The sequence below is a fragment of the Rousettus aegyptiacus genome, unplaced genomic scaffold (genome assembly GCF_014176215.1).
Source record: "Rousettus aegyptiacus isolate mRouAeg1 unplaced genomic scaffold, mRouAeg1.p scaffold_m13_p_18, whole genome shotgun sequence".
Lineage (NCBI taxonomy): Eukaryota > Metazoa > Chordata > Mammalia > Chiroptera > Pteropodidae > Rousettus > Rousettus aegyptiacus.
The window spans coordinates 1,740,341-1,793,118 of record NW_023416293.1 but is presented as its reverse complement, the minus strand read 5'-3'; the positions used below and the strand labels follow the sequence as shown (position 1 = coordinate 1,793,118).

Here is a 52,778-nt window from a genome sequence, read left to right as displayed (position 1 = left end):
TTAAGTCTAACCTTTGAGCCATGTATAGACAAGAGTTCCTTTCTTGGTTTAAGTTATACTTTCAAAACTGTTGATAACAGCACTGTCCCAAAGAATTTTCTGTGATAATGGAAGCATTCTATTCTGCATTGTTCAGTATGAAACCAATGACTACGGAGCATTGAAATGTAGTTAGTGAGAATGAGAATTTAATTTTGAATTTTATTTAATTTTAATTAATTTTAATTTTAATAGCTACATGAGGGTTGTGGCTACTGTATTGGTCAGCACTGGTCAATAATGTCTTATCTATGTCATTGCTATGTGCTTGTCCGGACCATAGTCAACTGTTTGATCTTGGATGACACTTTTTGATGGTGCTTGTACTGGAGCTGGAAGCCTTTTTTAAAAAAAATAAGTAAAAGAAATTTTCAATTACAGTTGGTGGGATACTTTCTTCATAGTCTAATACCACCTTCTAAATAGAGCCAAACATATTTATTGCTAGGAGTTATGAAGAATACGAAATCCCTACCTTTGTGTTCTATCAAATGAGGAAACAGATTAGGAAACATGGAACAGTAAATAGAGAAATAGACTATACAGCCTTGGGCATAGCTACTCTAAATATGATTAGAAAACCATTGTTTGATGCCATCTTGCTTCAATAGATGGAAGCAATTGCACACTACACTGTCGGTGTAGAGGGGAGAGTACCTGAACATGTAATTAAATCTATGGCCATAAAAATTTTGTTTAGTAGTTCTAAGAGTTTAGTTTCGGATCACTGATGAGCTTTGATGGTGCTCACTAATGGTGCCAATAATAATAATAGCCAAGTGGAACATCAAGCTTACAAAGTTATTTATTTAGCAGGTGTTATGTCAAGAAGGCTCTGGTGCATAAAATTTATTATCATAGCCTCTACTTAATTATTGGAGCTCTCTCTCTTAAAATGAAAATTTATTCAGTGCGCGTCAGGGTTGTAGCACAGTGCACGCGTTTTTAGAGGATATTTTTCGTTACTGAGCCTCCATCTTGTTCCCCACACATTGCTGGGCTCTGGGTGAATGTTGATTCAAAGCACTGAATGGGTGCTGGAAAAGTCGAATCTGTCTTGCTCCCCACCTTCAAGGAACAAACCAGCCCCCAGGGCGCACGTGGAAGGTGAGAGCTGATAAGGTATAAACACTTTAGTCGTTCACTTCACTCTTGGCCACGTAATTCAGGGTGGTCTAAATATTCTCCTCGTCCTTTTTTCTCTGGTACCGTGACTCTGGCCGGGCACCTGTAATGTGTGTGATAGTGTAGACTTAATAAACTCATCACTCGACTTACCTTTGCGTAAGATAAGTTTTGGTAAATGTTATGTCTTCACCTGGCAAATACCTTAGTTATCAGAAAAGCCCTGATATATTACATTAACCACGATTCTAGTTTTCCTGAAACTTTCTAACAGATTCGTCTTATACCACAGAAGTTAAATAATTTATGTGGAGATCGAGATGAATGACATCAAAGACAAGATGATTCAAACAGAAATCATTCACTTTGAAACTTTTAGCCTGTTGTGGTACTCGAGTCTCATGTAAATGGCAGTATTTTGTACCATTTAAAATTCAAAAACGAGTATACTACATTGGTTTAACTTTCATGTCTATTAAATAATTATAAAATGCTTTGAGATTCTAATGGAAAGTTTTAAATATGACAAGAATCTAAGTATGAACAAGGATGGTTTCAAAGTTTTACAGTCTGGAGTGAGCAAAGAAGAAACACACAGAAGACTCTCACTGGGGGCTCTACAAATCGAGTCTACTCTGCTTCATTCATAGATGAAGCAACCAAAACCCAGAGAGATCATGCAATTCCCCAAAGGTCACACAGCTGGTTAGAGTGACAGTGCTGTAAAGTCTGCACTCTCCTTCATAGACTCCCTCTGTCACTTTTTTCCAGACTGACATCTTACCATGAACAATTCATCGATAATTTACAACATATGTACAGTTGTAATTTCCTAAATAAGATATTAACAATCCAATCATAGATTTTCTTAATTTCATTAAATTGCTTGGGTTATTGAGCTCTTTCTGTGCGCCCGGCACTGTACTCTGGGTCTATACTCGTTACCTGGATGAATTTTCCTCACAACTTCATGAGGCAGGTATCATTTTATATGTGAGTAAACTTGGCCATAGAGAGATGTGCAGCTTGTGCAAGATCACACAGCTACCATGCAGTCTGGCTGGGACTGCAACCCAGGTCTGTCCTTTTAACCAAAACTGGATACACTGTCCCTTCCAATTGGACTTTCCTGTTCGTCTTATTTGAAAATGTACTTTTAACACATAATAATTGGGAAGTGCCTGTAACTTCTTACATCTTTGTAAGAAGATTGGAAAACGGATTTCGGCATATTGCTGTTTCTTTCGTTAGCTGAAATTGGGCTTGATTGTCTTACAATGAAAAAATACAGAGTTAAATGGAATAGCATGTTGAATTTAGCCTTCCTATGGGTTCATGTCACTTGACTGCAAATAAGCCTTTGATGTCTCCTCTCTCACAGAGGCAAAGCTAAAGTCCTCACAAAACCGCTTGCAAGGTTGCTGGCAATCTGTACCTTCCCTCCTCTTTCTTAACTCTCTGATCTTACTTCCTGCCTTTCCCCTCAGGCCTCTATATTTACTGTTCCCTCCATTTCTCATTCTAGATATTTGCTCAAATGTTACCTTATTTTTTAGGCCTCCCTGATTACCTGACTTACAGCTGAAAAACTCACCTCAGCACACCCCGCCTCCTTCTTGTTTTCTATTTCCCTGCAGTACTTGTTACCATCTCTGTTTTATTTGTTGACTAATTCTCCCTAAGAGAGTGAAAGAGTAATTATGTAGTTTACTGCTGTAGTCTTCATAGACCAATGCCTGTCTTAGAGAAGATGCTCAAAAACATATTTGCTGAGGGAATTGTGTGACAAACCACAGCACTTAGGTATGTGCCTTTGCTTCGACCTCACGGTGTAAGTTATGTATGCTGAGCACCCTAACTTTGTAATGACCTCTCAGATCTATTACCTCTGGGTACCTGGCTAACCCTCCCTTTTGCCACTGATTGTTAATCGGTCCCCTCTTCCGCTCTCCATTCTTGGTAGTCTCTAGGATTTCAAAAAGGGGGAATTTCAAGTTCCTTATAGATCCCTCAGTGATTTAGAGGAAGCGATCTCTACTTTTACTGGTCTCTGTAGAACAGGACCATTATGATAGCATTAGAAGCGTAGGAAGCAGAAACAATTAGTAAAATTGCCATTATACGTACTTTCAAATGGTAAAATATCACATCAAGTGGCAGATTTCACCTGTTTGTAAAAAGGGCAAAGTAAGGCGGTGGCTCTTTTGAGCATTTAGAAAAACTGTTTTTCTTTTCGAAATCGTCTAAGAAGGCCCAGTGTAATAGAAGAGCGCAGGGGTAGGCCTCAGCAACCCGGGCTGTAAGATGAGCAGACTGAAGATGATCTCCCAGCTCCATGGAGCTCAAAAAGTCCGAAACACTCTTGGAGAAAAAGCCACGGAGCTACCTCCTGTCCATCTGCCGTTCTATTTCATGTTTATCATTACAATCTATTTAACATACCAGGAATGATTGTTATAGATCCATATGTAGATACGTGAACTTTATTTTCATGATTTCAAAATATAAATATTTAAGGACACTTATGAACTTAAAGGACAATTATCATAACTATATGTAACTCTAATTCATTGAGACTTATTATCCAGTTTGTAAACATGTAAGCCTTCTGTAGCTCTCTTCCCATTTTTTACAAGGACAAAGAGCTTGAAAAGTTGAAATTCCAGCTTATAACTTGTTTCTAAGCTCCAAGGACTTTATAACCAAAGGCCCTATTTCAAAGTTCCTATCTTGGGAGCTATCCTTTCTACCTCCATTAACTTGAATTGAGAATTACCGATACTGTTACATAGTCCATTATTTCAACTCAAATTATTTCACAGATGTTAACATTTCATCTTCATGCATGACTGCCTGGTAAAACACATGCTACTTCAAAGAATAAAATTTATTAATCTGTTAAATCATACTAGCCTGTGGAAGATAGTTTACCTGTGTGTTTTCCCAAATTTCAAAATAATATTGGGGTGGCATTGTTGTTCCAGCCAACGCACCAAACAATGGGTATAATTGCCCTTCTTAGTCAGAGATAATGGAACACTGGCTAGTCACCTGCAGATTCTTTGAGGTTTATGATGTTTACCTCTATCACAAATCTAAACTGTGGCACTACCTCAAGAATATATCTTTTATTTAGGAGAAAAATTTTTCTAAAATAACCAGGTTAACACCAAAATAACAAATTTCAAGAGTTAGTCTATTTTTCTTTTGACAAAATCACGGATCTTTATTTTTCACAAGCTTTTATTAGTTTCAGCATGACTGGGTCTAGATTATTCCTATATCAGGAATAGAATCAAAGTGTATGGTCTAGCTGGGTCTCATTCTCATTGTTAGCTACCGGGACTTCATACCTGGATGACCAGGTCCTAGGTTGGACAAAATATGTCTTAACAGGAGGTCCGTCTCCTTGGCGGGTCTAGGAAACCCAGAAACGCAATTCCGAGGCTCAATTTCTTTGGCTCTTAGTATCACGAGAACAGCTGCCAGCACCAGGCCCGCAGATGACGCTTTGCAGTATGGAGAAGGGATCACGCTCCTAAGGCCAGCCTCTAACCTCCCAAGCTCTGCAGCAGGCGGGGGTTGTGGAAGACACAAAAGAAAAGAGCTGCCCTCACCCTTCCCGAATTTAAAATCCAATTCGCAGGCGGGACTTAAAAAAAAAAAAATTAAACCAAATATTAAGCGGAAGAAAACCCCCTGCGTGTAATAATCGTCCATTTGTGTCGTACGAATCAAAACTGGAAATTTTAAGGAATTTAAAAGAAATTAGCTGGGTAAGGCAAATCTAAGATGGAAGAAAAGGTGGGGGATTCGAGCTGAAATCGCCAAGTTGAGGACCGAAAGCATCTGGATAAAAGCAGCCTCCGGGCTGCAAAAGCAAAGAGCAAAACGAGTGTCGCCACTAAAGAACTAGAAAGGCCAATAATGGGTCGGTTTAACTGAAAGGCGGTTTCCCTTTCCTCCATTTGCTCAGCCCCAATTGGAAGCGCACTGCGCGGCCTGCGCCGCGCTCTCGGCCGGGGGTTCGGCGGGGGGCGGGGAGGGAAGTACGGTAATGGGCAGGGCCGAGCGCGGGCGCGCTCCGGCTTCCCCCGGCGCGGCGTTCCCGTCGGCGCAGGGGGCGGGGCGCCTATATTACGTGCGCGGCGCCGCCCCTGCGAGAGGACGTTGCGTGCTCGCTCGCGCCAGGCGAGTCTCCGCGTCTCCCTCGCGAACTCGGTGAAAGGAATTGGCGCCGTTCGACACCAGGCGGGTCCGCTCTGCAGCACGAACCCACCTCCAGCCGCAGCCGCAGCCGCCGCCCGGGCCGAGGAGCAGCCGCAGCAGCCGCCGCCAGTGGCCGAGTGAGCGGAGCCGAGTTTGAGCCAGCGCCTAGCGGTGATTCGGGGCCCTCACCATGAGTTCCTCGCCTGTTAATGTAAAAAAGCTGAAGGTGTCGGAGCTGAAAGAGGAGCTCAAGAAGCGGCGCCTGTCCGACAAGGGCCTCAAGGCCGAGCTCATGGAGCGGCTCCAGGCCGCGCTGGACGACGAGGAGGCCGGGGGCCGCCCCGCCATGGAGCCCGGGAACGGCAGCCTAGACCTGGGCGGGGATTCCGCCGGGCGCTCGGGAGCAGGCCTGGAGCAGGAGGCCGCGGCCGGCGGCGACGACGACGACGAGGAGGAGGAGGAGGAGGAGGAGGGGGTCGCCGCGCTGGACGGCGACCAGATGGAGCTGGGGGAGGAGAACGGCGCCGCGGGGGCGGCCGACTCGGGCCCGATGGAGGAGGAGGAGGCCGCCTCGGAGGACGAGAACGGCGACGACCAGGGTTTCCAGGAAGGGGAGGATGAGCTCGGCGACGAGGAGGAAGGCGCGGGCGACGAGAACGGGCACGGGGAGCAGCAGGCTCAACCGCCGGCGACGCCGCAGCAACAGCCCCAACAGCAGCGCGGGGCTGCCAAGGAGGCCGCGGGGAAGAGCAGCGGCCCCACCTCGCTGTTCGCGGTGACGGTGGCGCCGCCCGGGGCCAGGCAGGGCCAGCAGCAGGCGGGAGGTAAGAAGAAGGCGGAAGGCGGCGGAGGCGGCGGTCGCCCCGGGGCTCCGGCGGCGGGTGAGTGCTGCGTTGTAACGTTGCGCGCGGCGGGAGGCCCGCGCGGGTGGGGACCGTGCCGGAGCCCCGTCGGGGGGAGGGAGCCCCGGGCGGGAGGCGGCTGCGAGGGCGGCGGTGGAGGAGGGGCGCGGGGAATCCCGGATTAGCCGTGAGGCCTCGGGCTCGGTGTGTGTGACGGTGGTGGCAGCGCCTCCATTATGTGGCTCGAGAGCCAGGGGGAGCTGCAGCTGCTGCTGGAGGGGGAGGAGCCGCAGGCGGCGGGGGGAGCCCGGTCGGCCCGCGGTGGCGCCGCGGCGCTGCGTGCGCGCGGTGCGGGCACATGTCTCGGGGGGAGGGGAGAGGCCCGAGGGCCCGGGGCGGGCGCGCTTTGGCGGCTCTGGGCCGCGGTATTGTGCAAGGAGCTCAGGGGCTCGGCGTGACGTCACTTCCGACGGGAGGGGTCGGGGAGAGCGGGGCGGAAGATCAGTACAATGCGGCCGCGGGGAGCGCGGGCCCGGGGTGGGGGAGGGGAGGGCAGGGCGCGCGGGTCGGGCTCGGCCCCTCCCCTCTTCCTGAACTCTCTTTAGGATGCACGTGGGCTCGGCCTGGCGGCGCTATTTTTCACTAGCTTTCTCGAATCTTCCGCATAGATTGGCAAAATTTGTGATGTCCTTAGACTGCGTCACCCAACTCTGTTGCCATTCCAAGCTGATTGTTTGAAATTCTCATTTGATTCGTCGATTGCAAACGCTTTGCAGAAAGGGACAGGGAAAGGTCGAGCTCTTGCGCCCGGAAACAAAAGGGTTTTTTTTTCTGTTGTGTCGCGGCCTGGCTTCTTAAATAGGGGTGTTGTGTGTTATAGGAGACGGCAAAACAGAGCAGAAAGGCGGAGATAAAAAGAGGGGTGTTAAACGACCTCGCGAAGATCATGGCCGTGGATATTTTGAGTACATTGAGGAGAACAAGTATAGCAGGTAGAAGATGCTCATCTAGTTTTCCTTGTCACCCATTCTTTATTCTTTGGTGGGAAAAGCTGTATCAGGAGACAATATTGTCTTTCAGAGCCAAATCTCCCCAGCCACCTGTTGAAGAAGAAGATGAACACTTCGATGACACAGTGGTTTGTCTTGATACTTGTAAGTGACGCTGCTGCTTCCCTTCTTCCCCCAGTTATCGAATGTGGTGATTTTTGGTTCCAAAAAGTTAGAAAACAATGTAGTACGTTGAATTTAAGTGCAGAAAATTTAGCAGAAATGGGTTTTTAAGGGCAGGAAGATGACATAGATTCCGATAGATAGCCTAATGTTTAGTAGAGCATCAGTTGTATTGATAATTTTACAGGCTCTAGCAATTTGGTAATGTTTTTAAATGACTTGAAAGATCTTTGTAGGAATGTAAAGTTAATGCCAATTTTGGACTAGCTAGCTAACGGAAACTCGTAATACTACCTATAATTTGTCCTTATGGGCTGCTTCTATAAAGTAACTTTTTGTGTGTGTGAAATATATTGAGTGAGCTATTTGGGTTAGTTAAATAATTATTAATGACTTTTCCCATTAGCACACAAGTATATTCCCTATTCTAAAAGACTGTAATATTACTTTCTCAATAACTGCTCTTTTGTTCTCAATTCCAGTTCAGTAGCTGCTGCTTTAACATAAGTTGATTTCTTCCAAAGACCTGGGGCAGCAGCAGTGGGCTATCACTGGGCCACTAGCTTTCTTCAGCAGCGAATGGTATCAATGGCAGCGCTGTAAATACTGCTACTTTACCCAGTTGGGTTGCAATTGAATATGAGGAAGTATTGCAAACCTCTAAATGGGCCGTGGCTGTCAGATTTGTAATAATTTTATTACAAAGAAGTTTTGTTGGTTTAGTATTTGATCAGAATGGGCAGTTCTTTTGGTGATAAACAGAACAAAAGGTAGAAGTAATTGCTTGGAAAGTAAGGGGTATAGTAAGGTGTCAACCTGCCCTATAGATGATCCTAGGGAGTCGAAGCTTAGATTTTCCTGTTTTTGAATGCCAATTTTTATTCAGATAATGTAAGTGTAAAACTCTTGATTTCTTATTGAGTATCCTTTACAGGTAGTTGAGATAGTGGAGTCTTAAAAGCTGTACGTGAAAGTGGTTGATTTGGAAGTTTTGTTAAATTTGGTTGCTTAAAAATAAAGAATTAGGTATTGGCAAGATGCTGAAGTAACCATTCAAGAAAAGTAATAGGCACTATACTGTTGTAGACAGGCTTTTAGCTGATCAACTAGGAATATCAATTTAAGTACAATGTTGGGTTTAAACACAATTTGTCAAATTGAAAATTTTGTCAATGATAGGAATTTTAAGAGCAAAGCTAAAGGGAACTCCAAACTAGATTGAATTTTCTCTCATCAATAAAAACTTGACACAGCTGTCTAACTTTAGCTCAGAAGTGAGAACTCTTTGAGAAAGTACATGCTAATGAGCCAGTGACCCAAAGGTTAAAGATGTTTGGATTTGGATAATCCCGGAAATGGGTAATCCCCCAATTGTTTTTGAGCGACAGGCAAGCCTGGGGAAGGAGGTCCTAAAGTGCTGTATTGGTTTCAGTGTTAGACAACCATGTTGGTGCTTTGTAGATGGAGGTTGCTTTCTTCACAAGTTTTAGAAGAGAGTTTAGGATCGAGAGCCCCTGGTGTTTTAAAATTACAAAGTTCAGTATCAACAGCTCATACTCCTATTTAAAAATATTTGGTCATGGCCTCCCTTCAGTTTTATTGTGGCACTGGTAAAATCTACCTGGGTCTGGCATGCTTCACTTTGATTTCCTGCTATCCTCTACTGCTTGCCTCTAAATCAAGGTAAAGAGCAGAGCAGGTATGTATTAAATGTCACATTGTCTTGATTATTTTATATTCTTAAAATACACATGTTAAGCTTTGGTGTGTCTTGGTTCTCTAGGTAGTTTACCCTTTAGTTCATAATTTGGCAAGAGTGACTTGGTGGGAGTGGGGCTTAGACTGAAAATTGAGAACAGCATGATCTAAAAATAAAAATGTTCTGTGCTGCATCCAGAAAAATGCAAAAATTTAATAACCAAGATTTGTCTATATAGCAGACACATTTACATGGGATGTCAAAAGAAATAATGTGGTATTTGATATACTTACAGATAATTGTGACCTACATTTTAAAATATCAAGAGATCGCCTCAGTGCTTCTTCCCTTACTATGGAGAGTTTTGCTTTTCTTTGGGCTGGAGGAAGGGCATCTTATGGTGTATCAAAAGGCAAAGTCTGTTTTGAAATGAAGGTAAATAGAATTTTGTGATTTCTATATATATATTTTTTGTGAGTGTAAGATGTTGGTGGAACTTTCTATTTTTGAAGTTCCTGGATTAGAAGAGGGCCTTGGGAACCTTTTGTAATACTTGAACTTGTTTATCGGAATTTGTGTTATAGAGACACCCCCCCCCCCTTATTTTTTATTAAGGTGCTTTGCGTTTGTGTATTTGTCTGTCTGTCACGTGAGAAACCCCACTAAGGGTTTAAAAATTTAGTTAAACTTATGGTTTTGTTCCAGAGGTTGGGTGTAGAGGATATGTAAATTTTAAACATTAGCTGCTCTTTTAAATGCGAATCAACCAAGTACTTAAATCTTTTAAATTTCAGTTCAGTAAGCCCCTACATCAGGTTTTTGGGGGGAGGGGGATTGTTGTGTGTCTTTGTATTAGTAGACCAAGGCCCAAATGAAATAAGCCAGAGTTTCCAGATTTATCTATTGGATTACAATTTTTAATCATTTATGATTTGACTTTCAGGTTACAGAGAAGATTCCAGTAAGGCATTTATATACAAAAGATATTGACATACATGAAGTTCGGATTGGCTGGTCTCTAACGACAAGTGGGATGTTGCTTGGTAAAGTTTCCATTTGAGTACTTTGTGCTCACCAGTGTTCAGGGCTGATTTTAGTAGGTAGAGTCGAAGGCATTCCAAACCTTTTGCTTGTTTTTGTCCATTCCGTTAGTATTTTAAACGTGACGAAGAGTAGCAGGCACTGGCTCAACTTTAGGTTTAGTTCCTTCGTGGTGAACTTAAAATGACCAGTGGTTAAGGTAGAATGTAACCCATGTTACACAGTGTGTCAACTAAGTTACATAATCCATCTGGCTCTCGTTAATTGAACATCTAGTATAGAGTCAGTGTAAGTGGAAAAATAATTAGGTTAGTCATCATTTGAACCTTACATCTTGGATATTAAAATAATGTGGGAAAAAATGACTTCATGGTGGTTATTTATTTTCATAGGTGAAGAAGAATTTTCTTATGGGTATTCTCTAAAAGGAATAAAAACATGCAACTGTGAGACCGAAGATTATGGAGAGAAGTTTGATGAAAATGATGTGATAACATGTTTTGCTGTAAGTCATAGCTAAATTGTTATAAATGGCAAGTTATAAGCTCAGAGACTCTTTAAAGATATAACAGTGTCGGAATTCATTATTACCTCCTTTTGATTGAAAACTGCTTAACACTTCATTGACCTGAAAATCTAGTCTTAAGGCAGTATTATTTCTGCTGCTGGGTATTATAGGTGTTTCATCATTTGTAACCAATAGAAAAAGCTGTTAATACTTAACAAACACATGCATTCTACAGGATAAGCTTCACTCCTAATTTAAATTTTAAAGTTTTTTAGAAGGCCTAATTTTTTAAACTTAATATTCTTCCCCGTTCCCTCCCACCAATTAACAGAACTTTGAAAGTGATGAAGTAGAACTCTCCTATGCAAAGAATGGACAAGATCTTGGCATTGCCTTCAAAATAAGTAAGGAGGTTCTTGCTGGACGGCCACTCTTTCCGCATGTTCTCTGCCACAACTGCGCTGTTGAATTTAATTTCGGTCAGAAGGAAAAGCCATATTTTCCAATACCTGAAGACTATACTTTTATCCAGAATGTCCCCTTAGAGGACCGAGTTAGAGGTCCAAAGGGGCCTGAAGAGAAGAAAGATTGTGAAGTAAGTTAATTTTTAAAAAGCATGAAGCATCGCTTTTGCTTGGCAAAAATTACATTGAAAAGAGCTAAATGATTGGTCTATTTCCTTTTTGAGCCATTCCCGTTGCTTGTTGATTTTTCTCTCAGTAGCTATCTTCTCTCTTTCCACAAATTCCCTTGTTATAGGGCTATGAAAATTTTAATATTTAAAGTGGGTTATTGAGTATGAAGATATTGTTAAAATTTTTACGTGACTACTGATGATCAGACAGTGAAAAGACATTCCTTTTCATTGTAGGTCGTTATGATGATCGGCTTGCCAGGAGCTGGAAAAACTACCTGGGTTACTAAGCATGCCGCGGAAAATCCCGGTAAATACAACATTCTTGGAACAAATACCATAATGGATAAAATGATGGTAAGTAAATTGTTCACGGCATGATGTGAGCATTTTTTAAAGACCAGAAGGTATTCTCAGTAATCTTTTTTCTTGTTTTTATCCATTTTGATAGTATCTTAGGGGTAGGAATTTGGACAAGTTACATTGATTACTTAAGTGTGGGCTGTTTATCTGTAAGATAAACTGGCTTCCCAAGGCTAAGCTTCATTGTCTTTGCCAAAGAATTTTTTGAACTTTTGTAACATCCAGCAGCTAAGAAAAGTTGAATAGCAGATCTTACTATGTGATTAGTGACTTTTTGATAGCAGTTGTAGGAAAAGGCAATATTTAAATTTTTGTGTGCCAGCTTTCTATACAAAGTTTAGCTTGAGAATCACAAGTTTAAAGGAAATTTTTAACTTTTAAAAAATAGGTGGCAGGTTTCAAGAAGCAGATGGCTGATACTGGAAAACTGAACACACTGTTGCAGAGAGCCCCACAGTGTCTTGGGAAGTTTATTGAGATTGCTGCTCGTAAGAAGCGAAATTTTATTCTGGATCAGGTAAGCTATATTTTTGAAGATGAAAAAGTGACTAAATTGGATTTGGTGCAGAATTAATAAACTTTTTTTTTTTTTTTTAAAGACAAATGTATCTGCTGCTGCCCAGAGAAGAAAAATGTGCCTGTTTGCAGGCTTTCAACGAAAAGCTGTTGTAGTTTGCCCAAAGGATGAAGACTATAAGCAAAGGACACAGAAGAAAGCAGAAGTAGAGGGAAAAGACCTGCCAGAACACGCTGTCCTCAAAATGAAAGGCATGGAACTGAGTTCTGTTATGTTGAATCTTTTTGTATGACTTTTATTTGTAAATTTAACATTTTTCATTAGTAATGTTATTTCAGGAGTTACATTAACTGTTTGTAAATAAGTGTTTTGGCTTTCTACTTTTAGGGAAAATGTGTTCCTAAACCAGCTGTAGATATTGTAGTGTGTTAAAATACTTAAAGCCAATCAAGAATTATAGGCTTAAGGACTATGAATTTGGTGGTTTATGTTAATCTGACTTTATTCCTTGTAGGAAACTTTACACTGCCAGAGGTAGCTGAATGCTTTGATGAAATAACCTATGTCGAACTTCAGAAGGAGGAAGCCCAGAAACTCTTGGAGCAGTATAAGGAAGAAAGCAAAAAGGCGCTTCCACCGGAAAAGAAACAGAACACTGGCTCAAAGAAGAGCAATAAAAATAAGAGTGGCAAGAACCAGTTTAACAGAGGTGGTGGCCACAGAGGACGTGGTGGATTCAATATGCGAGGCGGAAATTTCAGAGGTGGAGGCAAGTCGATTTCGAGTTCTGTACAGTTCCAACATTGAAATAAGTAACAGTCTTCTAATTTGGGTCTGTATGTCATTTTGCTGAATTTAACATAGGAAATTTAATCCTTATTGATTTTAGCTGCCCTAGTAACTAGTTTAAAAGCTTATGTAATTTGGTAGGATACACGCCTGTGTTATGTGAGCAGTTAAACATTTTCATTTTCAAACGTTTTTCTCCTAAAATAAAGGAACAGTCCAGAAGAACTCTCTCTACGTAGTATGTGTAAAAGTGGCACAAAACACTGACTGAAATGTCTCATTTTCAGCTCCTGGAAACCGCGGTGGATATAACAGGAGGGGCAACATGCCTCAGAGAGGTGGCGGCGGTGGCGGAAGTGGTGGGATTGGCTATCCGTACCCTCGGGGCCCGGTCTTTCCCAGCCGAGGCGGCTATTCCAACAGAGGGAACTACAGCAGAGGTGGAATGCCCAACAGAGGGAACTACAACCAGGTAATGATTCACGGTCCCTGCAGGCGGGATGCAGGCAGCAGTTCTGTGTATAAATCAGTCTGAAAGGTGCAGGCTTTATGTCGCATGACCCCAGAACTATCTGTGAACTGTGCGTCTGCACTGACGTAAGAAAAATGAGTGTTGGTAGTAAAACGAGTCCACCTAATTTTGATTTTGCAGGTGCAGTAAGTAGCAGCTATCCATTTCTGTGCTGTTCTCGTCCCACCATGTGCAAACGTAAGAAGTTGCGCTCTGAGTTCTTAAAGATTTTTTAATCTTTTTTTTCTTTTTTTTTATTTTCTATTTTTAGAACTTCAGAGGACGAGGAAACAATCGTGGCTACAAAAATCAATCTCAGGGCTACAACCAGTGGCAGCAGGGTGTAAGTAATTTCTTACGTGCTTATATACATTGTTTTTTGAGTTCAAGAGAATCAGTTTTCAAAAAGATCTTTATCCAGGGATTGAAGTGTTTGTACATGCTAACAGGGCACTGTGAATTTTGTTGCAGTTGTAGCCATAATCTTATTTTTTGAAGGCATAATAGGTTGGAGTTCGCTGTAACTTAATATTTTTGTTTTTAATAAAGTAATGTTATTTAATACATGGTTCTTTTTACTACTAGTTTTAATTGTGTAAACTAACCAAGTCCTGGTGTGTTTCCCTGTGTTGTAATGTGTTTATTGATAATAATGGGTTATTAATACTAACTGAATCTGGTTTGATAGAAATCAGAGGTATGACAGGTATAAATTTGTTTCCAGCAATTACTCTGAATTAGATTCATTGTCATTTCCTAAAAGCAGTTTGAGTGGCTTATTGATGTTTTTTCTTTAAAAAAAAAATTTTCTCTTACAGCAATTCTGGGGTCAGAAGCCATGGAGTCAGCATTATCACCAAGGATATTATTGAATACCCAAATAAAACGAACTGATACATATTTCTCCAAAACCTTCACAAGAAGTCGACTGTTTTCTTTAGTAGGCTAACTTTTTAAACATTCCACAAGAGGAAGTGCCTGCGGGTTCCTTTTTTAGAAGCTTTGTGGGTTGATTTTTTTTCTTTTCTTTTTTGTACATTTTTAATTGCAGTTTTAAAGTGAATCGTAAGAGAACCTCAGCATTGTGCACGATAAGAGAATGTGTCAGTATTTCAGGGTTCTACATTTTATCTGTAAAATGTGACTTTTTTTTTTATCACAACAAAAGTAAAATGTTGCTTTGTACCTGGTGTCTTTTATTAAGAATTTACTCCCCCCATTTCTCACAGAGATAACAGTCGGGAGTCATTGTCACAATATAATAGAAATGTTAGCAACCAGATTCATGTAAGGACTGAGCGGTCCTCATGAATTGCATAAGACTCTGTACTGCTCGTATTGCACTCCATCCTCTCTGTAGTTTGCTGAGTAGTGGAGGGGGTAAGCTAAATAGTAGTTTCTGGCAATAACTGGGAAGGCTTTTTCTTTTTAAATAACAATGGAATTGGCATAAGTGAATGAAGATACAACTTGGAACTAAGATAGAGAAGATGGAGTGTATGTAGAAGGGCTGTTAAAAATGTAAAACTTGGTTGCATTATTTGTGGAGGCTCAAACTTGTGAAGGTTAAATACCATAATTTTTCCATTTGTTCTGCATTTTGATTCTGAAAAGAAAGCTGGCTTTGCCCATTTCTTATTAAAAAAAAACTTGTTGTAAATCCAGTTGTCTAATGGGATCTATATGAAGTTAGCTCTGTCTGTATGCCCTTCTCCCACAAGATACTGTATAACTAGTGTGCTTGTAGTAGTTTTCCTCCACCATCTTTGTAAGCTAATGCAATTGTGAGTCACCCATTTATATCTTAATTTTTAATCATGTCAGTTTTTGAATGGGTATCTCCTTAGCCTGCTGATTTCTTTTTCTTTCTAAAGAAAGTGGGTGGAGAAATTAATTTAGACGTTTGTTTGCAATAAAAAGAATTCATTTTACTCTCGTTTTGGGATTCTCGCCATCAAGGTTTAAATCCCTTTATAAAACTCCCAAGAGGAGAAATATTAAGTGTGTGCTTTCTGGACAGCTTATTCTTTACTCTGTATTTGGAACATTTAGGTTTTAAAAACTTAAATGTTAAATGTATATCGACAATTGACTTTATGAAGTAAAGCTGAATTCTTCCCTTCCCCTCCCCCGCAGATGACTTAACATTAATGAGGGGAAAAGGTAATGGCTGGGAGAAGTTTAACACTGTTTATCATCTTTATGAAATGCTAATGGCTGTCCTCAACTGATTATTTTATATACATATATAATACATGAAACTCTGGGAACAGATGCTTTTAGAAGCCATCATGCAAGCCAGTCATTGAATCACTAATACACAACACTGCTAACTTAACTGTAGCTATGTGATAACATTAGATCCCCTAATTGTAATTTTATTGGGTTTGCACAGAACACTTAATCTGCTAAAGGAACCTCACTAATGTGAAGTGAGGAATCAGGAGTCAAACTGTAGAACTAAAACTTCAGTCTAGTGTTTTGTTGGTGTTTTAGGTTGTTTCTGGTAAGTTTAGGATGTCTATATTTGATTGCTTAGATTTTTGTTTTAGTCATTTGAACTTACTCATACTCCTAGGAATTTTCTTGCTACAAGCCGAGCTGCAGCTGAGTTTTAGATGATGGTGTAGGTTCAGTTGAGAAATTTATGGGATAGGGGCTAATCTTGCAATCATTGTAAGAATACTTAATACAAGGTAGTGTTTCAAGGGCTTTTGTCTTTTTAGCAGTTAGCTTCCTGCTAGTAATCACTGGCATGAGTTACTTTTCAGTCAGTATATTCTATTAGGACTGCTAGAGTTAAACCCATGGACCAAAATTCAGACAATTACTAGTCAGTGTTTAGATAGATACCCTTAAATGTTTAGTTGTCTTTAAAAAAATATTTGGCGCATACCTTCTAGTTTAAAATTGCTTGTTAAGGTATTCACATCTAATAATTGCAGTGGGAGAGTAATGGTCGAATAACACTGTTTAATAGACAGTATAACTGTAGCCCAGAAATTTTTGGGAAGAAAGATAAAATGTCTAGGAAAATGTTAAAATTTTAAGGAGTAGACTCAAGATCAGAACTAATAGCGATGTCTACTACATACAAAAAAATAAAATAACCAATATTCTAGAAATTGAAAAGAGGGAGTACACCAAATAGCAAACAAGAGGAAGAAAAATAAGTTAAATCCCAAGTTTGGCACAATAAGACCTGTGGATGAGAAACTTGGTTCATTTTTTCCCTCCCCTCGCCTACCTGCCCTCTGGCAGGCAAAACACCGAATAAAAACAGCCAGGTATAGTGCTGAACAAATGCCCCAGCTATACCTAGAGAAAAACTCACCTGCGAGATCGCTGTGCCTTCTCACTAGGAACTTTTGCAGGTACTTAACACCTATCACCCCAAGTCAGGAATTGGATCAGATTGGGCAGCTACAGTGTGGAAAGCAGCATAAGGATAATCAGGAAAGCTGCAAGACGCGAAGGACGAAGTAACTTGAACCGCCATGATACAGGAAGTTCTGGCGCTGCTAGGTGCAGCTGCACCGTGTTAACACGTGCCTAGCTTTGATGGGGGTGGTGGGAAGGGGTCTGGCTCTGACCTAGGAGATGGGACCAACTTCTGGCCCTAGTAACGACAGCAAGAAGTCTTAAAGTGAGTCAAATCAATCTGACATTGAAATGACAAAAAGCCTTAAATACCCACAAAAGTTCTCATTTATGTAGGGTAGAGCCGGTCTGAAAATAAGGAAAATGACACTAGATAATTGTAAGCACTAGCAACAAGATATTAAAACTTAAAGACATTTTTCTTAAATTAAAACTTTAGGAAAGGTAACAGTATTTTAAGTATGTTTTTTACTTAACCTGGGGAGTTCATATCATGGACAGATATATTCTGTATCTAATATTTGCTTTGGATGTGGGAATTGAATGACTTTTATAAACAAATTTGCTTTTTATCCTAGGATCATTTTTATAACAGGTTCCATTATACAAATGAAAATGCTGAAAAAACAACTCTTAAAGATAGTGGTATAGACATTTGACAAAGGTCTGAGCGTCAGTCTGTAAGCATATCTGGTATTCTTGAAAAGCCAAAACCAGATTAAGGTTATAATACTAAGGGAGGCATAAACTTCTTTCATAGACCAAATCTTAGTTTTTGGTATTAGTTTAGACATAAATATACCTCTGGAAAACATTTCCCATAATTCGTTTTTTACACGTACTATAAAATGTCTTTTTAAAGAAAATGGATGGAACCTGCAAGACAACAGTCTTCTCTCTAGCCTACCAGAATAGCAATTGAAATGTTCTGGAAAGATGAACATGATTTTTTTTTTTTTTTAGGCAAGGCAATCCTTAGTTGACCTCACAGATTGCAAGGCCCTTGTCAGCTTATAATCCCTTATTTTTTATTTTTTATTTTTTTTTACACCAACAGCACCTGGTCTTCCTAGATAGGCTCCTGTCCAAGTGCTAACCGGGGCCGACCCTGCTTAGCTCCCAAGATCAGATGGGATTGAGCTTGCTCGGGGCGGCATGGCCATAGACTAACATGTTTATTTCTAAAGCCATTTTTTCCCTAACATTCTTGAAATGGTCTGAATCTAAACTTCGTTCATATTTCCAAGGCTCAGGAAAACTGGGCTTAAGATACAACATTTTAGTCATAGTTAATAAAAACAAAGCATATTCATCTGGCAATACATTATTTTAAGGGACAGCAATTTGTGTTTATTATATAAACCGTAGTATCTTCAAATCATTAATTGCCTAAATTTACCTAAAAACAAATTGAATGCACTGCTACTATGGAGAGAGCCTTTCCTTGGATTATTTTTAGATTTTAATTTTCTTTCACCTTTTACACTAAAACATTCCAGCGTGGATCTAGCCAGTTTAGTGTTTGTTTAGGCTGCTCTGATCCCTCTTTTTTTGACCTAGTACCATTACGACAGGTACATGTTCATAAGACAAATAGTAAAAAGATTTTAGCTAACTCATATTGAGGTGACTTGTCTTAACCCTTTTTTACCAGAATTTGCTTAAAATAAACCCTTGAGAATTTTATAAGGGAGCCACAGTGCTCAAACGTGATGGAGTAGGAAAAATTAAAAACCAGGACCCCCAAGTATCTTAACTTTACAAAGTTTTTTTTTTAAGTTATGTATATGTTTGCAATTGAACTCCCACCTTCATATGTAATGATTGATATTTTGCTAAATACGTTTATTTGGTGGTCACATTCAGTTTGAACTATGCATGCAGCTGGAGCCCAGAAAATGAGAGCTTTGGGTAGGTGAGAATGGCTAACAGATGTGCTTTCACTTCCTAGCCACTTGTCTAAAAATACAGGTAACCAAGGGACTTAATCTATAAAGGATAGTACATGTAGATAGGAAATAGGTGGGAAAATCATGTTAGTCTAGAATTACTCAGTGTAATACCTTGTGCAGTTGGGAATGTAATGTTCGTATGTATAGCTGAATGAGTATAATCTTTTGTCTTTACAGATAATTGGCAATTTTAGTTATGATTGTAGATCCATTTATTAGGTGAACAAATGCTATAGGTAACAGTTGAGAAACATCCGTAGTCACTGGTAGGTGGATTACTGGGACAAGAAACTTAACCATGTGTTTAATTTGTAATTAATTATTGCCTAGAAATACAATTTCTCCCTCTCCATGCCAGCATTCAACATTAACTTACATCTTGACAAGAAACAGGGGTTTTGCTTTTAAACAAAGCCGAGTCTGTGGGTGTGAGAAACTAGTTAAAAGTGACAAGGTAATGACTGTCCAGACGAGTAGAGAAATGTGCAGAAAGGTTCAGTTGAGACCCTCACTTCCCACTGCCCCGTTAAGTCCCAGTGCTGTCCCCGTGGCACAGCACGTCGCGGGCATGGCCAGCGGACCGGCACCCCGGAGGACATGCAGCGATGGCGGCCTGGAGAGCTCACTAACGGAGCAGCTGACGGACAGACGCTGCTTGTGGCATGCTCTTGCCTGCCGTTCCTTTGACAGTCTCTGATCTTGAAGTAAAACTAGTTTTGTCCAGTAAAAATATTTTATGCTTATCAGGGAGTTGAAAAGCATTGCCACAAGTTACCACTCCCACGAAAGTTTTTGAGAAAAACTGCTAAGAACAGCGAGATGGCCAGTATAGACATCTAACTCACATGGCATAAACGCTTTGAAGTGTTGAGGCATACAGCAGGATGTAAAATCACTAATTCAGAATGGGGCTTATTTGAATGGCAACAGGATAGTTCTTGAAGGTGTTTTGTGTCTCAGTTAAGGGAGATGGGAACATGGGAGTCATGGTCAAGTACAGTAGAAGGTTCCAACTTTACTATTTATTTTGAAAAGTAATAAAGCAAAAAAAAAAAGTGCTGATTTAAATTTCATCTCCTTTTCCTTAGTCTGTCCATGTGAATGTGCTGTGTGGAAGAGTAAAAGGGCCCAACTAAGTGTTCCAGTGCCTCCAATAGGTATTCCGCGTTACCTGCTGCTTGTACATTTAACGTTTGTTGCGTTGGGCTTCTAGGATCACGTTAAATAAAACTCCCCTTATTTTACAAAGTTGAGAATGGGAGAAATTTGATAACCAGATGGATAGATTATATACTTCAGGGGAAAAAAGGGTTTTCTAATTTGCATACCTTTAGTATTTGGTGTATCTAAGCTGATTGGCAGTCTTCTTGAATAGGAGCCGAGTCCTCTCAGGCTTAGATCCTTATTCTAATAGTTTAAATTCTTGTTTAACTTTCTGCAAGACATTTGTTTTAATGTCTTCTCTACTGGCAGAATTTAAATACAGATTCTAAAACAAGAAAAAAATTAGAATACCTATGTACTTAGTTTCTCAAAATCTTTCTGCATGAACCTTTTTTGTCAGATTATAAGGTTTTGGGGGAAAAAATATGAGATCCTTTTGGTTAGTGAAGTGATATAAATTCTGTCAAGTACATAAAATCAACTAGGATGTACATTTAAATTGTTAATGGTATAAGAAAGCTCAGCGTGAGCTCGGTGCCACTCCAGAGCATGTCATTTCTTGCTGCCCTGAAGTTTAAAACTCGATAAGCTTAGACGAAATTAATTTTTCCCACTGTGTACTCCAGAACTATGTATTTTAGCGAAATGAGAGGACGTGGGTGCTATACTGGTTTGAAATGAAGCTATCAGGGTTTGCTCAATGAAATGCGTCCTACTCTGTCAACTAAAAACAGGCTAATGGCTTCTGGAGAGCAGACAACTCGGTTTCAAAGTAAAAGGTAAAAATCATAACTTCATTTGAGGAAAAAAATAACCTATAAAATTAGAAAAAGTTTCCAAAATAAACTTTGGATTTAGATGGTAAAGCACGTTTCATTTCACATGACTTGTCCTCACAGTCCAAGGGGAAGAAATGTTTCAGTGGAAACATCCTTTAAGAAACCAGTACTTGGCGACTGTACTTTTATCCCCTAAGGGCGGGACATGATGGAAGTTATTTCTAGAAAAAAGGTGAAAGATAAGATAGTCGCCTGTTAAGTTGATCTAAATTTGTAAAGTGAACAGTCAAAGCCTCTTAAAATTAGTGCTTGCTCATAGTGTCACTGGTAGCTTTCTCAAGCTAGTACTTGGGGGGAAGGAGTCATCCTGTCCTTATTCTAGGAAGTAAACAGGAAAGCAGATGCAGTGGTTGAAAAGACTCAGTTATTGGCCAACACGTAAAGAGAAAATTTAAAGGTGGAACTTAACGCACAAAATAAGTGTAAGATACCACTATTTGGGTAATAGAGGATATTGGTATATTATACTAACTTTGATGACCACTGGGTAGTATTTTAAAGTGCTTCCAAAAATATCCTAGAGGACCATTAAAAACCAGTTATAGCAATCGTTTTAATTTTTCTACTTTCCTCATTAAGGTTTGCTGCTTACCCAAAGCATAATATAGTTTACATATTAACATGACTTTTAAAGGGGTATCTTGACCCCTCCCCCATCCACCAACATTTTTATCTAGGAATAGAAGGATTCAAACCCTATTTGATTCCTAGCTCTTTGCTGCAAAGTGCAAAAACAGGAATCCTGAATTTATTATATAGACCTCCTCGCATTATATAATCGAAGCAAAGGGAAACCAGCGATGGAGTAGAGGTACGTAGACTTAACAGAGCTGCTTGCAAATCAAATAATGGTACTAGGGACAGCCAAAATTTCTTGTTGCCTAACTTGGCCAGTATAAATCACAAGTCCAGAGAAAGGCTTGTAGTTAACTTTAATTCCCCGAGATCCTTTAACTGAAATGTAAAAGCAAGTATTCATGGAAGAACAAAGGGGAGGGGTGAGGAAAGGGGGAAGTAGAGCTCCGGAGGGATTCAGCAACGTAGGTATGTTAGATGAGCCACCAAGTTTTTAAAACTACTAATGACCGCAATTCTATTTTAATCAGCTACTTAGCTGGTACCTACTGCTATATCACCTAGTGTGAAATTCGGAATTAATGGAACAATGAAGGAAGCAGTTCATCCAGCTGGAGGTTCCAAGTGGGCATGGAAGGTAGGTTACGCCTTCAGTTTAAAATCTGAAAAGTGTGTGTGGATGACAAGGAACCTGGACTTTGTCTACTTGCTAATGAACATTTAGTAATTCAGTTTAACACGTGGTTTGAATTTTGTGCTGGAAATTTGGTTGCCACTGTAAAAATTGGCAAGGTTCTTGACAAGAAATTTAGGCTCTACTTATAGCACAAGTCAGTGTGACCAATGAGAGTGCCAACTACTGTAACAGATAGAACGGTAGTGTGGGAACCTAAACAGGAAAGTGATTCTAATTCCCAGAGGTTAGTGAGCCAGGGAATGAAAATGTTATAGGATGTAGGAGAAAGGAGTTCACAGCCGAATGAAAAAGCCTGAGCAGAGGCAGGAATTTGGGTCACGATGGTCGGGGGTGCACTGGAGGCAGAACCAGTCTGTAAGCGGAGTGGGACGGTGGAGTAGAAATGGATTGGACTGGAGAGACCAGTGCAAGTGTCAAGACTTGGAAGCCTGTGGAAGGGTCCAGAAGCAGTGCCATAAGGGCCCTGCAGTAGGTGACAAAGTCTAGTAATTCATTAGTACATTTTGTAGCATCTTACTAGTTGAGAAAATACAAAGTGTTAATGATCACGTAAATGTAGGAAATGACATTTCAGAGTAATCCAACTAAGTGTGTCACACTTTTTCCTCCAGGTCCCCAATTTATGAAGTCGTGCTGCTGTGAAAATGAAACCTTATTGCTGGTGAAGGCCTTGGAAATTGTTATCAGCCGAGAGAGGTTTCTCACTCAGGGTAAGAAGTAATCGTAGTGTGTTAGAGCGAGAAGGGACTTTGTCACTTGAATCCAGTTGCCTGGTTTTACATGTTACATTTGTAAACCAAAGCTGAGAAAACGTAAGTGGCTTGCACAAATAGCTGGTTAAATATCAGCTTTGATTAGTACTCGTGCAGTGCTGCCTCTTAACGTAAGTGACTGTCACATCGTAGAATGTTTAACATAATTGTTTTGGTCACGATCAGTCTGAATAACAGATTGCACTTAACTTTGCCGTGTGTCGGTAAGAGTGGGCAGACGTTCTCGTAAACTGCATTTTCCTAATAACCTTTCCTTCCCTAATCAGTGTCCCAGCCCTCTGGTGGCTGCCAGGTGATCATGATCAAGAAAAAACTCTTAGAACACATGCTTGACAAAGTCATTCACTAGTAGTTAACGGCATTGGGTAAACCACATAGCTTACACACCCTAGCCCTCAAGACAGCCAGCCACAGGAAGGTGGGCATGGGAGGGAAAAGGCCATTTCTCTGGTGAGCCGAACCTGGAGCAGGTGTTAGGACATCTCTCTTGCTCTTCCTGCTTTAGCTCACCATGGTAATCAGTCGCGTAACAGGACCCGCAGCGATGCCACAATCCTGTCCCCTGGGGTCTTTTTTCATATTTATTATTTCCTAACCAGGAAGACTTCTAGTTCATGTTTTGTAATGTTGATACTGAAACAAAACAATTTCATTGCTTTGGAAAGGGAGAATTTTTTTTTCTGACTAAATAAATTGCTGTGGACTTAGGTAGACTTTTTAAAATTATGGTAGCTGATTGAGTTATAAATGTCTTATTTGCATCAGTATAATACCATGTCTGTAGTTAATCCTGCAGTTCTTTTTCCTTTGTGCTGAAGAAGTTTTAAAAAATTTTTGCATACATGTACATAAATTCTATGAAAAACTAACTATACTTTCAAAAAATTAAGAGCAGTTAAAAACCTTTAACTGCAAAATGATATAGTCCATTAGTTTTAAGTCTCGTATTAGCATTGGCTTAAACCAGGAAGTTTTCCCTCATTTTTTACCAGGGTACAGTGAAATAGTTGTTTAAGTCGAGTTTTAAAAAGCAACTGGGAGAAATTTTATTTCTTTTAGTGCTGTCATCTATACTCACTACTTATAATTACAAGGAGACTTTTCTAAGCATGCTGAACACGGTTATTTTAAGCGTGACAAGTCCACTATATGCTCCAGTGGCAGGAGATGCTGCAGGGCCAGAATAAGTTTGTAAGTAGTCACACAAGTGCTGGGGGAAAAAAAAAAAAAGTACAACTCACACATACTTTATTTACTTGATTGACAGCCTTCTTACGGTACATGCGACGTTTGACATAGGTGACCTCGACTTAGCTCGCACTGACTTCAGTTACGTCGGGGGCTGTTCTGGGGTTTTCTGTACACAGACTCCGCTCAGTTGCCGCTGTCTCCGTTGGTTTGCTTTCTTTCAGGATCTAGGTGGGTACTTTCATATAAAATCTTATTTTTAATTCCTTCTCTGGCAATTCTTTCCTGTATTCTTAGCTTTGCATAGTTATACCTACAGTGGAACCTTATAAGAAAAGAGCATGAGTAAGTCATCAATGCAAAATTCCTATAGAAACTAATTTGATATTTTATAATAAAATTAAAAAACGCTTACAATTGAGTACCCCAACACTTAAAATATAATCATTCTAATTTAGAGTTGTATCTTAGGGTGGTTTGATGTCAAGGATACCTATGAACACTTACTTTCATTTATTAAAGTGTGCTCTATATAAAATGAGGATTTCTATCGCCTTAGTTTTTTTACTTGTAGAACCTCATAAATGGAACCATATAGTATGTACTTGGGTCTGGCTTTTTTTTTTTTGCTCAAGGAAATACATTCGAGATTCATTCATGCTATAGTAGTAGCTGTGAACACATGAGTAACATTTTCAGATGTGATGCCATAAGCAAGGTGGAAATGAGCATCAGGGTTCCCAAACAGAGTGTGAACCACACCTTGGTATTAATGGCATGTGTGATGTCATGCAGTCATCTGCTCATTTGCCATGGTATAAAACACAGGTAAAAGCATTCCACTAAAATCATTTTGTACAAAAGTTCTATTAAAAAAAGTCCTTTTTTAAAAAGCTAGTCTTTTTTCTTTTTTTAAATAACTTAAGGTGAGAATTTCCCAGTGGCAGATTGCTTTGAAAAGAGCATGTGCTTTGGAATTAGATAAACCTATTAGAATCATGGATCTTGAATACATAATACACATACCAGCATCCTAAAGTCACCAAGATGAATCCGCCTACTCCAACATCACATGATCTTCTAATTCTACCTGTCAAAAAACACAACCACTGTAATTAGTTATAATTATGTATATTACTCCATCTAGAAAATAATTGTTCAGCACACATGGATGTGTTTTTATACACAGAGAAAAAGATACTCACTAGTTAACAAGAAATGTCCAAGGCCAGCCACAACAGATCCTATTGAACCATATAATATCGAGTCCCGTGCACAAGGAATGTTTTCGACATCTAAAATTCCTAGGAGCTTAAAGGGCTAGGATAAAATAAAAAAGAACCTAGGTTGAACAAGAAAAAAATAATTGTCCATCGGGGTGGATTGGTAAGGGATTAAACTAGAATGTGTGCTATGTGACAACCACGATCTATTTACATTGTCTTTTAATGTACTGATGCGGTATACAATTTGAATCTTAAAATGGGAAACCTTGAGAATTTGACCAGAAAGCCCCGAGCAGTAGTAGCATAACATACCTAACTTAATTAAATTATGGTGTTAAACCATAATTTGCTGATCGACTGGTTTAGAAATAAGAGCAAATTTTATGAGCTCTTTAAACACCTGTGAAACTTGGGAATTTGGCTGTCACTGATTTAAAACAGTATAATTTTGTTTCCAATAATTTGGAAAGCCTAAATGGGAGAAGTAAAATCATTCTAACCATGTTTGTTTTTATTACTATAGTGCTGTTTGTTGTACATTTCTTTGACACAATGACTTTAAATTTTATTGGTGTTAACGAGGTGAACATCAGTTATGTTTATAAGGATATTTCATGTAAAGGTAAATGAATGCATTCTCCTGGTCTGTTTCCTTAACCAGTGACAACAAATTGCACTTGATTGTTTTATCTTGTGGCCCTCAATCTGTAATGAAAGGGGTTGGCCTGGGTGATAAGTTCCTTCAAGTACTAAGACGATTTTTAAATTTTTTATACAGTCTTCATTGGACTTACTCTCTCCTAATTAAACAACAACAACAACAAAATTACCACCCTAACATGTTTAGAATGTCTGTCATTCTAACTGGGTGCTGTAGGGTGGGGGGTGGTGGGGGGTGCACATGACAGACATTTCAGAAAAAGTCAAATGTGTTTCAGTATGACTTTTCTATTAAAGACTTAGAATACTTACGATACTGTTTTCTAAAACTTGATTAAATGCAAGTTTTTGGTAATGCAGCTTTTAAAAGAAAGCCACTTGTCCCTGTAAAGGTTTCAGTTATACTTTTTAATTGGTAGTATGATGTGCGGTTGGACCTTAAGCTAAAGGGGGAGGGGTCTGTAGCATGGCGTAAAAAAGACTGGAAGAAAGAAATGGGGAAGGACAGAACAGACAAGTCAGATGAAAGGCTAAACATGAAGATACTGATTGTATTTTCTCTGCTGCTTTGGTTCAAGCTTCTGCCAGAAAAGATAAATGAGTTTGTTTCTAATAAAGCGAAAATCACATACTCGCTTCACGGTCTCATTTTTGTTTTCTCTTCTTGCTACCCCCCCCCCCCCCCACACACACCTAAGATCACTTCATGAACACAGCAGATATAGTGATGCAAATCTTCATATACATAGAGGCTGGGAGATTTTCATTCTTCCAGATTTTTTCATTTAGCAAAAAAACTAGTTTCCTCACCAAAGCAGCTCAAAAGCCCAGTGGAATGTATGGTCCTGGGGGAGGGTGTGAGCCTCTCTGCAGATGGGGAATGTTGGACTCCGAATTCCAGACCAGGACTAATGCCTTCACCTCCAAGCCTCACCAGGTCTCAGAAGCAAGAAAGACCAGCAGCTTCTACCGCAGGCTGTATGATGCTTTCACATTTGGCACAGAACAAAAGGACTGGCTGGCCACAGTGCTCCAAGTACCGCGCCCTCCACCAGACGTCACAGTTTCTTTGAGGCCTCCACTTTACTTGGATGCCCCTCCATGATGGAGCCATGGTGTGACCCCTCCCTCAACACACCAGAATCTGCAGACAAACATTTCTTGGGGCACTTGGACAAAATGCTATCAACCCCAGTCCTCTTTGGCATAAAATATACTTGCCAAATATCAGTGCTGTTTAAGCCAGCTAGGTAACTCTTAGAGATTTTTATAAAAGCCCTGCCCTCAGATCCTCAGATTCTGATCCAGATCTGGGGTGGGCCATTGGAATCCCTATGTAGAAAGCTTAAGGTCTTCTGATGACTAGCAGATTAGGGAAACACTGCTTATAAAAGTAAAAATATAATTGTAAATCATAATCTCAGCCTGTTTTAAAGGACAAACATCTTACAGAAGTTACATACGTTAAATGGTACATTCTTAGAACCACCATAGCACACATGTGACTGGTCTAACGTCAGCGGTGTCAAAGCTGAGAAACCAACGTGGGTCTGAAGGGTCATAATTAGGGACTGGCAAGGGGCCAGGCCCCTTACACCCGATTTTTAGTTCTCACAACCTCTGAGATGATCTCGGAAGTCGGGGTCTCTACTGGAAGGCCAGGAAGTGCTGGCCAAGTGGAAGGGTGGTAAGTGGGACCGCAAGCCTGTCGTTTCCACTGCACCATTTAACCCTCTGGGCTTCTTTATAGATAAAAAACAAGGCTCAGGGAGGAGTCTTTCCAGAGGTCACACACTTCTAGGAAGTAATGACTAAATTTAAAAGCACAATTTTCCCTTTACTAGTAGAGCATTCTCACCCTCTAAAGTTGGACTTTAGACTTGATTACCGAATTCTCGGGAGCTCGTATAGAATACTATGATGGAAAACCAGCCTTCGGCATATGAGTGCAAGGTTCTCAGGGAAGTTAATAACATTTCCCCTTATTTCCACGTCTGCAGACTTAAGTTTTACCTTAAATTTAGGCCATTAACTAAAGCAATTTTCACTAATATATTTAAGTTTAGATTTATAAAAGCAGCTTTCCCAGCTCACCTTGATGGAGCCAAGCGAAGCTCAAAAGATGCCTAAGCCAGAATGCCGGTTTATAGGAAATAGATCAAATCAGAGCTAGCTCATTTCCCATTGCCCAAAGTGCCCATGTTCTCTTGTTGCAAAGGTTGGAATGGCCCTATTCCTCTTTTTAAAACTAGTCCTAACTGGTAGTGGGGAGGTAGATAAGAGTAAAGGGGGTTAAATATGTGATGGAAGAAAATTTAACTTTAGGTGGTGAACACAATACAGTATACATGACGTATTACTGAACAGTGCACTTGAAACATGACTCATTAACCAATGTCACCCCAATAATTTTTATTAAAAAAAAAAGTCCTAACTGCAGTTGGTTCCTCTCAACTACTCAGGGGCTGTTTCTAGTTATTCCTTCTTATGTTTGCATTATTTTTCCCTCTCTACAATCGCCAGCCTAGAAACAAAACCGAACGACCCCCTCTTCACACCCCTTCCCCTCAAGCCTCCTAAATTACCATCCCGTTTTTCTGCTCCCTTTCACTGCAAAACCAGTTAATCTTTGTGCTGCTCCACTTAGAAACCTCCCGATTCTCACTAGCTTTACGATGAGGCCGTCATCCCCGGCACGCCACTGAAATGGCATTGTTCTAAAATCACATCCATTTTGCAACCCATAGTAGTCTACGCGTCAGCACGTGGCACAGGTCATCATTTGTTTTTGGAACGATTTCTTGGCTTCAAACACGACGTTTCCTGGTTTCCTATCTCACGGGCCCTTTCTGGCAGCTTCGCTGCCATCCCCTCTGATGACATCGGTTAAAATGCGCCTCCCTCCCCCCTCCGTCTAGGCTCTTCCTAGGTGTCTCCCATCTTTAAATGCAGTTTACACGATGACTCCCGAATTTAGAAAGCAAAACAAACCCTGATCTCTCCCAAGCTTTAGTCTCGTATCATCTGCTTGTTGACACCTCTATGTCTGATCAGCACCTTCGACTTAATATTTCCAAATTGGAATTACTTTTCACTCATCACTACTCAACCGTCAGAACAAAAACCTAGGCGTCATCCTTGATTCTTCAACAAACTCATGTCCAATGTATCAGCAATTCTGGAAGGATACAGCTGAACCAAATCCATCCTGAACCAACCAGTTCTGTCACTGCCACTTACCACAAGTACCAACTTCTATCCTAGTATCTTAAAAGACCTTGATTCTACCAAGATTACTCTATCATTTTTTTTTAAACCCTCCATGGCCTTTGGATATGCTCACAACAATGTACGTACTTGCTACTGTGAAGGCCCTACAAGGTGTGGTACCCACCCTCCTTGTGTACCCCTTCCACGCTGCCACCCTGACATGCCTTAGATGGGGTACTGCTTAGCACACGCTGCCTTTCTCCGGAATCTTTGCCTGGCTGGTTCAGCAAATGAAATTCTTCCTTTTTGTTTGATGCCTCCAGCAGAATCTGAATTCCATAAAGACAGGGATTTTACCTGTTTTGATCAAAGCTATTTATCTTTAGCATGTAGTTTAGTGCCTAATGCTCAGTAGGTACTCTAAATTTTTTTTGAATGGTTGACTTCACAAATTTAGAATTGAATCGTATCACTTTCCTGGTAGACATGCTAACAAATTTCATATTTTAGTTTCTCAGTAAGGAATGAGAGCAGAAGAAAGGTAGTTTTTAAGGGCGAGTTCTATCAGACATGCTAGCTTGGTAACTTTCTCACGTTTTCCTGAAGTTTGCTGATTCTAAAAACGAAACACCCTGGACTGCAAAGGAATGATCAGTGAAAATTTTTTTAAAAACTACAGGCTTCCTTTTCTGACATTATCCTGGGCTACTAAGTCAGACATAGCTTATGTTATATTCATTTTATTATCATCTCTTTCATGAGCTTTTGTAGGCATTAATGTTTCATAAACATATTTACTGGACTTTTACAGTATTTTGTTTGCTAATGATAGGCCAATGAAATAGGTCAATATAAATCTGTTTTTTCTTTCACTGAAATCTTTCTCAGTGGATTAAATCACCCTTATGACCTTACATGACAACAGTTACCTCCTGTCAAAGGTGAATAATCATATACAAAAAGGTTAAAAGCCTCATTCGAGATCCCAGTGTTCTCAGAGGACAATCTAGAATTTCGTGTTTGAAATGTGCAAGTTTCGTACAAGGGTTTCATACTTTGTTATATTAAGCATATTCCAAATAGTACATGAGACATTAAAAGCAGAAAAGGCACCAATGTTGTATAAACTGACAGTTATTAAATATGGAAACAATCTACCACATCGGCCATCTGATGATCTGCTGTCTTGAGGAAACATAGATGTAGAAGTCCCTAGAGAAGCAAGAACTTTGAGGAAGTGAGCAAAATTTCCAAGCTGATCAGAGAAATCCTAAAACTATAGATGAAGACCAATTTGGCACACAGTGGGTCATTACTGATCCAATATTTACATAAGCTTACTATTAAAATTTAATCTTTCTGAACATGTTTTTTGCTTACCACTAAGGATATAAATTGGTTTCCCTGCTCTTATGGAGCCCACAAGGAAGAAGAGACGAATTGTTTTCTGGTAAAATAAACGGTGTAGTGACATAGTTATGCACAAGGTGCCAGGGGAGATGGGGACAGAAGCACCTCAGTCTGCTTCGGGGAGCCAGGCAGGAGGCCCTTAGGGGAAGACTAGAGCCTGGCTTAGCTTCAGTGCATCTAGAGGAATGATGAGAAGTCAGCTGGAGGGCCTTGTATTACAGGCCAGGTGAAAGCAACGTGCTGCTTTTACGACTTTAGGCACTTTACAGGTTAGCGCACAATGACAGTCGTGGAAAGGGGACCGAGGAGGGCAAAGCACGACCACACGAACGCCAGCCACGGGCGCTACTGGTTCCCGCACACCGCTAAATCGGGAGAAAGCAAGGTTCGCGGGGGGAAAACCTCTCTTCTCATCCGACCCTCCCGCTTTGGACGTAAATTCACCGGAATATGACAAGTGTGCACGTTAAATGTTGTGAAATATACATCACAGGCGAGGCACGTGTCCCCACAGCGCTCTTAAGTCACTCTATCCTTACTAGCAAGCTCCCAGGGCAAGGCCATGGTCAGCAGACGTTTTCTCGCCAAAGGCTTGTTAGCTGTTTGTCTAGGGCCCCGCAATAAGTCATTAGCAGTACTGGTCCCCTCCGCCCCCTAATTTTGGTCACTTGTCATGGCAACGAGGTCAAAAACATGGGCGCGGGAGGATACACGGTAGCAATTTCCATCGCCGGGCGGCAGCGAGGCCGGCGACACGCGCTCGGGGCCTGGGCTGTCCTGGCTCCGGAGGCCGCGTCCTTGCGAAGCGCCGCGCGCGCCCCCCGCCCGCGCCCCGCGCGCCCCGCCGCCCCGGGTTACCTTCCCCCCGTCGGGCTCGCCGGGCTCCGGCGCGGCGGCCATGGGGACGAGTCGGCGGCCGCAGCCCCGCCCGGCGCCCGTCGCGGCGAAAGCCCCGCCCACGGCCCCGCCCCGCCCCGCGCGCCGGCCGCCATCTTAGGGAGCGATGGTGCGTCTCCGCAGCGGCCGCGCCGGCCCGGGCCGTGCTCTTTGTTCCCTGGACGCGCCACCCCTTCCCGCCCTGGGGCTCCCCACGGTCGGAGAGCCGGCGCCGTGCGCGGAGGAGGGCTCGGGAGGCGACGTCGCCCCCGGGCTCTCGGCGGGGCACGGGCGGCGCGGCACCGCGGCCCGGCGCCTCGCCCCAGGCCGGCCCCCGCCTTCCGCCCCAACCGCCATTTCTAACCGCCGCCCGCGCGCTCGTGCCCGCGCGCCCGGCCGGCGGGGACGCGCGCGCGCGCGCCGCCGCCGCTTTGTCCTGCGCGCGGGCCCTGCGGCGGGCGAGTCGCCCGCCCGGAAGTCGGCCTGCAGCCGCTCGCGAGCCGCGTCCCCTACGTGTCCTTTGTCCTTCCGGCCCGGGGACGGCCCCGGGTGCCCCCGGCGCCGCAGCCGCCCAGCCCCGGGCGCCGGCCTCGCACGAATACTGCTCCCTCGGCCATGCCACCCCAGCCCTCCTTCAGTCTCACTACGTAGGGGCTTTAAAATAGCGCCGCTCGGTTCCCTGAAGGAGACTGGGGACAAGATGGAGGGAGCAGCTCGTGATTGAACATGCGCCAGGACGTGGTGTCCGCCCTTACAGGGCGGTGAAGGACTTTGGGGCTTAAGTAGGGAAAGGCATTTTTAACGTTCGGCGGTGGCCGCGGTGGACCCCTCCCTAGCACTGCGCGTTACCGTGGAACCCGAGCCGCGTGCCGGCGAGAGCGTCGGGAACGCGCGCATCCGACCCCGAGTGAGAGTCTGGCCAGCTTCCCCGCCCCGAGTGAATACAACGCAGTTCCTTTTTCAGTGCTTTTCTACCCACCCTTAGGCGAATGTCCCTGTGATTACCTTATGCCTCCTTTGTATTTAACATTTAGTCTTTCTATATATTTCAAAGCGTACTCCTGGGGAAATGTTGAACGCTCTAGAGCCTGTCATTGAGCAAAGTCATGCTGCTAATTTTACTGCTTCCGGGCACGTTGAGGGCTGGATCCAGACTAGCGATGATGATTTAATATTAGGTATTCTTAATTGAACGTGTTTTTATTCCTCGTAAGGCCTTTACTTTCATGATCATGTAATACCTTTCTGCGATCCCAATAAAATAATACGATTTATGACAACGCGTGACAGTTTTTTTAAATGAGTAACTTTGGGGGAAATTGGACATCCACAGACAAATTACGTACTGCTGTAATATTTATTAGGAAATAGAAAAAAGTCACCCCACTCGTGATATCTTGCCATTTGGGGTTCTCAGCTGAAATTCTTGAGCTAACTATGCTTTGAACCTTTGGTCTGGAAGGTTATATTTAAGCCAGTAATATTCCATAAAGGAATGAGGAGTTCTTTTGAAGTTCCTCCTAATTATGTTGTAAAGAAAGAACTGGAAAAGTACCAGGTAAAACATCATAAAACCATCCTATTTTATCTTTTATTGTGATTTGGAAAACTGCTAAGGTAAACTTAATTGAGGTCCATTTCATTTGTCTTTGAAAGTATTTTCATATATCATTTCTTTATAGTAAACAATAATTTCACAAAAATTGCATAATAATTGCATGTTTGACTTTTTTTTTTCATTTTCACAGTTTATAGAGTGAAAAGTAAAAATCTTTTACTCTCACCCTTTTTCTCCCCTGTCTGTGGTAAACACAACAGCTCACTATGTCTCTTTCTAAACTGCTTTCTTTATCTTTATTAAAACAACACTGTAATATAAGTTACAAAGAGAAACTCATTCTATGCCATACCTGCCATCATACATGTCTATACATGTATCAGTATATGATACACACATAGCAAAATGAATACACTATGTAATTTGCATTCAATAATTTACTTACCATTTAACATTCTATCTTAGAAATTTTTTCATGCACCTATAGACTTACTCAGTTATTTTAAAGCCTGTTCATCAATCCTTTAATCATTTTCCTTTGGACTGATATATATAAAATTTTAATTTTTTTCACTAATCAAAAATAAAAGCTTCAGTGAGCATCTTTATATTTCTGTGCACGTGTTCAAGTATTTCTGTAGGACAGATTTCTGGAAGTGGCATGATTCAAACGAGTATGCACATTAAACAATTTAGTACCTACTGCTAAACTGTCCTGCAAAAAGACTACCAGTTTATATTCCCCATTAACAATGGATGAGAATACCTGTTTTTCATGTTTTAAACACTGCGTATTATGTGTTTTAAATTTGTGCTTATCTGATGGGTAAAAAATGGTGTCTTACCGTTTTAAACTCCTGATTACTGATATGTTTGAGCATCCTTTCAAATGTTTATTAGGCATTCTTTTCTAAGAAATGGCTTCCTATAGCTTTTGTGCATTAAAAAATTTGTGTATGAGATTTTCTTATTTATAGCAGCTCTTTGCAATTATGGCTTTTAACTCTTATATTTGTAACATCTTTTCTTCTAGTTCATTACTTGTTACTTTTGTTTATGGAGTTGTTGACTTTAAAGGAATAGCTAGCTATTTCTCCAGCAAGTTCCCCCCCCCACCCCCCCCCCACCCCCGAACAACAAAATTGCATTTTAGGACATGTAATCTAATGGTGCAGGAACCATACCCTAGTCCAGAGAAACAAGGAAGAAAAAAACTCTTTTATGGACCTGAGAGGCACTGTTGTAAAGGAAGAGTCCATTGGAGGAAACTGAAACTTCCAAGTAGACTACCTTTTCATTAGCTGAGCTACTCTGTGGCAGGGAAGAATCTTTTCTTCTTCCTGATGAGGTAGTAAATGTGTCACTTCCTGTCAGAGATGCAAGGTACATCTCTTCCAGTTGGGGTCAGTAGTGTGCATTGAGACATTGCATTCTCTTTTCTGGCCTGATACCATTGTTTTTTTTTCATGTGTGCAGTTTATTATACAGGTTGGGTATTTAAAATTAAAACATATTTGGTAATGATTAGTTGAACCAACACTATTTTAAATGAGGTTTCTATTAATTTTCACAATCTTTCATTTCTCAAACATTTTAACTTCTTTTGTGGAGTCCAATCTGTCAGTGTTGTATGGTTTTTGCTCTTCTGTCTTGCTTAAGTAGGCCTTCTTGACTCCGGTAATAAAAAAAAAAAAATACTCCTGTAATTTGAAAATAATCTTCACATGGTTCCTTTCATTAATTTCAATTATCTCTTTTTTTCTGAAAAGACCAACTTTGATATTATTGACATTCTATTTTTTCTATTTTATTTTATACTTTACATTTTTCTATTTTATTATTATTTTTTAAAGCTTTTTGATTCGAGTAGTTAGTTCAGTTATTCTTTCATCTTTCTTGATTTCTAATAAATGTATTTAAGGCTATAAAATTTTCTCTGAGAATCTTTTTATCATATGTTACATCATAGATTTTGACAGATAATTTTGCTGTTACCATTATTTCATAAATTTATAATTTAGATGTTATTTCTAAGCAAACACATTTAAACATTGGTATTAATTTTTAGTTTTTAGTTTTGTTTTACATTGTGGCCTGTGTATTTCTACTTTTTGGAATTTACTGATTTTTTTTCTTGTGAGTGTGTTACATAAGAGAGATCATTTTGTACATGTCCCATAGGCATTTGAAAAGAATGTTCATTCTCTATGTTAGCGTCAAGTTAAGCTTATTATAAGAGTACAAAGTATTTATTACATGTAAAATATAAGGTATATGATAATAGCATTAATCTTATTAATTGTCATCTTTTTGTCTGGTAAGGGTTTTTTTCATTGCAAGCAATGGACTCTGACTCTAGTTAACTTAAACAAGAAAGAAATGTATTGGGAAAATGTGGAGAAACTCACCGAATTGATAAAAAGTTGAAAAGCCAGGTCTTGAAAAGGACAGGTCTGGGGGGGGGGCGGGTTTCGATAGCAAGAAGTTAGGAGTGGTTTTTCGGGATGACAGCGATGGCGAGGAAGCAGTAAGCTTGTTCAGGCTTACTCCTGCGATCCTTGCCCTTCGACCGTGCTGCCCACTGCAAGGCGCCCCCCTCGTCTGGCAGTGATGCGGGTGCCCCCAGTGAGGTGCTGGTTTAGCAAAGTGGGTGGAGAGGGGCCAGAAAAGCTCTTCTCTCGGGTTCCCTCCCTCGTGGTGGTCGTAGAGCCCCTGGCCCACTGCCCAGAGTCTCTGCTTTCGTTCTCTCGTCTGGGAGAGAGGGGCCAGTATCGCAATCCCATCCAGGGAACCGCAATTACCTGCTGGCAACAGGATGGCGGGAGGGAAATGGGGATATATTTTAGGGGTGCGGTGGGGGGGCTGTGCCGGCAAAACTTACGGTTTGAGATTCTCTCTTAGGGTTGTGCGGGGTTGTTTCTCAATCGAGTTTATTGGGTTTAATAATGAATCTGATCCCAGCTCCTCTGTATCATCCTCAAATTCCTAACTGTCCAGGTACGCCGCGGTGCACTCTCCTGCCCTTCCAGCAGGGGTATCGATTTATTTTTATTTTCAAATTCCTTTTGTCATTTCAATATGTTTTGGAGGAGGAGTGATAGAAACTTGTGTGCAGTCAGCCCTCTGTAACCAGAAGTCTGGATTTTTCTCCTCTTCTTTTTCCGTTTGTGTGTGTGTGTGTGTGCATGCGTGTGCATGTGTGCACACACACGTGTGTTTAAGTCTAATGGTTCCACAGGACTTAAAAAGAAAGCCGGCCATATTCTGCCACGTTCTTTCCACTCTGAAGTTCTGCATCGCACACGCAATGATTTTTATCTTTTTTGGCCCTTTCTTCTGGTAGTTTACCTGCTTATTTCTAAATCAAATGCTCCCTCTTATATTTCTCGATTTCTCAGTTTGTGGATGAAAAGGGGGCCACATGCTAAACCTGACAAGCTCAGGGGAGGCCAGCATGGCGGGTCCTACAAACTCAAAGATCGAAAGTAACCACCTTGGATGATCTGAACATAAAAATTCCTCACCAAAAGCGGGTCGTGGCGGGTACTCGCATCCTGGGCCTGTAGCTTCTGCGACAAAGGTCAGTCTTTATCTTAAGTGAGCCCGTCTATTGTCTGTCGGCCTCTGAGATAACATACCTTTGAAATGTCAGCCATCTTTTCCAGACTCCTCAGGGCACACCCACCACCAGAGCAGGAGACCACAGACCCCCTCATGGTTACCTTGTCCCCCCCACCCCATCTCTGTGCTGTAAATGTTAATTATCAACTATCCTACACCCGCCACTGTGAGAGGACTGTGTGTCTCCCCATTTTACTTTGTAACCAGCCTCAGAGATTGGCCCACTTTGCTTTCTCCCGCTCCCCTTAATCTACCAACGGATGTCATGTGACCCTCCCGTGTCTCCTCCTTTGATTCTAATGTATAGAATAAGCTGCAAAACTGCCATTCTCCAGAGCATTTTCTCAATCCATTGAGATTTCGCTTCCCAGCAATTGTCATCGGTTTGGCTCAAATAAACTCAAAAATTCTCTACAGGTTTGGACGTTTCTTACATGGACAAATCTTAGGCACTATCTAGTGACAATGACAATTTAGCTCTCTTTTTTAGCTCCCTTCATCCTCTCAATATGGTTACATCACATTTTGAAAGGTTAAACCCGCCTTTGGTGTGTACCTTGTTCTGACAAGGTAAATGTCCAGAGCCGAGCCGTGTGGAATACTGAGTCCATTGTGTTCTTGGAAGACTTTTTGCTTTTCAGGAGTTAATACTTACTATATTCGTTTATATGATTAATTTTGTTGGAGCTAGCTCTTTAATGGTCTCTTTCTCTCTCTCTCTCTTTGGCAACATAAGAGGTGATCTGAATTTTAGCATATAATTCTCATTTGGCTCATGGGACAAATGAGTAGTATTATATACTCGTCTTTTTCTTTTCTTTTCTTTTCTTTTTTCTTTTCTTTTCTTTTTTTTTTAATGGCTCTTGAGAATCAATTGTGGGATCCCTCACCAATCGTGTGCTCAGCGACTTCATGTTGGTAGCTTGAAATCAGCTAGTACTTTAATGAAAAAGCACACACTGAAGACTCAGTACAAAAAGAAGAAAGTAAAATATTAATTTTTTATGTAGATTACATGTTGAAATATTTTGGATATAGTGGATTAAATAAAGTATATTATTAAATTAGTTTCACCTATGGGATTTTTGGTTTTGTGTATACCTTTCTTATGTGGCTACCAGAAGATTTAATATTACATATAGGACTCACATTATATTTCTATTGTTATGTGCTAGTCTAGTGGTGAGATTAAAGTCAGGTCGAACATTTTTGGCAAGAATGCGTCTCGACGATGTGCATTTCAAATTGCATCACATCAGGAGGCACAGATGTCAGAGCATCGCACTATCAGTGATGCTCACTTTGGTCCTCCAACTATATAGAGACTTCCAGAGCTCTCATAATAGACACTTTCCTCTTTGCAATTAAAAATCCGTGCAGATATCCTGTTACCAAAAAGTCATCCACATGATGGTTTCGGCATTCTCTGATGATCTTAGCCTTGACTCAGTGATTACACTGGAGTTTGCCAAACGGTGATTTTCTTTATTTTGTCAATCCATCTATGTTGATTAGCTGCCATTGGTCTATCAAGAAGTGCTCCACACTCCTCCCCTTTATCCTTTTAGTATATCTATATCCATATCTATATAATATACTTTTAAAATTAATTGATTGTGTTGCGATCATTCTTTTTTATTTATATTGAGTTACAAACAATATTAATCATTCTTTTTGATGCTCATACGTGGACTTTGCTGCACCGTCTATTCACAAATTATCCGAACCACTTTCATCAGTTACAGATTTTCTGAAAACTGCTTCTGCGGTAGGTGATTGACAAATGTTATCTGCTCGGCCATCTTCTCAGGGGCAGACTCTCAACCCAGCTGCACTTCTCAGTCCTGCCCTGTCTCAGGGGCCAGCTCAACCACCACCGGTCCACAAAGCCTGCCAGGCCACTTGAACTTAAAGTGACCCCCTCTCCCCTTGAGCAGTGGTGAAGAATGGGCTCCCTGGTAATCATGAGCTTTTTGAACTTCTTTAATTTCTCAATGCTTTAGCTGTATAATAAGAATAATGATAGTTCCTTTCTATAATTATCATGAGCATCAAGTGATGTAAAGCAGTCAGCAGAATGCCCAGCGTTAGGCAATGTTCAATAAATTACAGTCTCAATTTCCACTGTACGTATTGTCCACACACGGGGGATTATTCGCGTGTGTGAATTGTTGGTTACCTCACCATCAATATGTCATCTCCCAATTGTTTTCAGGACAGGAACCATATCTTTGCCATTTTTCTTCAACACACGTCTAATACAATGCTGTTTTGTTTAGGTGACTGAGTCTACCTGGAAACTCAGAGAGTGGTATGCTACCAAAACGACAATGTACAAACACAACGACAACAACAACAACAAAAGAAACAGAAAAAGAAAGAGAGAGAGAGAGAGAGAGAGAGAGAGAGAGAGAGAGAGAGAAAGGAAGGAGGAAGGAAGGAAGGAAGGAAGGAAGGAAGGAAGGAAGGAAGGAAGACAGAAAGAAAGAAAGAAAGAAAGAAAGAAAGAAAGAAAGAAAGAAAGAAAGAAAGAAAGAAAGAAAGAAAGAAAGAAAGAAAGAAAGAAAGAAAGAAAGAAAGATCTTATCTGATCTCGGAAGCTAAGCAAGGTCGGTACTTGGATGGGATACCACCTTGGAATACCGGGTGCTGTAGGCTTTAAAAAAAGAAAAAAGAAACTAAACGACAACGTGCGCTAAGTGCCAGTTCCGAGGCTGGCAGTGTCTAAAGCAAGAGCATGCAGCGCTGAGCCATACAGACAAGGTCCTCACATTCATGGGGCTTTTCTGCTGGTCTGGGGAGGTGGACAATAAGCAAGTTAAAATAACTAAGATATTAGGGCTTGCAGAGAATTAAAATGTGGTTGTAAATTACAGTGCCTCATGGTGACTTCTGGTTGTGTGGTGAGTGAAGGCCACTCTGGGGAGGTGGCTTTGAAGGTACAGATAACAAGGACTCAGCCTTGGAAAATTGGTTGGGGATAAAAATAAAATAAAACAAGAGAAATAGCAGAGAGAGGGAAAGCGGACGCCTCGGCCCCGTGTGGGAATAAGCTGGCCGTGTGGAAGACCTGGGCGGGGGAGGCGAGAGGGGCCAGGACCACGAGGCTGGACTGCAGCAGGGCGTCTGGATGGCTTTGACAATGTGAGAGAAAGCCCCGGAAAGGTCGTAGGAGCTGGGCGACACAGTGAGATTAACAGCTATAAATAATTATTCTGGCCACATTCTGACGAATGGAGTAGGGGTGGTGGCAAGGAATAAGGGAGGCCACAAACTGGAGAAGAGGTAACCTGGATACCTGGAAATGGCAATACCAAATGCAAGCAATTGTTTCTTCTTATGCGGAGGGAGGACTGTGGGACTACTTTATCATCTATTACTTAAGCTGGCGATAAATCGGTAATAGACTTTTATGCTTTTTAAAGGTTTTAATATTTTTGTAAATTCATCCGATATGGTTTACGTAAATGTAAAGGATTCATAAAGTAAGTCTCAAATATATTGTAGACTTTTAAAGACAGGGTGAAGGCACAGTGGGGAAGGCGGAGACCTCCTTTAAGTTGGGATAAGAGATCTGAGAGGAAAAGGAGGTGGTTTTGAGACCTCTTGCTTTTTTTTCTTTCTCAAATTTGTTTAGGGCCAGTTACAGTTAAACTTGGGTTCAGAGGTCCTAATTACCATACTGGGTGTGAGCAGACGCTTCATGCACATCGACTTTGATGGGCGTGATGCATCCAGCGCCAGATCTGTCACACACAAGCCCACCGCCCCGCGTGGGCCAGCACCGCCTCCAGCGGGGTCTACCAGGCAGCTACCCGTTCGGCCTTTCTATGTCCACTCTTGACCCTCATGTGTGGTCTTTTTCCCCACGCAACAGAGTTATTGCTTCAAAACAAATCAGAAAAGCCGTTGACCTACTCCCATCTGGTGTGGTTCGCTCAAATCTAAGTCCCACGGAGCCAACTGAGATGAATTGCGAGCCTTTATTAGCCGGCCGGCGACTGACTCTCTACCGCGCAGGGTTAGAGGAGATCAGTCCTGAGGTCCCGAAAAGAGGCAGTTTATAAAGCCTAGAACCACACCCTGGTTAACAAGTAAACAGATTACCACACCCTGGTAAACATCAAAACAAGTACGCAGATTACAGAATCAGAAGTTGGCCGTTAGCATATCTTTGAGCAGATTACCACACCCTGGTTAACAGAATCAGAGTAAATCCTTAATGCTGGCTTACTGGAACACTTTCCACCCTTAACACCTACCACACTGGCTGGCTCGCCATGGTACTTAGAATGAAGCCAAGTCCTTAGAACGGCTCCTTGGCCTCCGTGAGCGGGCGGCTCTCGCTGCTCTGATCTCGTCTGCTGCTCTCCCCTCTGGATCCCGCATCAGAGCAGCACTGGCCTCCGCATTGTTTATTCAACCCACGAGCTCACTCTTACTCCGGGGCCCGGAATGCCCGCCCCCTGCCTGGACCGTCTCTTGGTTCTCTCCTTCCCGCCATTCAGGCCTCTGCTCACACGCACCTCCTTAAGGAGGCCTTCTCCGGCCACCGTACCTGAGGAAGCACTCTTCCTTCCATGGCTCTGTCCCTTTAGTTCGCTTTCTTTTCCTTCTGAGCCCTTATCGCCTCTATACATCGCATCAGATATTGGTTTGCTGTTTGCTCCCACATATGCTTGACCATGAGCTCTTAGAGACCAAGGACTTACCTATTTCATTCTCTAGAGTCTAGAACAGTACCTGGCATATGGTAGGTAGTCCATAAATATTTGCAGAATAAATGGATACGTAAAACAGGGAGTGAGCAGACCAGACAATTTTTAACTGCTGTGCCTGGGCTGGCCACATTTAACCTACTAATTGGCAATAACTCAGGAACAATTTGACATCTTTTATTATCAGTTTAAAAACCTATAGGCGTATTGATCATTGATCGTTCTTGGACAGTGTTACGGTTATTAAATAGCCCTTTTCCCACCATACAGTTCTGGACAGGTTTGTATTAATAAGCAGGATTTATACATCAGGAAAGAAGAATTCACATTTTAATGTTATCTATGTTTCAAGTACTTTGTATATGCTATGGTTTCATTTATCATTCCATTTTATGTTTTTCCAGCAATTTCATGAGATATAGAAGCTTTCATTTGATAAAGAAGAATCCGAGGTTCGGAGAGATTGTTTGTCTAGAGTCACAAAGTTGGATCTATAATCTATCCAGACTTACAGTCTACATAAAGTCCCATGTCCCACGCCTAGCTGAGAGTCATTAAAGGTATCATCAAATGTTCGTGCCGGGAGGAAATTTAGATCTCATTTAATCTGGTCTTCTTACCTTCACAGGCAGGAGAACTCAGGTTGACTTGTCGGCCCACCTACTTAATAGGAGAGCCAGCCTCAAAGCTCAGGACGCTCCCAAGCTGCCAGTCTGCTCCAGCCGGGCAAGGTCTTTCTGCAGTTATTTGCAGATCTCATACTTGCAAATTCACCTCCCTGCTAAAATTTACTTGTAAGCCCCCGAAGCAACACTGGCGGCGTGTTTGCGGTCGTTCGCAGTCGTACACTGTGCGGCGACATTTTTGAGCCGCCCATGGTACACGTACCCAGCTGAAGCTGGGCAGGCGACGCGCTGCCTTTTTGTGTTATTAGCTCTCATATCAGTGTTCCTTTCGTGGTTCTTTAATGCCATGCTTTTTTTGTCTTTTGTTTTGCATTTTTGAATTTTCATTGGTGATTTTGCAATTTAAAATGTCCCTCAAGTGTAGTGCCGCGGTGCTGCGGAGTGTTCCCACGCACGGCGGCGGTGACGGGCCTTACGGAGGAGACGGGCATGTTGGGTCAGCTTTGCTGGGCGTGAGTCACGGCGCCCTTGGCCGTGAGTGCTGTGTTAATGACTTGACAATGCATACTAAGTAAGGTGTCTTTAAACACTCACAGATGAAGTTACGTATTGACTGGTTGACAAAAATGTTGTGACCAGAGGCTTAAAGGAACCCTAATCCTGTGTTTCTCCTAGGAATTCACTAACTCAGTGTTCGTAGTGACTTTATGGAGCGTAACTATGGTGAATGATTAGAATCGACTATTTTGTAACCCATTGTAGAGTTGCATCTGGGTACAGAGGACGGTAAGGGGTGGTGATGTTAAAAAAAAAAAAAAGAAGAAGAAGGATGTGGTTCCATAGTGTAGCGGTTAGCACGTCTGCTTTACATGCAGAATGCCCTGGGTTCACGCCCCAGTGAAGCCAAGGTTCACGGTCTACATCCATGCCATGCTGAACAAGCCCCATGTCTGATCTTGGAAGCTAACCAGGGTTGGGCTTGGTTAGTACTTGGATGGGAGACTCCCTAGGAAGACCAGGTGCTGTAGGCATAAATAATAATAAAGCAAAGCAAACAAACAAACCTGAATCCCTAGGAGAACTACTTAGTTGGAATTTAAAAGTATTATGAATTTTTGTTGCTCGTAATACCTTGGTTATGTAATGGCTGAAAAATGACTGCTAGAAATTTATTACTGCTTGGCTATGCCCATGGGAACATAGCTATGTCCATGGGAACACAGGCTGTCACCCATAGGGACATAACATTCTAAACGTGCTTTCTGCTTCTGTAACCTCGCTTACGCCCCTGACCTGTGAGTTGACAGGTAATGAAGAGAAGAAAGATAGCCCTTTGTGTTTAGACAGAATGTAGAATGAGATTTTGGGCTTAAAACCCCTATACCTCTACATTTCGGGGCGCTTAATTTGGGGTCTGCGTACCCCTGGCAGACCCAGCTGGCTGAATAAAGAGTGTTTCCTATAACTCACTGAGCTCTGGTGGTCCGTGTGTCTTTCGGGGGCTGGCGGCCACAACAGTTAGACCTCTAGAGCTTTGAAGACTGCTGGCTCTGGAACGGAACACTATGAGAAAGTGAAAACAGTTATTCTTACTGTTTCTGATTGTGGGCTATAATTTTAGCGTTCTTGTTTTTGACCTTTTCTAAGCACAGCCGTATACTGTCGTTGTTAAAATGGTAGATAATTGTAATACGGTAAAAAGAGCATTCGATTTGGAGTCGCAAATTCTGGGAATGAGTCAAAACTCTGATGCCCACGGGTTGTGTAACCGTAAGAAAATCTCAGAACTTTTCTGTAAAAATAGGGACACTAGCCAATATTAGCTAACTCACACATCTCACGTGTTCCAAGGACTTTTCATTCAACTCTCACAACCCTATGAGGGAGACATTAAGACCTCATTTTATAGAGGAGTAAGTTGAGGTCCAGAGAGGTCAAGTGCCTGGCTCAGGGTCACACAGCTAGAAAGAACAGAGCTGGGACTGGGACCCCAAGATGCTCTCTTAACCAGAGCCCTGCAGCCCCTCCCTGGCCCTCGCCAGAAGCTAAGTACAGAAGTATATAAGTACGGAAGCCTCAGTGCTGATAAAATGTAAGCTATCACTACTTTTTTTTTCACTTGGGTTAACATTTTGAATGTTACAATTTAAGAAAGAGTTTTCCTTTAAGATGTGTGGTTTTCAAAAAGTTTGTTGGAATCGTTACATATGCATCTTTATGTTATTATAAATACTTCTTTATTCATCCAGGGACCAACTTTTTTTTTTTTTTTGGTCAAGACTCATTTCTCATTTTCAATTGAAAAGGAGAATTTTAAGTGAACATTTTATTTACAGCAACTCTTTGTGGAACTTATCATTTGCATTTAGAATGGGATATTTATATTTGTATTTGAGGGTGATTTTCCAAAGCACAAAGTGTTAAGTTATAACTCTGAAAATTGTTTCACCGGAAGCAATCTAAACTAACTAAATTAGTAAAAGAAAGACAAAGGAGAAGAAGGTCCAATCAGGGAGCCACTGCTCCTGGAAACTTCAACCCTCTCCACTCTATCAAGTTTGTCACGAAGTTGGGACTAGCGTCTTCTCCTGTGAGTTTCACTCACGCGAGCAACTCGCTCACTCACGCACACACGCTCGCACGCACTCATTGATTTACAGAACTTTTTGATCATCTTCCATGTGCCTGGCCCAGAGGATACGGCAACAAGCAACAAAAAAGTAAGCTGCTCTCAGGCAGCCGACTTCTAGTGAGGGGAGCCGGCAAAAGCAAGCAAGATAATTTGAGATGGTGGTGAGTGCTATGAAATGCCACTGTCTTAGGCTGGCTGGTTGGTCATCAGCCACAAGAGTGAGCTTGGACGTGAGTGCCCCAGCTGGTCAGCATGACCATGGCCTTCTGAGAGAACTTGCTCCAGGCCACTGCTTACCGGCTCCTGATTCCTGGCCCCCAGAAACTATGTCAGATAATAAATGCCTGCTGTTTTAAGCTGCTGAGTGTTGGGATGATTTGTCCTGGAACAGTAGATAACTATTACAGTTCGAAACTCTCGTGTTTAAATTTCTGCTATTTGCATCCCTGGCCAACATCCAACAGCTAGATGAACCTGAATGTTCTTCTGTCGTGAGCTCAGAACCAGGCTGCTGAGTGACGTGGGAAAACCCCGCAGAACAGGTCATGTGGTTTTCACATTCACCAGCGTCACCTGGGCGCTCAGCACCAAGCTATGGCGTTTTCCTGGTGAATTCTCTTATCTTCGAACATTCTCCACTGTTTTTGAACCCCAGGCCCCTTCATCCCCACCCCCTCCCAGCAGACGCCCTCAGCCCTCTGCCTCGGGGCTGCCTCGGGGCACTCATCGCTGGCCTCTGCGGTCTCCCCACTTCCCCTTTTCTTCTGTGCCAGAGGAAGAGCCGTTCGTTCCCTTAAATCTAAGGTCAAGTTTTTCTTCTGGAATCATCCGTCTCCTCCTCCCTGCTCAGGCTGCTTGCTCATTCAACAGCTTTTCAACGTCTGCTGGCTCAGCCACATCAGCATATAACCAAGCTCCAGCCTCTCCAGTCTGAAAGACAAAAAAAAAAAAAAAAAATCATCTTTCCACCCACATCCTTCTCTGTCTACACAGCTAGATTTCCTCAAGTTGCCTGTTGTCTACACTACACTCGCGGCCTTCACGAAAACTACTTATGCAGAGGGAAAATAATTAAAATGTCCTGTTAGGGGAAATTTCGCACACAGGCATAGGTAAGGCAATAGTGCTCCGTCCCCAGCTTCCGTGACAACTCGCTATGTTGAAGAAATGCCAGCGATCATGTCATTTATCCCATAATATTTTAGCATCTACTTCGACAATGTTAGAACTCTCCGAGGCCGTTCTCCAGTCTCCGTTCTGACGCGGCATTCCCATCGTCTAGCATTGTGGTTTATTCTTCCCTAAATGACAACACTATTCTATTTGACTCGTCTCAATTGCTCTTCAGCCTCTATTTTTGAAATTTTCTTTGTTAGATTTTTCTCCACTATTATCTCATTTCCTTGGGGCTTCTTCCTTGGCCCCAGCTTTCCCAAGGCTACGACTCGCTTCCGACGGCGGCAGGTTTGGCCGTTGGCCCCATCCTTTTTTTCTGAATTCCAGGCTCTGCTACCAACTCTGCACCTGACGGCTCTCCCTGGATGCCTCCCAGGTACTTCGCTGTGACAGACCCAGAACAAAGCTCATCACCTCCCCCCACCCCCGTTTTGTTCTTCTCTATTAACAGGTAGGATACTCACCCCGGTACTAAATCCAGAGACGCAGGAATCATCTCCTCTTTTCCCCCTCCCTGTTGCTAATGATCAACAGCCCTATGGATTCGATAATCTGAATTAACTAACAACCACCCGCTCCTTTCCATCTTCCCTGTCTCGATCACGGTCAGCGTTATCGTTCAGCGGGACTGCAACGGTTTCCTAACTGGTTTTCCTGCTCCCACTGCAGCCCCCTCCCACCCACCTTGTCCTGAAGCCGTTGCTCCTTTGCGGCCACAACATACGAAATCTTATCTTGTAATCCGCCACCTCAAACCTTTCTGCGGCTCTTTATTATTATTTTTAAAATAAAGACCCAAATCTTGTTTTCTTTCAACCTCCCCACACCTCTTTTGCTAGAATATGTTAAAGCAAATTGCGAACATTGTATTATTTTACTATAAATACTTAAGCAGCTACCTCAGAGATAAGGGGATTAAAAATATATACAACTTCAATGGTATTATTGCATCTAATAAAATTACTGATAATCCAACTGGAACCCAGTCTATACTCAAATTTCCTTGAATGTCTCAGAAATTCTTTTTACAGCTGATTTGCTCAAATCAGAACTCAAATGAAGTTCACAAACTGCCTTTGGTTGTTCTTTTAAGTCTGTGTAATCGTAATCACCCCTTTTTAGGTGCATTTTTTTTTCCATGGCGTTTATTTGTTGAAGAAACCAGGTCATTGGCCTGTAGAATTTTCCTCCATGTCGGATTTGGCTGATTGATTCCTGTCGTGTCATTGAACTTGTTTCTCTACCCTTCTGTTTCCTCTAGACGGGTAGGTAGCGCTAGAAGCTTGGTTAGGTTCAAGTTCACTTGTGAGAATAAATCATAGTGGTGCCATGTACTTCCTGTTTCTCGTTCCCAAAGATTGGCCAAGCCGTTGATGTAATGCCAGCCCTCCATTTCGAAGCTCCTCATCAGCCTGTCAGCGGATGGCTTTAGTAATTATTGATGACTGTGGCCTAGATCCATTATTTAACTAGTGGCTACCACGCCTCCTGGTTTTATTAACTAGACTACTACAAAGAAGAACTTTCCTTTATCAATTATTTGGTTATCTTGAAATACAGGCTGAATAGGAAAGTAGAATAAATGATTGACTCTTTTCCTTCCTTTACCAATTTTCAGAACAATGTGGTGGTGCTACGGCAGCCTCCGAGGATAAACAATGAGGGTTGTTGTTTTTTTTTTTTTGAGGGGGGATAATTAATTTCATTACGAACACTTGGATTTGCATAATTTTGTTGTTTTTCGACCCACTGTAGCCGTGATTCTTTTTGACACTCGAATCGTTCCATTTCTGACTCATCAAGCTGGTTCCTGTGTTTTTGATAAGATCCCAGAGGTTTTTGAGTTTCCTTGCTTTCTGATACAAAAGATGTCCTGGAACAAACATCTTGATCATTTTCTGTCATGGACCAATACTCAACCACTTCTCCAAAAAGCCCTGTTTTTGTTTGTTTCTTTCTTGGTTTTTGTTTGCTTTTCATAGGTATGGTATCTGGAACCAAGAACTGGTGGCTAGGTGAGCTCACTGTTATGGGGTGCCCTTGCTCCTAGGCTCTGTCGGTGGGCAAAAAGTCAATAGGTGATGGATAGATAGATAGATAATAGATAGATAGATGAGAGACAGATAGGTAGAAATAAAAGTTTTGTTAAATCATAATTTCATACTATATTTAAATCAGGACATTTACAATCTGGACACCGGGGCTGTCCATTGCTATTAGGCACCACTACTTTTGGCTTTTATAAGTAGACACTTACTGCCTACTAAAAAATAGTACATATTAATGGGTTACAGGATTTTTATTTAACTTTTTTGGATTTTATACTGTCTCTTTTATGCTAAAAGCGTTGGTTCCTAAGATAGGAATATAATAATTTCATCTGTCTATCCATCCATCCATCATCTATTTACTTTTTGTCCTTAGATTACACCTCACGAGGGGTGTGCATGCGGTCAACGCTGCGTTTTCGTCTTTCTATTTGTGGCGATGCCACCAACTGGATATGCAGTTAGATTTATTTGTTTCCGTCGGTCGAACATTTTGAAATTTTAAAAATTTCTCTGCCTTCTGTTAATTTTATAATATAATTCTTTTCGGGGGCTATGTCTGAATAAATAACCTCGAGTAACTGCATCCGGGAGGGAAGGTTGCTCAACCCTTTGCACACATGTGCTTCTCCTGCGCCTAGAACGTGGTCGGAGCGTGCGTAGACTCGCTTTAATGTGTGCTGGGCACCTGCCCGAGTCTTCGCAGACACGGTCTCCAGTATCCGCCTCCACCGCCCAATGAAGGAGGTATTTTTATTACTGTTTTAAAGATGACCCAATCAGTTCTCAAAGAGGTCAAGTAACTGCCTAATTCACACGATTAGTGAGTGGAAAGTCCGGAATTCAATTGCAAGTGTGCCTAGTCTAAAACCCTGTGTTCTTTCCCATTCTGCCATGCCACCTGTCAGTAATAACTCTATACTTCGTATAATAGTTAAGTCTAGAACTTCGTCCCACCACAGTTCAGGAGAGATAGAGCATGTTTATTTTTACTATTTACTGTTCCTAGATACTCTTTTGGTAATAGCCCAAACTAGAAGCGACCCAAGTGTTCATTAGCCGTAGAATTAGAACGGAAGAATTACTGCTAATGTGACAATTTGGGTGAATCTCAGAAATAGAATGTTAAACGGAAAAAAAAAAATAACATGTCAAAGTGTATACGTCTTATGTTACTATTTATATAAATTCAAAAACAGACAAAATACGTCTATGGTCTAGAAGTTGGGGTGCGGTCAGCGAATGGGAGGAGGCAGCCGAGCTGGGTGCGGGCTGTGCTATTTATTTGACAGGGGAATGTTTGCAATGTAAAAAAATCAATAGTAGGTTAATATTATTATTCTATCATTTTTATTTAATGGAAAAGGAAACAGGCTTAGAGAGGTTAAATAATTTGCCAAGGTCACGTAAAATTGGCCGAACTGGGATTCGAACTCAGTTCTCTCCAAGGCCAGAGCCCTTTGCTTAACCACCGCGTGTGCGTCAGGAGGGGAGAGCGTCGTGGGGGTCGCGAGGCTGGCGGGGACAGGCAGGGTCCCTAACCCAGGGGCAAACCCAGAACAGAGTGCGTTCCTGAGGCGCCTGGGAACACGCTGGAACGAGAGAGTCTGGATTTTGGCTCCGGGGCTGAGGCGTGGGTCCTTGAAAGGCAGGGATAAGGGGTAAGCCCTGGTGTCCTCCACCTGACCGGGAATTCTTCAGCTCTCGCTGCCAGTGAGCATCCTACCTCTCCACCCTCCCGGATGCTGTCGTCAGAGTGGAGAGGGTAGCTGAACTCAAGCTGTCCTTAAAGGACCAACACGCAAAATCTCAAAAAGTAACCAGAATGAGTAATTCTAATCCATCCTAACAAATGTATACACACATGTATGCATGGACACCGTATCACACTTTTGGGATGGCCAGAGAGGTATGGCAAAATGACCTAGTAATTATTAGGGTTACAGGTTAAGATTTACTGTTGTACTATCTACTGCAGCCTTGTAGAAAAATTCTAAAACTCATAGTATCTTTTTTTGTTGTTCAGCTTGTGAATAGTTCGTAAGCTTTTTGAATTCCTCAGCAATGCAAAGCACCCGAGGCCCATGATTATTAACGGAAAGGGGCTGTCCCGCCTGTCCCCCTGTGGAGGGCAGATCAGCAGCCATGATGGGGGAACCACTCTTTCTCACTAAGACGCAGGCTTGTCAGCTTAGCTTGAACTCATGTCAATAAAATTCTACGAACAGCGACCCTTTCCATATGCGCATAAGGAAAGATGGGTTTGGGTCAGCAGTCATGACTGGCCTGGCCCCTGCTCTGAAGCCTTGGCCCTTCCAGGGTCATCTCTCGTTCTTCACTGGCCCCCAAAGGCTGGCCCGTCCTCCCGGAGCCTGGCGACAGATCTGAGTCTGAGCAGAAATTCTGAACAGCCCTTAAGTGTTTCTGTCCCCACCGGTGGGCCGTCGTCTCTTATTAGAGACGACACCTATCATTCTCCACAGGTTAGGTCTTAATGTTTTCTTATGATGGCTTATGAGGTTTTATCTCAGTAACTGGTTAAATGAATTAAGACTTATTTTAACGGCGAAAGCGACAGTATTTTCAGTATGTACACTGTACTTACATGTTGGATCTAACTTTCCAAATAAAAATTGCTAGCGCTGACACTCACTTATGTAGGTCGTGCTCAAAAGACGGGAATAATTCCTTGATTTATCCTAAAACTCACATGGCAATACGTACACATTAAAAAAAAAAAAACAAAAACCCTTTTGTCAATGTAAGCGCAGGTCCTGTGGCAACAAAGAGCGCACCCTAGCGGCCAATCCAAATAATTGTCACTATATTACCAACCGTAAAGCTAAGTGTAAAATCAGTACGAAAGTCCATTGCGTATTTATTTAAGTGCTGTGAGAAGATTCTACAAATTTCTGTCATCCAGTTTCTTTATATGATTATAAAACTTTTTGCTGGAAAACAAAATACAGATACAGATATCTCCCTTTTAGAAATTTATTGTAAAGGCCTGTTTTCATCCTGTAAAGACAGGCCTATGATTGTCAGCTTTATATTACCTGGATATGAAAGGAACCTTATTTGTACTCTGCAAAAAGAAATACAGATACAGAAAAAAATCACACAAAATGAATGTATAATTTAATACATTATAATAAGGCATATATTTAGATTTAATATTTATATTAAATTAATATTCAATACTGTTATTAAAATTTAATTTAATGTCGATATAATATTATATACTATTTAATTAGAAGGCATATGTTAGCGAATCATTATACAACCTTGTAAGTACCACCAGGGCAAGAAATAGGATTTTGCCAGCCACTGAGAAGACCCTCCTGATCTTCCACCCCAATCATATCTTTCCCCCAAGTAACCGGTAAGATAATTTCTTGTCTGTGTTTCTTTATAGCTCTTTCACCCAAGTCAATACCCTGGGACCCTAGAGTTGTTTATTTAAAATGTTTCATATGATTTAAAGTCTCTAAATGTTCAAGTTTTTCCTTGATCCCTTTTTCAGCCTCACGATTTATCTGCTGGAAAACCCGGGCCCTTGGACTTGTGAAATTCCAGTCGTCTGAATGTTGCTAACAACGCACAGCGCAGTTCCGCGTGGCCCACCGCTCGGCAGCTGGATCAAGCTGAAGCTTCCGCAGACTTAGGCCCCACCCCTCTGGCAGGACCACAGGGGGCTATGGGGTCTTGACTCAGGAGGCACCAGAGTCTGGTCGACTCCCTTTTGTCACGTTAGTGACCGTTGATGTTTAATGCCTAAATCCATAAATTCACCGGGAGCTGCAAAGTGGTAACACTCTAATCCTATCACTTTTTTTTCCCATTTATTTATTTGTTGTAACACTTTCATAAAGAGATGCCTCCCTTCACCTAGTTTGGTTTCCCAGAGGTAAATTGATGTAGGAAAGGCAAGAAAAATGCTTGATCCTTTCCCATTATGTACCAGTTTTTCAAGTTGGTTCCTTAATATCCTCCAAATGTGATGATTTAAGTTATTTAAAAATATATAATTATGAACTTATGGATTTAAACAATTTCAATCCCTTGAAATGATTGCAGCAGAAATCACTTCATCTTTGGCAAGTGGATGCCTTGTTTGCAGTTGACTCCTGCATCCGTTTAACAGGGCCTGGTGGTTTTCCATAGCTTCATTGCCATCTGACAGGACAAGATGGTACAATGAGGGTCAATGTGTACGTGTCCTGCCCCAAACCGGGAATCAGCCATGTCTTCAAGAAGCCTTGGTTTCTGTTGGTGGGAAATAATATTTCAAAATAATAATTGGTGCTAAAGATGTTCATTGCTACTGTAGTGGTCATTGTTTTGTCTCTGGGCCTTTTCTGTGAAGATTATAATATAACATACTAAAATATAATATAAATATCCCAGGAGTTCATACGGATACTTTGAATTCCAATTTGGGGCTATAAGGTTTTTACTTATCTTCTTCTATCTTACACTATGTACCTACTTTTCCAAATAGAAAATATTATTCTCAAAAAGAGAATGGATAATAGAATTGGAATATTTCATACTTGCTCATTTGCTTTATCCTATATTACTCACGACAGTCTCACAGCAACAATACTAATGGTACCACTGCCAATATGTTACTAAAAACAGTTTTAAAAACCTTTTTTTGTATGCTCCCTCACTCTATTCTTGCTTCATTTAAAAAACAGCTATACTATATCTACATTGTCAGAGGATATGGCCATTACGAATAATACTCACTCTTCTGTAACTGTCATTTGGACTTAATTCCACAAGTAAACTTACGTGAGGAGCTTACCGCCAGTCTATCTCAATATCCCTGCAGCAAAAGCTTTTTTCCTATCAGATTCACTTTCCCTGTAAAAAGAGGAGGATGCTCGCTTACCAAAATTCAACCTGCACACTCCGTGAACTCACTCGCCCATATGCGTTGGAGAATTGCCCACTTGGAACCCACCCTCCAACCTTTGGAGTTGATGGTGGTGG

The 52,778-nt window shown here is 41.6% G+C and overlaps 2 protein-coding genes across 3 annotated transcripts; one reads left to right on the top strand and one right to left on the bottom strand.

Moving 5' to 3' along the window:
* The first annotated feature begins 5,342 nt into the window (after positions 1–5,342).
* Positions 5,343–15,380, top strand: HNRNPU (heterogeneous nuclear ribonucleoprotein U). Of its 2 annotated transcripts, none has more exons than XM_016151269.2 (14): positions 5,343–6,254; positions 7,096–7,207; positions 7,296–7,369; positions 9,382–9,521; positions 10,030–10,129; positions 10,520–10,632; positions 10,967–11,230; positions 11,507–11,626; positions 12,021–12,149; positions 12,232–12,400; positions 12,664–12,918; positions 13,226–13,410; positions 13,721–13,792; positions 14,268–15,380. In XM_016151269.2, the coding sequence occupies exons 1-14, from the start codon at positions 5,564–5,566 to the stop codon at positions 14,319–14,321; spliced, it is 2,478 nt and encodes an 825-aa protein (XP_016006755.1). In that variant the 5' UTR covers positions 5,343–5,563; the 3' UTR covers positions 14,322–15,380. The 2 variants fall into 2 exon arrangements, with proteins under 2 accessions (XP_016006755.1, XP_016006756.1); XM_016151270.2 differs by having other exon boundaries at positions 5,346–6,197.
* An 8,677-nt stretch (positions 15,381–24,057) lies between these two features.
* LOC107513986 (cytochrome c oxidase assembly protein COX20, mitochondrial) lies at positions 24,058–31,450 on the bottom strand. The gene is made up of 4 exons (XM_016151268.2): positions 31,384–31,450; positions 25,225–25,339; positions 25,046–25,109; positions 24,058–24,344 (listed from the first exon to the last, which is right to left on the bottom strand). The coding sequence occupies exons 1-4, from the start codon at positions 31,423–31,425 to the stop codon at positions 24,206–24,208; spliced, it is 360 nt and encodes a 119-aa protein (XP_016006754.1). The 5' UTR covers positions 31,426–31,450; the 3' UTR covers positions 24,058–24,205.
* Between the last annotated feature and the right edge of the window lie 21,328 nt (positions 31,451–52,778).

Coding starts and splice junctions, on each gene's coding strand:
- HNRNPU (XM_016151269.2), top strand. CDS start 5,564: ATGAGTTCCTCGCCTGTTAATGTAAAAAAGCTGAAGGTGTCGGAGCTG. Junction 7,208..7,295: donor GAGGAGAACAAGTATAGCAG/GTAGAAGATGCT, acceptor ATTGTCTTTCAG/AGCCAAATCTCCCCAGCCAC. Junction 13,793..14,267: donor ACAACCAGTGGCAGCAGGGT/GTAAGTAATTTC, acceptor TTTCTCTTACAG/CAATTCTGGGGTCAGAAGCC.
- LOC107513986 (XM_016151268.2), bottom strand. CDS start 31,425: ATGGCCGCCGCGCCGGAGCCCGGCGAGCCCGACGGGGGGAAG. Junction 25,340..31,383: donor GCGAGCCCGACGGGGGGAAG/GTAACCCGGGGC, acceptor ATTTTATCCTAG/CCCTTTAAGCTCCTAGGAAT. Junction 25,110..25,224: donor TGGACATTTCTTGTTAACTA/GTGAGTATCTTT, acceptor GTTTTTTGACAG/GTAGAATTAGAAGATCATGT.